This window comes from Rhinoraja longicauda, chromosome 34 (assembly GCF_053455715.1).
Source record: "Rhinoraja longicauda isolate Sanriku21f chromosome 34, sRhiLon1.1, whole genome shotgun sequence".
In the NCBI taxonomy this organism is placed as follows: domain Eukaryota; kingdom Metazoa; phylum Chordata; class Chondrichthyes; order Rajiformes; family Arhynchobatidae; genus Rhinoraja; species Rhinoraja longicauda.
This window is the reverse complement of record NC_135986.1, coordinates 23,723,433-23,784,380: the sequence shown is the minus strand read 5'-3', so window position 1 is coordinate 23,784,380 and position 60,948 is coordinate 23,723,433. Positions and strand designations below refer to the sequence as shown.

General features: G+C 50.4%; 4 protein-coding genes across 4 annotated transcripts in view; 2 read left to right on the top strand and 2 right to left on the bottom strand.

The window, feature by feature from the left end:
- Positions 1-10,232: 10,232 nt before the first annotated feature.
- On the top strand, positions 10,233-40,300 carry LOC144609692 (adenylosuccinate synthetase isozyme 2-like). Its single transcript, XM_078428197.1, has 13 exons — positions 10,233-10,535; positions 21,159-21,261; positions 22,558-22,626; positions 25,236-25,286; positions 26,375-26,441; positions 26,554-26,661; positions 27,709-27,790; positions 28,515-28,641; positions 31,510-31,664; positions 32,857-32,981; positions 34,582-34,679; positions 35,457-35,606; positions 36,949-40,300. The coding sequence occupies exons 1-13, from the start codon at positions 10,275-10,277 to the stop codon at positions 36,999-37,001; spliced, it is 1,449 nt and encodes a 482-aa protein (XP_078284323.1). The 5' UTR covers positions 10,233-10,274; the 3' UTR covers positions 37,002-40,300.
- LOC144609693 (uncharacterized) lies at positions 39,981-44,551 on the bottom strand. The gene has a single exon (XM_078428198.1). The coding sequence runs from the start codon at positions 44,370-44,372 to the stop codon at positions 43,179-43,181; it is 1,194 nt and encodes a 397-aa protein (XP_078284324.1). The 5' UTR covers positions 44,373-44,551; the 3' UTR covers positions 39,981-43,178.
- Positions 44,552-44,735: 184 nt separating this feature from the next.
- LOC144609640 (uncharacterized) lies at positions 44,736-50,053 on the bottom strand (the record flags this gene model as incomplete). Its single annotated transcript, XM_078428141.1, has 2 exons — positions 49,629-50,053; positions 44,736-45,628 (listed from the first exon to the last, which is right to left on the bottom strand). A coding segment is annotated over exon 2 (879 nt), but the record flags the coding sequence as incomplete, so codon positions are not given.
- Positions 50,054-53,132: 3,079 nt separating this feature from the next.
- LOC144609639 (uncharacterized) overlaps positions 53,133-60,948 on the top strand; it is a 20,967-nt gene continuing 13,151 nt past the window's right edge. Inside the window, exons 1-4 of the mRNA XM_078428139.1 lie at positions 53,133-53,338; positions 56,123-56,308; positions 57,416-57,557; positions 60,086-60,208. Coding sequence (XP_078284265.1) covers positions 53,288-53,338; positions 56,123-56,308; positions 57,416-57,557; positions 60,086-60,208 — 502 coding nt within the window. The 5' untranslated portion in view covers positions 53,133-53,287. The remainder of the gene's footprint in view (positions 53,339-56,122; positions 56,309-57,415; positions 57,558-60,085; positions 60,209-60,948) is intronic.

The following is a 60,948-nucleotide window of genomic DNA, read 5'->3' as shown; positions in this document are numbered from 1 at the left end:
GACTGAGACAAGTAAAAAGCTTTTCACCCAGAGAGTTGTGAATCTGTGGAATTCTCTGTCACAGAGGGCAGTGGAGGCCAATTCACTGGATGTTTTCAAGAGAGAGTTAGATTTAGCTCTTAGGGCTAACTGAATCAAGGGATTTGGGGAGAAAGCAGGAACGGTTTTGATTTTGGATGATCAGCCATGAATGAATGGCGGTGCTGGCTTCAAGGGTCATTTTCTAAAAGATTGAACAGGTACTTTGGATCTGTCTTCACTAAGGAAGACACAAATAATCTCCCAGATGTACTAGTGGACAGAGGTGCTAGGGTGACAGAGGAACTGAAGGAAATTCATGTTAGGCAGGAAATGGTGTTGGGTAGACTGATGGGACTGAAGACTGATAAATCCCCAGGGCCTGATGGTCTGCATCCCAGGGTACACAAGGATGTGGCTCTAGAAATCGTGGATGCATTGGTGATCATTTTCTAATGTTCTATAGATTCAGGATCAGTTCCCGTGGATTGGAGGGTAGCTAATGTTATCCCACTTTTTATAACACAAGATAATTTTATCCCATTCCTTCTCTTCCGAAATGCTGCCTGACCTGCTGAGTTACTCTAGCATTTTGTGAATCAATCCCACTTTTTAAGAAAGGAGGGAGAGAGAAAACGGGAAATTATAGACCAGTTAGCCTGACATCAGTGGTGGGCAAGATGCTGGAGTCAATTATAAAAGAAGAAATTGCGGAACATTTGGATAGGAGTAACAGGGTTGTTCCGAGTCAGCATGGATTTATGAAGGGGAAATCATGCTTGACTAATCTTCTGGAATTTTTTGACCCGCGTTGGTTTTCACTGAGATCTCCAGTTTCCTCCCACGCTCCAAAAAACGTGCTTAATTGATATGGTATATAATCGTAAATTGTTCCGTGTGTGTGTGTGTGTGTGTGTGTGTGTGTGTGTGTGTGTGTGTGTGTGTGTGTGTGTGTGTGTGTGTGTGTGTGTGTGTGTGTGTGTGTGTGTGTGTGTGTGTGCGTGCATGCGTGCGTGCGTGTGTGTGTGGGATAGTGTTTGTGTGTGTGTGTGTGTATGTGTGTGTGTGTGTGTGTGGGTGTGCGCAGCGTCGAGTTGCTGCCTTACAGCGAATGCAGCGCCGGAGACTCAGGTTCGATCCTGACTACGGGTGCCGTCTGTACGGAGTTTGCACGTTCTCCCCGTGACCTGCGTGGGTTTTCTCCGAGATCTTCGGTTTCCTCCCACACTCCAAAGACGCACAGGTATGTAGGTTAATTGACTGGGTAAATGTAAAAAAGAATTGTCCCTAGTGTGTGTAGGATAGTGTTAATGTGCGGGGATCGCAGGGCGGCGCGGACTCGGTGGGCCGAAGGGCCTGTTTCTGCACTGTATCTCTAAAAAAAAATAGACAATAGAAAATAGGTGCAGGAGTAGGCCATTTGGCCCTTCGAGCCAGCACCACCATTCAAAGTGATCATGGCTGATCATTCTCAATCAGTACCCCGTTCCTGCCTTCTCCCCATACCCCCTGACTCCGCTATCCTTAAGAGCTCTATCTAGCTCTCTCTTGAACGCATTCAGAGAATTGGCCTCCACTGCCTTCTGAGGCAGAGAATTCCACAGATTCACAACTCTCTGACTGAAAAGGTTTTTCCTCATCTCAGTTCTAAATAACAGTATAACAGTATAACAGAACTTTATTGTCATTCGGTATAAATACCGAACGAAATTTCAGCAGTCACAAGACACAGCAAAAAAGAAAAGAACACAGGACACACGACCCCAACACAAACATCCATCACAGTGACTCCAAACACCCCCTCACTGTGATGGAGGCAACAAAACTTCCACTCTCTTCCCACGGACAGGCAGCTCGACCCCTACCGAGGCGACCGACACGCACAGCCCCCGCAAGGGGATGGAAGGCCCCGCGGCCGAGCCGCACAGGGCACCGAAACGTCCCGCGGCCGAGCCGCGCCGGCGATGTTAAGTCCCGCAGCCGAGCCGCGCCGGGCGATGAAAGGCCCCGCGGCCGCGCCGGGCGCTGAACCGTTCCGCGGCCGAGCCGCACCGGGCGATGGAAGGCCCCGCGGCCCAGCCGCACCGAGCGCTGAACCGTCCCACAGCCGTACCGGGCGATGGAAGGCCCCGCGGCCGAGCCACACCGGGCACTGTTAGGTCCCGCGGCCGAGCCGCCCCGGCACTGTTAAGTCCAGCGGCCGAGCCGCGCCGGGCGATGGAAGGCCCCGCGGGCGATGGAAGGCCCCGCGGCCGAGCTGCGCCCCGGGGAAGAGACCTAATAAAAGAAGGTTCCCCCACCCCCCGCCCCACCCCACCCCACCCCCCACACATACAGAGCCAAAAACAGAAACAAAAACCATCCCAACACCGACACAAACAACAAAAAAAGGATAAAAAGACAAACAGACTGCCAGAGAGCCGCAGACGTTAGGCCTACCCCTTATTCTTAAACTGTGTGGCCCCTGGTTCTGGACTCCCCCAACATTGGGAACATGTTTCCTGCCTCTAACGTGTCTAACCCCTTAATAATCTTATACGTTTCGATAAGATCTCCTCTCATCCTTCTAAATTCCAGTGTATACAAGCCCAGTCGCTCCAGTCTTTCAACATACGACAGTCGGACAACACGTCGGACAACAGGTGGCTCCAATACCAACGAGGAGACTCGACCGGTGAGACCGACGTTGGGCAGAGCCATGTAGTGCCATAGTGGTGGGGGACTCCATTGTCCGAGGTGCGGACAGGAGATTCTGTGGTGGCAGGCGAGACTCGAGAATGGACTGTTGCCTCCCTGGGTGCCCAGGGTTCAAGATGTCACGGACCGACTTCAGAACATAGAAACATAGAAACATAGAAAATAGGTGCAGGAGGAGGCCATTCGGCCTTTCGAGCCAACACCGCTATTCATTGCGATCATGGCTGATCATCCACAATCAGTAACCCGTGCCTGCCTTCTCCCCATATCCCTTGACTCCACTAGCCCCCAGAGCTCTATCTAACTCTCTCTTAAATTCATCCAGTGATTTGGCCTCCACTGCCCTCTGTGACAGAGAATTCCACAAATGCACAACTCTCTGGGTGAAAAGGTTCCTTCTCACCTCAGTTTTAAATGGCCTCCCCTTTATTCTAAGACTGTGGCCCCTGGTTCTGGACTCCCCCAACATTGGGAACATTTTTCCTGCATCTAGCTTGTCCAGTCCTTTTATAATTTTATATGTCTCTATAAGATCCCCTCTCATCCTTCTAAACTCCAGTGAAGACAAGCCTAGTCTTTTCAAACTTTCCTCATATGACAGTCCCGCCATCCCAGGGATCAATCTCGTGAACCTACGCTGCACTGCCTCAATTACAAGGATGTCCTTCCTCAAATTAGGAGACCAAAGCTGTACACAATACTCCAGATGTGGTCTTGCCAGGGCCCTATACAACTGCAGAAGAACCTCTTTCCTCCTATACTGAAATCCTCTCGTTATGAAGGCCAACATGCCATTAGCTTTCTTCACTGCCTGCTGTACCTGCACGCCAACTTTCAGTGACTGGTGTACAGGGAAACCCAGGTCTCGCTGCACTTCCCCCTTACCTAACCTGACACCATTGAGATAATAATCTGCCTCCTTGATTTTGCCTCCAAAGTGGATAACCTCGAGCGGGAAGGTGAACAGCCCGAAGTAGTTGTGCACGTGGGCATAAACGACGTCGGGAGGAAGAGGAAGTCGTGGGTTCAGGAATTAGTAAGAAGACTGAAAAGCAGGGGTTCTCGGGTGGTTATCTCTGGATTGCTTCCTGTACCTTGTGCTGGTGAGGGCAGGAAGAGGGAGATAGGGGATAAGAATGTATGGCTGAGGGGCTGGTGCAGGGAGCAGGGATTTAGATTTATAGACCATTGGAATCTCTGCTGGGGTAGGGGTGACCTGTACAAAAGGGACGGGTTACACCTTAACAGCAGGGGACCAACGTTCTGGCAGGCAGGTTTGCTAGTGCTACACGTGTGGGTTAAAACTAAATAGTGGGGGGGAAGGGTTGCCCTAGCAACTGCGGTGTACCTGCAGTCCGTCTATCTTTGTGTTTTTATGTTGTTTTTCTGTCTTAATTGTACTGTAAATGTGATGTCGTTTTTTGGGGGTTGTGTACTATGGGGGGGGGGGGGGGGGGGGAACTGTAAATGTAAAACTGTCTCTTCCGAACGGAGACGTGACCTTTTCATTCTGGGTCGTGTCTCCGTTCCCGCTGCGGCCTACCATCGGCCATGCACCTGGAGCTGGCGGCCTCCACCTGGGACTCGCCTGTGGAGGCTCCGGCCGCGTGGACGTCGGAAGCCCGCAGCCCCCTGGGTGGGGGCCGACATCGGGAGCTCCGGCAGCGGCAGCCCCGAATTGCCCGCCCCGAATCGCGGGGCTTGGGTCGGCCCGCCGCGGACCTTTCACCGTCCGGCGCGGCCTGAAATAGGCCGCGGGATTTTCTCTGCCCGGCGGGGGCTTCAATGTCGGGAGCCCCGACCGCCCCGACGTGCAGCGGCAGCGGCGGCTACTTCGCCCGCCCCGAGTCGCGGGGCTTGGGTCGGCCCGCTGCGGACTTTTCACCGTCCGGCGCGGCCTGGAACGTGGCAACTTCAACAGAAGACGGCAGGGGAAGAGAAAATACATTCTGGCCTTCCAACACAGTGAGGAGGTGACTGGAGGAGACTCACTGTGATGGATGTTTCTTTTTGTTTGATTGTGTGTGTTATTGCTTATTTTTATTGCTCTTGTTGTTGGACTGTGGGTAATCTTTAATTTCACTGCACATTTATGTGTATGTGACAAATAAACTTGACTTGACTTGACTTGACTTGACAAATTGGGAATATAAAGTTGGAGTTAAAGGGGAAGTGGTTACAGGAAAAGTTGCAAAAGACTCTTGAATTAATGGGAAGGAAAGTTCTAGAAGGGATAAGAGAGTAAGGTCAGGGCCAATAGTGACCGGTGTGAGAGGGGAGGTGAATACCGAAGTTAAAGTGTTGTATTTGAATGCACAAAGTATAAAAAATAAAGTGGATGAGCTTGAGGCTCAGTTAGACATTGGCAAGTATGATGTTGTGGGAATCACTGAGACATGGCTACAAGAGGACTAGGGCTGGGAACTGAATATTCAGGGGTATACGATCTATCGAAAAGAAAGACAGGTGGGCAGAGGGGGTGGGGTCGCTCTGTTGGTAAGGAATGATATTCAGTCCCTTGCAAGAGGTGACATAGAATCAGGAGATGTAGAATCAGTATGGACAGAACTGAGGAATTGTAAGGGTAAAAAGACCCTAATGGGAGTTATCTACAGGCCCCCAAACAGTAGCCTGGATATAGGGTGCAAGTTGAATCAAGAGTTAAAATTGGCATGTCGCAAAGGTAATGCTACGGTGGTTACGGGAGATTTCAACATGCAGGAAGACTGGAAAAATCAGCTTGGTAATGGACCCCAAGAAAGGGAGTTTGTGGAGTGTCTCTGAGATGGATTCTTAGAGCAGCTTGTACTGGAGCCTACCAGGGAGAAGGCAATTCTGGATTTAGTGTTGTGTAATGAACCGGATTTGATAAGGGAAATCAAGGTAAAAGAGCCATTAGGAGGTAGTGATCATAATATGATAAGTTTTAATCTACAATTTGAGAGGGAGAAGGGAAAATTGGAAGTGTTAATATTGCAGTTGAGCAAGGGGGACTATGGAGGCATTAGAGAGGAGCTGGCCAGAGTTGACTGGAAGGAGGCCCTAGCAGGGAAGATGGTGGAACAACAATGGCAGGTATTTCTGGTTATAATGCAGAAGGTGTAGGATCAGTTCCAAAGAAGAAGAAAAATTCTAAGGGGAGTAAGAGGCGACCGTGGCAGACAAGGGAAGTCAAGGACAGTATAAAAATAAAAGAGAAGTATAACATAGCAAAGATTAGCTGGAAGACAGAGGATTGGGACTCTTTTAAAGAGCAACAGAAGATAACTAATAAGGCAATACGGGGAGAAAAGATGAGGTACGAAGGTAGGCTAGCCAAGAATATAAAGGATAGTAAAAGCTTCTTTAGGTATGTGAAGAGGAAAAAAACAGTTAAGACAATTGGGTCCTTTGAATACAGAAGCAGATGTATTTATTATGGGGAACAAGGAAATGGCAGAAGAGTTGAACAGGTACTTTGGATCTGTCTTCACTAAGGAAGACACAAACAATCTCCCAGATGTGGATGAGGGAGAGCCAGTGGATGTAGTGGCCTTTCTGGACTTTCAGAAAGCCTTTGATAAGGTCCCACTGAGGAGATCGGTGGGCAAAATTAGAGCATGTGGTATTGGGGGTGGGGTATTGACATGGATAGAGAATTGGTTGGCAGACATCTCATGAGAGAAGGAATGGGTGACGTTTCGGGTCGAGACCCTTCTTCAGACTGATGTCAGGGGGCGGGACAAAGGAAGGATATAGGTGGAGACAGGAAGACGGTGGGAGATCTGGGAAGGGGGAGGGGAAGAGAGGGACAGAGGACCTATCTAAAGTTGGAGAAGTCAATGTTCATATCACTGGGCTGCAAGCTGCCCAGGTGAAATATGAGGCGCTGTTCCTCCAATTTCCGGTGGGCCTCACTATGGCACTGGAGGAGGCCCATGACAGAAAGGTCAGACTGGGAATGGGAGGGGGAGTTGAAGTGCTCAGCCACCGGGAGATCAAGTACGGAGGGAAGGTATTGGGCGAAGCGATCGCCGAGCTTGCGTTTAGATTCGCCGATGTAAAGAAGTTGACATCTAGAGCAGCGGATGCAATAGATGAGGTTGGAGGAGGTGCAGGTGAACCTCTGTCTCACCTGGAAAGACTGTTTGGGTCCTTGGATGGAGTTGAGGGGGGAGGTAAAAGGACAGGTCAGGCAGCCTCCCTGGAGAGAAGGAATGGGTGAGGTTTCGGGTTGAGACACCACTTCAGACTTCTCCTGAAGAAGGGTTCCGCCCTGAAATGTCACCTATCCATGTTTTCCAGAAATGCTGACTGGCTTGCTGAGTTACTCCAGCACTTTGTGTCCTTTTGTCTTTTAAAACATTCACCCTCTCTCCTTAAAGCCCTCTAGGCTTTAGTTTAGTTACGTGATGTGTAAGAATAAGGGGTAGGCCATTTAGGACTGAGGCGAGTAAAAACGTGTTCACCCAGAGAGTTGTGAATCTGTGGAATTCTCTGTCACAGAAGGCAGTGGAGGCCGATTTACTGGATGTTTTCAAGAGAGAGTTAGATTTAGCTCTTAGGGCTAACTGAATCAAGGGATTTAGGGGGAAAGCAGGAATGGTTTTGATTTTGGATGATCAGCCATGATCATATTGAATGGCGGTGCTGGCTTCAAGGGCCGTTTTCTAAAAGATTGAACAGGTACTTTGGATCTGTCTTCACTAAGGAAGACAGAAACAATCTCCCAGATGTGCTGGTGGACAGAGCTCCTCGGGTGACAGAGGAACTGAAGGAAATTCATGTTAGGCAGGAAATGATGTTGGGTAGATTGATGGGACTGAAGGCTGATAAATCCCCAGGGCCTGATGGTCTGCATCCCAGGGTACATAAGGAAGTGGCTCTAGAAATCGTGGATGCATTGGTGTTCTATAGATTCAGGATCAGTTCCCGTGGATTGGAGGGTATCTAATGTTATCCCACTTTTTAAGAAAGGAAGGAGAGAGAAAACGGGAAATTATAGACCAGTTAGCCTGACATCAGTGGTGGGGAAGATGCTGGAGTCAATTCTAAAAGAAGAAATTTCGGAACATTTGGATAGCAGTAACAGGATTGTTCCGAGTCAGCATGGATTTATGAAGGGGAAATCATGCTTAACTAATCTTCTGGAATTTTTTGAGGATGTAACTAGGAAAATGGACAAGGGAGAGTCAGTGGATGTGGTGTACCTCGACTTTCAGAAAGTCTTTGATAAGGTTCCACATAGGAGATTAGTGGGCAAAATTAGAGCACATGGTATTGGGGGTAAGGTAATGACATGGATGGAAAATTGGTTGGCAGACAGGAAACAAAGAGTAGGGGTTAACGTGTCCCTTTCAGAATGGCAGGAAACGTCCATTGGGGTACCGCAAGGCTCGGTGCTGGGACTGCAGCTATTTACAATATACATTAATGACTTAAATAAAGGGATTAAAAGTAACATTTGCAAATTTGCAGATGACACAAAGCTGGGTGGCAGTGTGAACTGTGAGGAGGATGCTATGAGGATACAGGGTGACTTGGACAGGTTGTATGAGTGGGCAGATGCATGGCAGATGCAGTTTAATGTGGATAAATGTGAGGTTATCCACTTTGGTGGTAAGAACAGGAAGGCAGATTATTATCTGAATGGTGTCAAGTTAGGAAAAGGGGAAATACAAAGAGATCTGGGTGACCTTGTTCATCAGTCTCTGAAAGTAAGCATGCAGGTACAGCAGGCAGTGAGGAAAGCTAATGGCATGTTGGCCTTCATAACAAGAGGAGTTGAGTATAGAAGCAAAGAGGTCCTTCTGCAGTTGTACAGGGCCCTCGTGAGACCACACCTGGAGTACTGTGTGCAGTTTTGGTCTCCAACTTTGAGGAAAGACATTCTTGCTATTGAGGGAGTGTAGCGCAGGTTCACTAGGTTAATTCGCAGAATGGTGTGACTGTCGTATGTTGAAAGACTGGAGCGACTGGGCTTGTATACACTGGAATTTAGAAGGATGAGAGGGGATCTTATTGAAACATATAAGATTATTAGGGGATTGGACACATTAGAGGCAGGAAACATGTTCCCAATGTTGGGGGAGTCCAGAACAAGGGGCCACAGTTTAAGAATAAGGGGTAGGCCATTTAGAACGGAGATGAGGAAGATCTTTTTCAGTCAGAGAGTTGTAAATCTGTGGAATTCTCTGCCTCAGAAGGCAGTGGAGGCCAATTCTCTGGATGCTTTCAAGAGAGAGTTAGATAGAGCTCTTAATGATAGCGGAGTCAGGGGGTAGTGGGGGGAGGGCAGGAACGGGGTACTGATTGTGGATGATCAGCCATGATCACGGCGAATGGCAGTGCTGGCTCGAAGGGCTGAATGGTCTACTCCTGCACCTATTGTCTATTTTCTATTAAACAGCATCCCTCTCCCCATCAGAACTGCCCCCTCCATCGACTCCTTTAAGTCCAGGCTCAAAACCTATTTCTACTCGTTTGAGGCCCTCTGAGGGGGCGCTGTGAACTGTTTATGTATGTGCTGTTATGTTTGTGTGCCATTGTACGTTCGTTCTTAGTACCTGAACTGATGTGCAGCACTTTGGTCAACGTGGGTTGTTTTTAAATGTGCTGTACAAATAAAATCGACTTGACTTGACTTGAGTCTTAGTTTAGTTCAGAGATACAGCGCGGAAACAAGCCCTTCGGCCCACCGAGTCCGCGCCGACCAACGATCGCCCGCACACTAACACCATCCTACATACACTAGGGACAATTTGTACATGCACTAAGCCAATTAACCTACAAAACCCGTACGTCTTTGGAGTGTGGGAGGAAACCGGGGATCTCGGAGAAATCCCGCACAGGTCACGGGGAGAACGTGCACACTCCGTGCAGGCAGCGCCCGTAGTCGGGATCGAACCCAGGTCTCCGAGATCGCTGCATTCGCTGTAAGGCAGCTACTCTACCGCTGTGCCACCGTGCCGGTCCAAATGTGGGAGGAAACCGGAGCACCTGAAGGAAACCTGCATGGTCGCTGGGAGAAGGTGCAAATTCCTCACACACAGAGCACCCCAGGTCAGGTTAGAACCCGGGTCTCTGGCGCTGTGCATCAGCGGCTCGATTATCTGCACCACCGTGCCGCCATGATATGTGATCTACATCCCTCCATTAATGAATGAATGAATTAATTAACTAATTGACTGATCAATTAATTAACCCGGGGATTAACCTCGGTTACCTACGCTGCACTCCCTCAATAGCAAGAATGTCCTCCCTCAAATTTGGAGACCAAAACTGCACACAGTACTCCAGGTGCGGTCTCACTAGGGCCCTGTACGGGAGGTATTGATTCCAAACCAAAGCAAATGGATAGTTTGCGGAGATTATTTAGGGGGGTGGGTATAATGGAGGGATTAGAGTTTGAAAGTGTAAAATTGGCTGTGTTTGTTGAATAGAAAAAGTGTGGAGGGGTTGCTAGGGGTAACGGGGGGGTGGGTTTCCGGTTCCGGGTTGCTAGGGGCGACGCGGGTTTCCGGTTCCGGTGGGGCGGGGCGGAGCGGAGGGCGGCAGCGGCAGTTGGCGCTCAGGCGGCCATGGAGAAAGTCACGGCGGCGGAGCTGCTGCAGAACGGGTCGGGAGCGGGAGCCCGCGGCGGCGACAACGACAACAACGACGACAATGGCGGCGAAGGCAACGGCCCTCCCAGCCCCAAGAGGTCGAGGTCCAGGTCGAGAGAGGCGTGCGAGCCCGGCAACCGGGTGACGGTGGTGCTGGGCGCCCAGTGGGGGGACGAGGGCAAAGGCAAGGTGGTGGACGTGCTGGCGCAGGACGCCGATCTGGTGTGTCGCTGCCAGGTGAGGGCGGGGGCGGGGCCAACATTAGCATGCGTGTGCATAAATTACCCTGCGTTCGCATATATTACCCTGCGCACTCATATATTACCCTGCGTACGCATTATATTACCCTGCGTGCGTATATATTACCCTGCGTGCGCGTATATTACCCTGCGTACGCAAATATCAATAGACAATAGGTGCAGGAGTAGGCCATTCGGCCCTTCGAGCCTGTGCGCACCGCCATTCAATATGATCATGGCTGATCGTCCAACTCAGTATCCCGTACCTGCCTTCTCTCCATACCCCCTGATCCCTTTAGCCACAAGGGCCACATCTAACTCCCTCTTAAATATGTCCATGTGGATTGTATATTGGATTCGGGTCGTGTGTACACTCACTGTAACTGGTGTCAATATACAATCCACATTGACACCGGTTACAGTGAGTGTACACACGACCCCCCGAATCCAATATACAATCCACATGGACATACCGGTTACAGTAAGTGTCGATGTGGATTGTATATTGGATTCTGGTCGTGTGTACACTGTAACCGGTGTCCATGTGGATTGTATATTGGTGTGTACACTGTAACCGGTGTCAATGTGGATTGTATATTGGATTCGGGTCGTGTGTACACTGTAACCGGTGTGTCAATGTGGATTGTATATTGGATTCGGGTCGTGTGTACACTGTAACCGGTGTCCATGTGGATTGTATATTAGAAGCATAGAAAATAGGTGCAGGAGTAGGCCATTCGTCCCTTCGAGCCTGTACGCACCGCCATTCAATACGATCATGGCTGATCATCCAACTCAGTATCCCGAACCTGCCTTCTCTCCATACCCCCTGATCCCTTTAGCCACAACGGCCACATCTAACTCCCTCTTAAATATAGCCAATGAACTGGCCTCAACTACCTTCTGTGGCAGAGAATTCCACAGATTCACCGCTCTCTGTGTGAAAAAAAACTTTCTCATCTCGGTCCTAAAAGACTTCCCCCTTATCCTTAAACTGTGACCCCTTGTTCTGGACTTCCCCAACATCGGGAACAATCTTCCCGCATCTAGCCTGTCCAACCCCTTAAGAATTTTGTAAGTTTCTATAAGATCCCCCCCTCAATCTTCTAAATTCCAGCGAGTACAAGCCGAGTCTATCCAGTCTTTCTTCATATGAAAGTCCTGCCATCCCAGGAATCAATCTGGTGAACCTTCTCTGTACTCCCTCTACGGCAAGAATGTCTTTCCTCAGATTAGGAGACCAAAACTGTACGCAATACTCCAGGTGTGGTCTCACCAATGCCCTGTACAACTGCAGCAGAACCTCCCTGCTCCTATACTCAAATCCCCTCGCTATGAATGCCAACATACCATTCGCTTTCTTCACTGCCTGCTGCACCTGCATGCCTACTTTCAATGACTGGTGTACCACGACACCCAGGTTTCGTTGCATCTCCCCTTGTCCTAATCGGCCACCATTCTGGTAAGTCTGCTTTCCTGTTTTTGCACCAAAGTGGATAACCTCACATTTATCCACATTATACTGCATCTGCCATGTATTTGCCCACTCACCTAACCTATCCAAGTCACGTTGCAGCCTCCTAGCATCCTCCTCACAACTAACACTGCCCCTCAGCTTCGTGTCATCCGCAAACGTGGAGATGTTGCATTCAATTCCCTCGTCCAAATCATTAATATATATTGTAAATAGCTGGGGTCCCAGCACTGAGCCTTGCGGTACCCCACTAGTCACTGCCTGCCATTCTGAAAAGGACCCGTTTATTCCTACTCTTTGCTTCCTGTCTGCCAGCCAGTTCTCTATCCACATCAATACTGAACCCACAATACCGTGTGCTTTAAGTTTGCATACTAATCTCTTATGTGGGACCTTGTCGAAAGCCTTCTGGAAGTCCAGATATAACACTCCTTATCCCTTATGCTGACGTCTGCTAATGTATTTATTCACAAAATGCTGGAGTAACTCGGCGGGTCAGGCAGCATCTCAGGAGAGAGGGAATGGGCGACGTTTCTCCCTTATCCACTCTACTAGTTACATCCTCGAAAAATTCTATAAGATTCGTCAGACATGATTTACCTTTCATAAATCCATGCTGACTTTGTCCAATGATTTCACCACTTTCCAAATGTGCTGCTATCCCATCTTTAATAACTGACTCTAGCATTTTCCCCACTACCGATGTTAGACTAACTGGTCTGTAATTCCCCATTTTCTCTCTCCCTCCCTTTTTGAAAAGTGGGGTTACATTAGCTACCCTCCAATCCTCAGGAACTACTCCAGAATCTAAAGAGTTTTGAAAAATTATCACTAATGCATCCACTATTTCTGGGGCTACCACCTTAAGCACTCTGGGATGCAGCCTATCTGGCCCTGATCATGGCTGATCATTCTCAATCAGTACCCCGTTCCTGCCTTCTCCCCATACCCCCTGACTCCGCTATCCTTAGGGCTCTATCTAGCTCTCTCTTGAATACATTCAGAGAATTGGCCTCCACTGCCTTCTGAGGCAGAGTATTCCACAGATTCACAACTCTCTGACTGTTAAAGTTTTTCCTCATCTCAGTTCTAAATGGCCTACCCCTTATTCTTAAACTGTGTGGCCCCTGGTTCTGGACTCCCCCAACATTGGGAACGTGTTTCCTGCCTCTAACGTGTCCAACCCCTTAATAATCTTATAAGTTTCGATAAGATCTCCTCTCATCCTTCTAAATTCCAGTGTATACAAGCCCAGTCGCTCCAGTCTTTCAACATACGACAGTCCCGCCATTCCGGGAATTAACCTAGTAAACCAACGCTGCACGTCCTCAATAGCAAGAATATCCTTCCTCAAATTTGGAGACCAAAACTGCACATATCCTTACGCATATATTAGCCCGCGTAAGCATATATTAGCATGCGTAAGGAAATGATTAGCCTGCGTACGCATACATTAGCATAAACGGGAGGCCATTTAAAACTGAGGAGAGAAGAAACTTTTCGTCTCAGTCTGAAGAAGGGTCTCGACCCGAAACGTCGCCCATTCCCTCTCTCCTGAGATGCTGCCTGACCCGCCGAGTTACTCCAGCATTTTGTGAATAAATACATTAGCAGACGTCAGCATTTATATCAGGTAAAGATGGAAACACAGAAAACAGGTGCAGGAGGAGGCCATTCGGCCCTTCGAGCCAGCACCGCCATTCATTGCGTAAGAAAATAACTGCAGATGCTGGTACAAATGGAAGGTATTTATTTCACAATATGCTGGAGTAACTCAGCAGGCCAGGCAACATCTCAGGAGAGAAGGAATGGGTGACGTTTCGGGTCGAGACCCTTCTTCAGACTTCTTCCCACACTGAAGAAGGGTCCCGCCATTCATTGTGATCGTGGCTGATGATCCGCAATCAGTAACCCCATGATTCTCCCCACACCCCATGAGCTCTATCGAACTCTCTTTTAAATTCATCCAGTGAATTGGCCTCCACTGCCCTCTGTGGCAGAGAATTCGCACAAATCCACAACTCTCTGGGTGAAAAGGTTTCTTCTTGCCTCAGTTTTAAATGGCCTCCCCTTTATTCTTAGACTGTGACTCCTGGTTCTGGATTCTTAGATTGAACCCTGGTTCTGGAAGACACAAAATGCTGGTGTAACTTAGCGGGACAAGCGGCATCTCTGGAGAGAAGCAGTGGGCGACTTTTCGGGTTGAGACCCTTCCCCAGATATATTAGCATGTGTATTCGCCGGGTGGCAGCACCAGCACTGGCTGCCTCGCCACCAGTCTGTCCTTTCTACTGTTTTTATTTTAAGTATGTGATAAAAGTATGTTTTCGTGTTCCTTGGTTTGTTTTATGTGGGGAGGGGGGATTGGGGGAAACCTTTTTTCAATCTCTTACCTCGACGGAGATGCGATGTTTCTCCGTGTCGTATCTCCCGTCCCCACTGCGGCCTGACATCGAGGAGTTGGCGGCCTTTCCCGGAGACCGGCCCGGCGCTTTATGCTGCGGGCGCGGCGCGGACTTTAACATCGTGGAGCTTGCGATCCTTTGCCGAGGATCGACTGTGGAGAACTCCAACTGCGGGGCCTGTGGACTTTAACATCGGAAGCTCACAGTCTTCTGTAAGAAGAGGCTGACTCGGGAGCTCCACGCTGTGGAGAGTTTTTTCAACCGTCCCGATGCGGAAATTCGATCATCCCGACGCGAGGGTCTCGGACAGTTGGCAGATGGTTCAACAGCCCCGACCGCGGGTGAACAAAGAGGAAGACGATTGATCTTTATTACCTTCCATTACAATGAGGAATATGGAGTCCACTGTGGTGGATGTTTATGTTAAATGTTATTTTATGTGGCTGTGTGCCTTGTTGCTTTTTACTTAGTGTGGTTGTATGGTAACTCAAATTGCATTGTACCTTAATGGGCACATGTGACAATGTCTTGAATCTTGAACTGGGCGATCGTTTGGCGGAACACCTTCGCTCAGCCCGCCTGAACCTACCTGATCTCCCGGTTGCCGGACACTTTAATTCTCCTTCCCATTCCCACACAGACATTTCTGTCCTAGGTCTCCTCCACTGTTGGAGTGGTGGTGGTGGAGGCAGATACGATGATGGCTTTTCAAGAGGCTGTTAGATAAGACACTTGGAAGGACAGGGAATAGATAGTTTCCTCCATTATCAGATTGAGGCTAAACGCAAATTGGAGGAGTAGCATCTCATATTTTGCTTGGGTATCGTACAGCCCAGGTGTATGAATATTGATTTCTCTAACTTCAGGTAGCCCCGGCATTCCCTCTCTCTCTATCCTTCCCCCACCCACGTCGCACCAGCTTCTCGTTAACAGCCAACAACGCCCTGTTTCCTTGATCGTCGTTACTTTTTTGCATATCTTTCATTCATTGTTCTTTATCTCTCCACATCACCGTCGATATCTCTTTTCCCCATATCCCGAACCAGTCTGAAGAAGGGTGTCGACCCGAAATGTCATCCATTCCTTCTCTCCAGAGATGCTGCCCGTCCCCGCTGAGTTACTCCAGATTTTTTTGTCTATTACCGAATTGAATATGTTATTGTCACATTTTTCGTTTAGAGATACAGAAATTTAGAAATGGTTCAATGCCGGAGCAGCAGGGGCTGGAACATATCCATGTCAAAAGATAAAGAGCTGTATAGATGGCCAAACACAAAGTTTTGGGTTCAGAGATACAGCACGGAAACAGGCCCTTCGGCCCACCAAGTCCTCGCCGACCATCGGTCCCTTCATACTTCCACTTACCCTGCACACACTAGGGACAGTTTACACTTGTACCAAGAAAGGAACTGCGGATGTTAGTTTACACCGAAAATATAGACAATAGGTGCAGGAGGAGGCCATTCGGCCCTTCGAGCCAGCACCGCCATTCTATGTGATCATGGCTGATCATTCTCAATCTACCCCGTTCCTGCCTTCTCCCCATACCCCCTGACTCCGCTATCCTTAAGAGCTCTATCTAGCTCTCTTGAATGCATTCAGAGAATTGGCCTCCACTGCCTGCTGAGGCAGCGAATTCCACAGATGCACAACTCTCTGACTGAAAAAGTTTTTCCTCATCTCAGTTCTAAATGGCCTACCCCTTATTCTTAAACTGTGGCCCCTTGTTCTGGACTCCCCCAACATTGGGAACATGTTTCCTGCCTCTAACGTGTCCAACCCCTTAATAATCCTATACGTTTCAATAAGATCTCCTCTCATCCTTCTACATTCTTGTGTATACAAGCCTAGTCGATCCAGTCTTTCAACATACGACAGTCCCGCCATTCCGGGAATTAACCTAGTAAATCTACGCTGTACGCCCTCAATAGCAAGAATATCCTTCCTCAAATTTGGAGACCAAAACTGCACACAGTACTCCAGGTGCGGTCTCACTAGGGCCCTGTACAACTGCAGAAGGACCTCTTTGCTCCTATACTCAACCCCTCTTGTTATGAAGGCCAACATTCCATTGGCTTTCTTCACTGCCAGCTATACCTGCATGCTTCCTTTTAGTAACTGATGCACTAGGACACCCAGATCTCATTGTACGTCCTCTTTTCCTAACTTGACACCATTCAGATAATACTCTGCCTTCCTATTCTTACCACCAAAGTGGATAACCTCACACTTATCCACATTAAACTGCATCTGCCATGCATTCGCCCACTCACACAACCTGTCCAAGTCACCCTGCAACCTCATAGCATCTTCCTCACAGCTCACACTGCCATCCAGCTTTGTATAAGGGGCAAGAGTGTTATAAAAACAAGCCTGAAGGCTTTGTGTCTCAATGCAAGGAGTATACGTAATAAGGTGGATGAATTAAATGTGGAGATAGTTGTTAATGATTATGATGTAGTTGGGATTACGGAGACATGGCTCCAGGGTGACCAAGGCTGGGAGCTCAACATCCAGGGATATTCTATATTCAGGTGGGATAGACAGAAAGGAAAAGGAGGTGGGGTAGCGTTGCTGGTTAGAGAGGAGATTGACGCAGTGGAAAGGAAGGACATTAGCTCGGAGGATGTGGAATCGATATGGGTAGAGCTACGAAACACTAAGGGGCAGAAAACGCTAGTGGGAGTTGTGTACAGGCCACCTAACAGCAGTAGTGAGGTTGGGGATGGCATCAACCAGGAAATTAGAAATGCGTGCACTAAAGGTGCAGCAGTTATAATGGGTGACTTCAATCTACATATAGATTGGGTGAACCAAATTGGCATGGGTGCTGAGGAAGAGGATTTCTTGGAATGTTTGCGAGATGGTTTTCTAAACCAACATGTCGAGGAACCAACGAGAGAGCAGGCCATTCTAGACTGGGTATTGAGTAATGAGGAAGGGTTAGTTAGCAGTCTTGTTGTGCGAGGCCCCTTGGGCAAAAGTGACCATAATATGGTGGAGTTCTTCATTAAGATGGAGAGTGACAAAGTCAATTCAGAAACAAGTGTTCTGAACTTAAAGAAAGGTAACTTTGAGGGTATGAGACGTGAATTGTCCAAGATAGACTGCCAATTTATACTTAAAGGGTTGACGGTGGACGTGCAATGGAAGGCATTTAAAGATTGCATGGATGAACTACAACAATTGTTCATCCCAGTTTGGCAAAAGAACAAACCAGGAAAGGTAGTGCATCCGTGGCTAACAAGGGAAATCAAGGATAGTATTAAAACAAAAGATGAAGCATATAAATTAGCCAGAAAAAGTATCATACCAGAGGACTGGGAGAAATTCAGAGTCCAGCAGAGGAGGACAAAGGGCTTAATTAGGAAAGGGAAAATAGATTATGAGAGAAAACTGGCAGGGAACATAAAAACTGACTGCAAAAGCTTTTATAGATATGTGAAGAGAAAAAGACTAGTTACGACAAATGTAGGTCCCTTGCAGTCGGAAACAGGTGAATTGATCATAGGGAACAAGGAGATGGCAGACCAATTGAACAACTACTTTGGTTCTGTCTTCACTAGGGAAGACATAAACAATCTGCTGGAAATAGCAGGGGACCGGGGGTCTAATGAGATGGAGGAACTGAGGGTAATCCAGGTTAGTCAGGAAGTGGTGTGAGGTAAATTAAATGGATTAAAGGCCGATAAATCCCCAGGGCCAGATAGGCTGCATCCCAGAGTGCTTAAGGAAGTAGCCTCAGAAATAGTGGATGCATTAGTGATAATTTTTCAAAACTCTTTAGATTCTGGAGTAGTTCCTGAGGATTGGAGGGTAGCTAATGTAACCCCACTTTTTAAAAAGGGAGGGAGAGAGAAAACGGGGAATTATAGACCAGTTAGCCTAACATCGGTAGTGGGGAAAATGCTAGAGTCAGTTATTAAAGATGTGATAGCATCACATTTGGAAAGTGGTGAAATCGTCGGACAAAGTCAGCATAGATTTATGAAAGGCAAATCATGCCTGACGAATCTTATAGAATGTTTCGAGGATGTAACTAGTAGAGTGGATAAGGGAGAACCAGTCGATGTGTTATATCTGGACTTTCAGAAGGCCTTCGACAAGGTCCCACATAGGAGATTGGGGTACAAACTTAAAGCACACGGTATTGGGGGTTCAGTGTTGAGGTGGATAGAGAATTGGTTGGCGGACAGGAAGCAAAGAGTAGGAATAAACGGGTCCTTTTCGGAATGGCAGGCAGTGACTAGTGGGGTACCGCAAGGCTCAGTGCTGGGACCCCAGTTATTTACAATATATATTAATGATTTGGACGAGGGAATTGAATGCAACATCTCTAAGTTTGCGGATGACACGAAGCTGGGTGGCAGTGTTAGCTGCGAGGAGGATGCTAGGAGGCTGCAGAGTGACTTGGATAGATTAGGAGAGTGGGCAAATGCATGGCAGATGCAATATAATGTGGATAAATGTGAGGTTATCCACTTTGGCAGCAAGAACAGGAAAGCAGAGTATTATCTGAATGGTGGCCAATTAGGAAAAGGGGAGATGCAACAAGACCTGGGTGTCATGGTGCACCAGTCATTGAAAGCAAGCGTGCAGGTGCAGCAGGCAGTGAAGAAAGCGAATGGTATGTTAGCATTCAGAGCAAGAGGATTTGAGTATAGGAGCAGGGAGGTTCTGCTGCAGTTGTACAGGGCATTGGTGAGACCGCACCTGGAGTATTGTGTACAGTTTTGGTCTCCTAATCTGAGGAAAGACATTCTATCCTTAGAGGGAGTACAGAGAAGGTTCACCAGATTGATCCCTGGGATGGCAGGACTTTCATATGAAGAAAGACTGGATAGACTAGGCTTATACTTGCTGGAATTTAGAAGACTGAGGGGGGATCTTATAGAAACATATAAAATTCTTAAGGGGTTGGAGAGGCTAGATGCGGGAAGATTGTTCCCGATGTTGGGGAAGTCCAGAACCAGGGGTCACAGTTTAAGGATAAGGGGGAAGTCTTTTAGGACCGAGATGAGAAAACATTTCTTCACACAGTGAGTGGTGAGTCTGTGGAATTCTCAGCCACAGAAGGTAGTTGAGGCCAGGTCATTGGCTATATTTAAGAGAGAGTTAGATGTGGCCCTTATGGCTAAAGGGATCAGGGGGTATGGAGAGAAGGCAGGTACGGGATACTGAGTTGGATGATCAGCCATGATCGTATTGAATGGCGGTGCATGCTCGAAGGGCCGAATGGCCTACTCCTGCACCTATTTTCTATGTTTCTATGTATCATCTGCAAATTTGCTAATGGTACTTTTAATCCCTTCACAAAATGCTGGAGAATGCTGGCAAGCAGCTTCTCTGGAGAGAAGGAATGAGTGAGGTTTCGAGTCTAGACCCTTCAGACTGAGAGTCGGGGAGAGGGAGGCACAGAGATCTGGAAGGGTTAGGTGTGAAAAGGAGACATCAAAGGGGACGAGGTTCAAGGAAAAAGTAGAATAGATCGTTGTTTGCTGGGAGATGGTAACAACAAAGCAAGCGGATAAAATGTAGTCGGAGACAGTACGACTGGTTGGAGAACTGGGAAGGGGGAGGGATGGAGAGAGAAAGCAAGGGTTACTTGAAATTAGAGAAGTCAATGTTCATACTTCTGGGGTGTAAGCTGCCCAAGCGAAATAAGAAGTGCTGTTCCTCCAATTTGCGCTGGGCCTCACTCTGACGATGGAGGCCCAGGACAGAAAGGTCAGTGTGGGAGAGGAAGTTAGTGTTTAGCAGCAGGAGATCAGGTAGGTTTAGGTGGAGTGAGCGGAGGTGTCCAGCAAAAAGATTGCCGAGCCTGCGCTTGGTCTCGCCGATATATAGGAGTCCACACCTGGAACAGCAGATACAGTAGATGAGATTAGAGGAGGTGCTCGTGAACCTCCCCTCTTGACTCCGTCCAAGGACCCCGACATTCTTTTCAGGTGAGGCAGAGGTTCACTTGCACCTCCTCCAACGTCGCATTGCGGGTCATTTACACCAGTTTATATCTGTCCCAACCTGAAAAGAGGGTTTGTGGAGCAAATTTAAAATAAATCTAAAAAATATAACCCAACACTAGGTGCACCAAAGTTAGACACAAAGTGCTGGAGTATCTTAGCCGGTCAGGCAGCATCTTTGGAGAAAAGGAATCGGTGATGTTTTGGGTCGAGATCCTTTTTCAGACTGAAACATCACCTCGACCTGCAACTCCACTGTGCCAAGTGGATGCGCCTAGTATAGAAACAAGAAACTGCAGATGCTGGTTTATACCAAAGTGCTGCGTTAACTCGGGTCAGGCAGCATCTCTGGAGAAAATGAATCCCTCCTTCCCTCCCCCACCCTTGTCCTCCAAGCTCACATCCTTGTATCCCATCGTTTTGTTTAGTAACTCGGCCCACCGTGTCCGCGTTGAACAGCGATCCCCACATATTAACACTGTCCTACAGACTAGGGCAATTTACAATTTTTGCCGCAGCCGAATTAACGTACAAACCTGCACGTCTTTGAAGTGCGGGAGGAAACCGGTGCACCCGAGGAAAGCGTACGCGGTCACGGGGAGAACGTACAAACTCCCATAGTCAGGATCGAAGCGGTATCTCTGGTGCTGTAAGGCAGCAACACACGACCGTTACCGTGCCGCCCTTAGTTTGTAGTAAGTTAGTAAGACACGAGCGTCCGTGCTGGTCACTCTAACGGTTGTCTTGTTTGTGCTGCTCGTTCCCCTCTCTGATCTCAGGGTGGAAACAACGCCGGGCACACAGTGGTGGTGGATTCGGTGGAGTACAACTTCCACCTGCTACCCAGCGGGGTCATCAACAAGAACGCCACGTCCTTCATTGGTGAGTGTCTAAAAATAAGAGGGTAGTTTCAATGTTAAATTAATAAAAAGGGTGGCACAGTGACGCAGTAGTGGAGGTGCTGCCTGACAGTGCCAGGGACCTGGGTTTGAACCTGACTACGATGGATGCCCCGTCTACACTGCTCCTACCTGCCCGTGTGTGGCCCACTTCCCTCTAAACCTTTCCTACCCATGTACCTGTCCAAATGACTTTTAAATGGGGGACAGGGTGGCGCCGCCTCTCAGCGCCAGAGACCCGGCTTCCATCCTGACCACGGGTGCTGTCTTGTACGTAGTTCGTACATTCTACCTGTGACTGCGTGGGCTTTCTCGGGTGCACCAATTTCCCCCCACACTCCAAAGACATACAGGTTTTGTTAAAAAAAAATTGTAAATTGTCCCCAGTGTGTAGGATAGTGGTAGTTTACTGGGTGATCGCTGGTGGGTGCGGACTTGGGCCGAAGGGCCTGTATGCATTTCGTTTGGAGATTCAACGCCGTAACTGGCCCTTCAGTGCATCGAGTCCGTGCCAACCAACGATCACCTCATATCCTAGTTCTACCCTACACACCAGGGACAATATTCAAGGAGCCAATTAACCCACAAACCTGTACGTGTTTGGAGCATGGGAGGAAACCGGAGAAAACTCACACAGTCACAGGGAAAATGTACAAACTCCGTACAGCCAGCACTTGTCAGGATCGAACCCGGGTGTCTGTCGCTGTAAGGCAGCTGTGCCACCGTGTCTACTTCTACAGATTAAGGACAGACACAAAAAGCTGGAGTAACTCAGCGGGACAGACAGCATCTCTGGAGAAAAGGAACAGGTGATGTTTTGGGTTGAGACCCTTCTTCAGACAGAGTCAGGAGAAAGGGGAAGTCTCCCCTGACTCTCAGTCTGAAGAAGGGTCTCGACCCGAAACATCTCCTATTTCCTTGCTCCAGAGATGCTGTCTGTCCCGCTGAGTTACTCCAGCTTTTTGTGTCTGTCTTCGGTTTAAACCAGCATCTGCAGTTCCTTCCCACACATTTCCACAGATCAGTTTAGCATGAGTTGTGCATGCTGGTTATTGGCCACCCTGGGTGCCGTGTTGAAGGATTAGCGATTGATATGGAGGGGGGGGGTGGGCGCGTGGCCGTTGAGAGGACAGGATCGAGCGCGCGCTGCATATCGGGACATGTGATATCTGCTGCTGCTCGGTGGGCAAGAGCAGGGACTACTGCCAGTGAGAGGGGTAATAGGTTTGGGGATGGAAGAGCATGACGGTCAGATTGAGTGAACTTGCTGTGTTTTCAGGTAATGGGGTGGTCATCCACCTACCTGGGCTGTTCGAGGAAGCTGAGAAAAACCTGCGCAGGGGGAAAGGTCAGTGCTCACAGCGAGAGCCTGGTGTAGCTTCATCTCGTCTGCGTGTGTGTCCGAGTATGTATGTATCCCTGTGTATGTGCCTCCACTATCTATCAGTTTTGTGCATACACGTTTCCCCCCCCCCCCCACCGTGAGTGTCTGGCCCCCTGTGTGTCTGGTCACGTGTGTGACTGCCCCCCCCCGTTTGTGTTCGGCCCCCAGAGTGTATGTGTGTGATTATGGCCCTGTGTGTCTGCCCGTGTGTGTAAGTCTTGCTGTGTGTGTGTGTGTATGTGTCTTACTGCATGTGTGTGTGTGTCTTGCTGGGTGGGTGTGTGTGTGTCTTGCGTGTGTGTGTGTGTCTTGCGTGCGTGTGTTTGTGTCTTACTGCGTGTGTGTGTCTTACTGCATATGTGTGTGTGTGTCTTGCGTGTGTGTGTGTCTTACTGCATAGACATAGAAACATAGAAAATAGGTGCAGGAGTAGGCCATTCGGCCCATCGAGCCTGCACCGCCATTCAATATGATCATGGCTCAGTATCCCGAACCTGCCTTCTCTCCATACCCCCTGATCCCTTTAGCCACAAGGGCCACATCTAACTCCCTCTTAAATATAGCCAATGAACTGGCCTCAACTACCTTCTGTCGCAGAGAATTCCACAGATTCACCACTCTCTGTGTGAAAAAAACGTTCTCATCTCGGTCCTAAAAGACTTCCCCCTTATCCTTAAACTGTGACCCCTTGTTCTGGACTTCTCCAACATTGGGAACAATCTTCCTGCATCTAGCCTGTCCAACCCCTTAAGAATTTTGTAAGTTTCTATAAGATCCCCCCTCAATCTTCTAAATTCCAGCGAGTACAAGCCGAGTCTATCCAGTCTTTCGTCATATGAAAGTCCTGCCATCCCAGGAATCAATCTGGTGAACCTTCTCTGTACTCCCTCTATGGCAAGAATGTCTTTCCTCAGATTAGGAGACCAAAACTGTACGCAATACTCCAGGTGTGGTCTCACCAATGCCCTGTACAACTGCAGCAGAACCTCCCTGCTCTTATACTCAAATCCCCTCGCTATGAATGCCAACATACCATTCGCTTTCTTCACTGCCTGCTGCACCTGCATGCCTACTTTCAATGACTGGTGTACCACGACACCCAGGTCTCGTTGCATCTCCCCTTCTCCTAATCGGCCACCATTCAGGTAATAGTCTGCTTTCCTGTTCTTGCCACCAAAGTGGATATCCTCACATTTATCCACATTATACTGCATCTGCCATGCATTTGCCCACTCACCTAACCTATCCAAGTCACGTTGCAGCCTCCTAGCATCCTCCTCACAGCTAACACTGCCCCTCAGCTTCGTGTCATCCGCAAACTTGGAGATGTTGCATTCAATTCCCTCGTCCAAATCATTAATATATATTGTAAATAGCTGGGGTTCCAGCACTGAGCCTTGCGGTACCCCACTAGTCACTGCCTGCCATTTTTAAAAGGACCCGTTTATTCCTACTCTTTGCTTCCTGTCTGCCAGCCAGTTCTCTATCCACATCAATACTGAACCTACAATACCATGTGCTTTAAGTTTGCTTTCTAATCTCTTATGTGCGACCTTGTCGAAAGCCTTCTGGAAGTCCAGATATAACACATCCACTGGTTCTCCCTTATCCACTCTACTAGTTACATCCTCGAAAAATTCTATAAGATTCATCAGACATGATTTGCCTTTCATATATCCATGCTGACTTTGTCCAATGATTTCACCCCTTTCCAAATGTGATGCTATCACATCTTTAATAAATGACTCTAGCATTTTCCCCACTACCGATGTTAGACTAACTGGTCTATAATTCCCCGTTTTCTCTCTCCCTCCCTTTTTGAAAAGTGGGGTTATATTAGCTACCCTCCAATCCTCAGGAACTACTCCAGAATCTAAAGAGTTTTGAAAAATTATCACTAATGCATCCACTATTTCTGGGGCTACCTCCTTAAGCACTCTGGGATGCAGCCTATCTGGCCCTGGGGATTTATCGGCCTTTAATCCATTCAATTTACCTAACACCACTTCCCGACTAACCTGGATTTCACTCAGTTCCTCCATCTCATTTGACCCCCGGTCCCCTGCTATTTCCGGCAGATTATTTATGTCTTCCTTAGTGAAGACAGAACCAAAGTAGTTATTCAATTGGTCTGCCATGTCCTTGTTCCCCATGATCAATTCACCTGTTTCTGACTGCAAGGGACCTACATTTGTTTTAACTAATCTTTTTCTCTTCGCATATCTATAAAAGCTTTTGCAGTCAGTTTTTATGTTCCCTGCCAGTTTTCTTTCATAATCTATTTTCCCCTTCCTAATTAAGCCCTTTGTCCTCCTCTGCTGTTCTCTGAATTTCTCCCAGTGTGTGTGTCTTGCGTGTATGTGTGTCTGTCTTGCGTGTATGTGTGTCTTACTGCGTGTGTGTGTGTGTCTTGCTGTGTGTGTGTGTGTATCTTGCTGTGTGTGTGTGTGTGTGTCTTGCTGTGTGAGTGTGTGTATGTGGTCCCGTTTGAGTGTGGGTATCTGGCCACCTGTGTGCGTGGTGTCTGCTAATTTGCTGACTTGCCCCTCTCACGTCTGCTTCCAACGATTTAGGTCTGGAAGGCTGGGAATCGAGGACCGTGATCTCGGACAGAGCGCACATAGGTGACTTGGAGGATTTCTATTTTGAGGGTTGGGTGGGAGGTTTAGTTCAGAGATACAGCACGGAAACAGGCCCTTCGGCCCACCAAGTCCATGCCGATTATTGGTCGTCCGTTCACACTAGTTCTACGTTATCCAACTTTCTCTTCCACTCATTACACACCAGGGAGGCAATTAATCTACAAACCTGCACGTCTTTGAGGTGTGAGAGGAAACCGGAACACCTGGAGGAAACCCACGTGGTCACAGGGGAAAATGTGCACTCTCACACACGTGCGTACACGCACACATACACAGAGTCTGAAGAAGGGTCTCACCCACTCCTTCTCTCCAGAGATGCTGCCTGTCCCGCTGAGTTACTCCAGCATTTTGTGTCTATCTTCGATTTAAATCTGCGTCTGCAGTTCTTTCCTACACACACGTATACTCACACACACACATGTACACACGTATACTCACATACACATGTACATTCTCACTCGTGCACGCACATGCACACATACGTACACTCACACACACACACAATGAGCTCTATCCGCTGCGCTACTGACATTAAAACACAGCGTTTGTTTAAGGGAGTGCCCTTTAACCCAACTCCATAGTCTCGATATAGTTCCAGCAAAATACTCCAGCACTTTGTATCCTTTTGTGTATTAACCAGCATCTGCAGTTCCTTGTTTCTACATGTGGCTGTCCAAGTGTCTTTTAGATGTTCAGGAAGGAACTGCAGATGCTGGTTTAAACTGACGATAAACACAAAAAGCTGGAGTAACTCAGCGGGTCAGGCAGCATCTCTGGAGAGAAGGAGTAGGTGACGTTTCGGTCGGGTCGAGACCCTTCTTTAGACAGATGTTGTTCCAGTAGCTGCCTCCTCTGACAGCTCGCCCCAAACACCCACCACCCTTTGTTTGGACAATGTCAGAGGGGTAAAGGCTATACAAGGGGGAGTGGGGGGAATGGGATTAGCTTGGATAGGCATCTTGGTCGGCATGGAGGGTTTGGGTGGGAGGGCTCGGTGTGGACGAGATGCCTGCTTTGTGTTGACTGGGTTGGTAACGGGTTGCTGTGTGTGTGTGTCCTCTCGTCCCCAGTGTTCGACTTCCACCAGGCGGTCGATGGAGCGCAGGAGCAGCAGCGGCAGGAGCAAGCCGGCAAAATGTGAGTCCCTCCCACCTTCCGCTGGGGAGTGTGGGCGAGCGGGCGGGGGGAGGGGAGGGGAGGTGGGTCGCTGGATAACTGCTCTACTCTAACGCCTGCTTGTCACCGTCAGCCTGGGAACGACCAGGAAAGGGATCGGCCCGGTGTACGCGTCGAAGGCCTCGCGGACCGGTCTGCGCATCTGCGACCTGCTCTCCGACTTTGAAGAATTCACGAAGCGGTAAGGGGAAGGAGGGGGGAGCAGCAGGTAGTGCCACTGCCTCAGAGCGCCATCGATCCACACCTCGGGCACGCGCGTATTTGTGCGCGCTCGCGTATCTGCGCGTGTGGAGTTTGCCTGTTCTCCCTGTGACTTTTTGAGGCAGCTCGATAGTTGTTGGGAAGTAGCTACTCTTAAACCGAGACGTCCTAGTTTTCAGGCTCATATACTTTCCTCCTGAAAGCAGGAGTGAAATGAGATGGTGACCAGGGTGGTGAGGGTCTCTGATGATGCTGGCTCCCCGTTTGAGCCAGCGACTCCTGTAGATCCCCACGATTGTTGGTGAGGTCAGAACCCGTGATGGACCTGGGCAGTTCACCACCTTTTATAGTCCTCTTCGCTCCTGGGCGTTTAAGTTGCCGAACCAGGCCCCAATGCAACCAGTCAATATGCTCTCCACTGTGCACCTGTAAAAGTTCAAGAAAGTCCCCTCTCACGCGGTCACGGTCGCGCAGCGGTAGTGTTGCTACCTTACAGCGAATGCAGTGCCGGAGACCCGGGTTCCATCACAACTACGGGCGCTGTCTGTGCGGAGTTTGTACGTTCTCCCAATGACCTGCATGGGGTTTTCTCCGAGATCTTCGTTTTCCTCCCACACTCCAAAGATGTACTGGTTTGTAGGTTAATTGGCTTGGTGTAAATGTAATAATTGTCCCTAATGGGTGTAGGATAGTGTTAGTGTGCGGGGATCGCTGGTCGGCATGAACTTAGTGGGCCGAAGGGCCTGTTTCCGTGCTGTATCTCTAAACTAAATTCTAAACTAAACTAAAAGACTCACCGAATGACGTTTCGAGATTGAAGGGCCCCGATCTGAAACGTCCCCCTATTACCCAGAGGTGCTGCCTGACCCGTTGAGTTACTCCTGTGTCTATCTTTGGTTGTCAGTGATGACTTCGCATGGAGTGCTTTGATGTAACCAGCGGCCTAACATTTTGTTTGGTGTCCTGTGAATTGTGAACTCGAGGTGCCGTGTAAATACACGGTGCACTTAAACCCTACTCTCTCCAGCTTCAGACTCCTCGCCAACCACTACAAAGCCATGTACCCCAAGCTGAGCATCGACATCGAGGGGGAGCTGGAGAAGCTGAAGGTAAGCTGAGTGTGGCTCAGGCCTTCATTTTAGATTTAGGTTTCTTATCGTCGCTTGGACCCAGGCACAGTGAGAAGTATGGGCGGCGCGGTGGCGCAGCAGTAGAGCTGCTGCCTTACAGCGCCACAGAACCGGGTTTAAATCCTGGCTACGGGCATTGTCTGTACGGAGTTTGAATGTTCTCCTTGTGACTGCGTGGCTTTTCTCCGGGTGCTCCGGTTTCCTCCCACAGTCCAAAGACATGCAAGTTTGTAGGTTCACAAAATGCTGGAGTAACTCAGCAGGTCAGGCAGCATCTCGGGAGAGAAGGAATGGGTGACGTTTCGGGTCGAGACCCTTCTTCAGTCTGAAGTAGGGTCTCGACCCGAAACGTCACCCATTCCTTCTCTCCCGAGATGCTGCCTGACCTGCTGAGTTACTCCAGCATTTTGTGAATAAATACCTTTGATTTGTACCAGAATCTGCAGTTATTTTCTTATACTGCAAGTTTGTAGGTTAATTGGCTTTGGTAAAATTGTCAATTGTCCCTAGTGTGTAGGATCGTGCCAGTGTGTGCGGGGTGATCGCTGGTCAGCACGGACTCGGTGGTTCGAAGGGCCTGTTTCTGCGTTGTATCTCTAAAGGCTAAAGGGGGCACCAGTCAGGGAGGTCAGGCCGTCGACACAGGTTGGGGGGCAGCAATGTTTATTAAATGTGTATTTGCCCCGTCTGCTCCCCCCCGCAGGTCTACGCCGAGCGAGTGCGACCTCTGGTCAAGGACGGTGTCTACTTCATGTACAAGGCTTTGCACGGGCCGCCCAAGAAGATCCTAGTGGAGGGTGCAAACGCCACGCTTCTGGACATTGATTTTGGTAAAGGCTCGGCACTGCGTGCAAGATCTGCCCTTCAGCCCAACTTGCCCACCCCAGCCAACATGTCCCATCCACACTAGTCCCACCTACACTAGTCCCACCTAGAGTCATTCAGCACGGAAACAGGCCCTTCAGCCCAACTTGCCCACACCGGCCAACATGTCCCACCTACACTAGTCCCGCCTACACTAGTCCCGCCTACACTAGTCCCGCCTACACTAGTCCCGCCTACACTAGTCCCACCTACACTAGTCCCACCTACACAAGTCCCACCTACACTAGTCCCACCTACACTAGTCCCACCGACACTAGTCCCACCGACACTAGTCCCACCGACACTAGTCCCACCGACACTAGTCCCACCGACACTAGTCCCACCGACACTAGTCCCACCTACACTAGTCCCACCTACACTAGTCCCACCGACACTAGTCCCACCTACACTAGTCCCACCTAGGTATTTAGTCACAAAATGCTGGAGTAACTCAGCAGGTCAGGCAGCATCTCAGGAGAGAAGGAATGGGTGACGTTTCGTGTCGGGTCTGAAGAAGGGTCTCGACCTGCTGCCTGACCTGCTGAGTTACTCCAGCATTTTGTGAATAAATACCTTCGATTTGCACCAGCATCTGCAGTTATTTTCTTACACTAGTCCCACCTAGAGTCATTCAGCACAGAAACAGGCCCTTCAGCCCATCTTGCCCACCCCGGCCAACATGTCCCATCTACACTAGTCCCACCTGCCTACGTTTGGCCTATAATCACTCCAAATCTATCCTATTCATGTATTTCCTACCTGTCTAAATTTTTCTTAAACGTCGCAATAGTCCCAGCCTCAACTACCTCCTCCAGCAGCTCGTTCCATACACCCACCACCCTTTGTGTAAAAAAAGTTACCCCTCAGGTTCCTGTTAAATCTTTCTCCCTCTCACCTTCAACCTATGACCTCTGGTCCTCGATTCCCCTACTCTGGGCAAAAGACACTGCGCCTTCCTGATCTATTCCTCTCATGATTTTGTACACCTCTATAAGATCACCCCTCATCCCCCTGCGTTCCAAGGAATAGAATCCTAGCCTGCTCGATCTCTCCCTAGATCTCAGGCCCTTGAGTCCTGGCAACATCCTTGCATATCTTCTCTGCGCCCTTTCCAGCTTGACAACATCTTTCCCAAAGCATGGTGCTCAGAACTGAACTCTACGGTAAATCAAACCTCACCAATGGCTTAGATAACTACAACATGACCTCCCAGCTTCTGTACTCAATCCTCCGACTGATGAAGGCCGATGTTCCAAAAGCCTTCTTGACCACAAGGGCGTGGAAATATGGGAAATAATGGCTGTTTAGAAAAACAATCCAAGTCTGTCCAACCTCTCTCTCCCTGCAGCTCACACTCCTAATCCAGGTTACAGAGGTGCAGAACCATTCTATCACCAGCTAGAGGGCAGTCCTGAGCTACCATCTACCTCATTGGAGACCCTCAAACTATCTTTAATTGGACTTTACCTTGCACCAAACGTTATTCACATTATTCCCTTTATCATGTCAAGGAGTGATACAGTGTGGAAACAGGCCCTTCGGCCCAACTTTCCCACACGGGCCAACATGTCCCAGCTACACCAGTCCCGTCTGCCTGCGTTTGGTCCATATCCCACCAAACCTGTCCTATCCATGTACCTGTCTAATTGCTTCTTAACCCTTGCGATAGTCCCAGCCTCAACTACCTCCTCGGGTAGCACGTTCTATACACCCTCCGCCAGGCGTGTGAAAAAGTTACCCCTCGGATTCTTATTAAATCTTTTCCCCTTCACCCTAAACCTGTACACTGTATCTGTCGATTGACACAAAAAGCTGGAGTAACTCAGCGGGACAAGCAGCATCTCTGGAGAGAAGGAATGGAGGACAGAAGGGTCTCGACCCGAAATGTCACCCATTCCTTCTCTCCGGAGATGCTGCCCGTCCCGCTGAGTTACTCCAGCTTTTTCAAGTCAAGTCAAGTTTATTTGTCACCTACATATACAAGATGTGCAGTGAAATGAAAGTGGCAATGCCTGCGGATTGTGCTAAAACTACAAAACACAATAGAATTATTTTTTAACACAAAAAATAAATTAATACAGTAAATTAAATGAGTCCCTGGTGATATAAGAGTTAACAGTCCTGATGGCCTGTGGGAAGAAACTCTGTCTCATCCTCTCTGTTTTCACAGCGTGACAGCGGAGGCGTTTGCCTGACCGTAGCAGCTGCAACAGTCCGTTGCTGGGGTGGTAGGGGTCCCCCATAATGTTGCTGCCTCTGGATCTGCACCTCCTGATGTATAGGTCCTGCAGGGGGGCGAGTGTAGTTCCCATAATGCGTTCAGCCGGGCCTTCCTGTCCTGGGCAGAGCTGTTCCCAAACCAGATTGAAATGTTGCTGGACAAGATGCTTTCTACAGCCCCAGAGTCGAAGCACTGAAGGATCCTCAGAGAGACTCTGAATTTCCTCAGCTGTCTGAGGTGGTAAAGGCGCTGCCTTGCCAGTGCGGCAATGTGTGTTGTCCATGTCAGATCCTCTGTGATGTGGACTCCCAGGTATTTAAAGCTGCTCGCCCTATCCGCAATAATCCCATTTATCTCCAGTGGTGTGTACGTCCTTGGATGTTGAGCCCTTCTAAAGTTTACAATCAGCTCCTTTATGTGTCTATCTTGGGTTTAAGCCAGCATCTGCAGTTCCTTCCTACACTGTACCTGTATCTGTACACTGTGGATGACTCGATTGTGATCATGCATTGTCTTTCCACTGAATTGGACAGCACACGACGGAAGCTTTTCACCGTGCCTCAGCACACGTGACAATAAACTCAACTAAAATCATTCTCTCCGTGTGTTGCAGGGACCTATCCTTTCGTGACCTCTTCGAACTGCACGGTGGGCGGGGTGTGCACGGGGCTGGGCATCCCCCCTCACTACGTGGGCAAGGTGTACGGGGTGGTGAAGGCCTACACCACCCGGGTCGGAGTCGGCGCCTTCCCCACCGAGCAGGACAACGTGAGTCACCTGTCCCCACCCAGGGCCACCGCCGGGTCCTGGCCAAGCTGGCCATCCGCGAGTCACGGCGGAAGGAGGCTCTGCCCGAGCCGGCTGCCTGCCTGCCTGCCCCTTTTCCGGGGTTACGTCCGGGTGGTGTTAGGGAGGGACCATGCGCTGTCCACGGGCACCCTGGGGGATTTCCGGGACCGCTGGGCACCGTAGAGGGTTGAACGCATCCTGTATAAGGATTGTAACGTAGTTGCATAGTAGCTCATTTAGTATATTTGTCGTGGGTTCGGTTTTGTTTTATTGTACTGTAAATATTATTTTTAATAATTGAATAAAAAAAATTATTAAAAGAAAAGGGCCACAGCCGCTCGCTCACACACCACTCGTTCTCCCCGCCTCCTCACCCTACTTCAGACTGCTAGTTGAGGTTTAGTGATGGGGCCCTTCTTCAGACCGGGGGTGGTGTTTCAGGTCGGGACCCTTCTTCTGAATGCTCGATGACATTTTGGGTCAGGGCCCTTCATCTGACTGGAGGTGACAATTCAGGTCGGGGCCCTTCATCTGACTGGAGGTGACAATTCAGGTTGGGTCCCTTCTTCTGACTGGAGGTGAAGGGACCGTTTTGGGTTGGGACTGTTTACAGAATGCAAGATTACATTTTGGGTCGGGGCCCTTCAGACTGGAGGTGACGTTTTGGGTTGGGACTGTTTACAGAATGCAAGATTACATTTTGGGTCGGGGCCCTTCAGACTGGAGGTGACGTTTTGGGTTGGGACTGTTTACAGAATGCAAGATGACATTTTCGGTCGGGACCCTTCTTCAAATTGCTAGATGACGTTTCAGGTCAGGACCCTTCAGACGTTTTGGGTTGGGAATCTTCTTCAGATTGCTGGATGACATTTTGGGTCTTTCAATGGTTTAATGTATTCAGCCTGAGGTCACGCAGCGATCACCCCGTGCACCAACACTATTCTACCTACGAGGGACAATTTACTATTTTTACCAAAGCCAATTAACCTACAAACCTGTACGTCTTTAGGATGAAACTGGAGCGCCCGGGGGAAAATCCACGGGGCGAATGTACCGACAGCGCCCGTAGCCAGGATGGAACCCGGGTCTCCGGCGCTGTGAGGCAGCAACTCTACCGCTGCGCCACCCTTGTTCACGACCCTCCCTGACCGCTCTGTGTCTTGTCCCCCAGGAGTTGGGCGAGTTACTGCAGTCACGAGGCCGGGAGGTCGGGGTGACCACGGGCCGCAGGAGGCGGTGCGGCTGGCTGGACCTGGTGCTGGTCAAATACGCCCACATGATCAACGGCTTCTCAGCGTGAGTCCGCCCTGCTCGCCTGCCGACCCCCTCCCACCCCTCCCTCACCCCACCCCCACCCACCCATCCCCTTCCTGCCAGCTCCGCCTGCCGACCCCTCCCGCCGCTCCCTCACCCCACCCCCACCCACCCATCCCCTTCCTGCCAGCTCCGGCCGCCAACCCCTCCCGCCGCTCCCTCACCCCACCCACCCCCTTCCTGCCAGCTCCGCCCGCCTGCCGACCCCCTCCCGCTACTCCCTCACCCCACCCCCACCCACCCACCCCCTTCCTGCCAGCTCCGCCCGCCAACCCCTCCCGCCAACCCCTCCCACCGCTCCCTCACCCACCCACCCCCTTCCTGCCAGCTCCGCCCGCCTGCCGACCCCTCCCGCCAACCCCTCCCACCGCTCCCTCACCCACCCATCCCCTTCCTGCCAGCTCCGCCCGCCAACCCCTCCCACCGCTCCCTCACCCACCCACCCCCTTCCTGCCAGCTCCGCCTGCCAACCCCTCCCACCGCTCCCTCACCCCACCCATCCCCTTCCTGCCAGCTCCGCCCGCCAACCCCTCCCGCCGAGTATATATACAGGTGGTCCCCACTTTACCATGCTTCGACTTACGATATCTCAACTCTGCGGTGGTGCAATAGGCAGTGACACGTAATCACGTGTGATTCCGGTCACGTGATCACGTGTATTCAATGTATTTCGACTTACGATATTGTCGGTTTCCGACGTGTTTATCTGAACGTAACCCCCTCGTAAGTTGAGGAGCACCTGTATTGAATTCTACCAATTTAGCTAACCGCTACAAACTCCTCCCTCCCCCTTGCCCTTCCACGCCCCTCCCACCTCCCCTCCTTTCCCCCATCCTCCACCTGGGCTTGCACCGATTTCTCCCCTCCACCTCCTCTCCTCCACCCACATTCCATCCTCTGGCTTCACAATTGGCAGCTCTTCAATCCTTTGGTTTTAATCTCCGGGGTTTGTTCCAGCCATCTGCTTATTTTTTTTTAAAACAACTCTCGTCAGTGTGCACCTATTACCTCAAATAAAATAGACACCAAATTCCGGAGTAACTCAGTAGCTCGAGCAGCTTCTCGGGAGAGTTGGTGACCTTTTGGATCGAGACCCTCCTTCGGACCCTGAGCTGACTCTACCTATTACCTGCCACGCTTTGTCCTGCCTCTCCTCTATTCCAGATTTCTTTCCCCCGCTTCCCCCCTCCCCCCTTCAATCAGTCTGAAGAAGGGTCATCTGTCTATTTTCTCCAGCGATGCTGCCTGATCCGCCGAGTTACCTCAGTGTCCTGCAGGTTGTGGTGTGTTGACACATTCCATTATGAAGATAGACACAAAAAGCTGGAGTAACTCAGTGGGGACAGGCTGCATCTCTGGAGATGAGGAATGGGTGATGTTTCGGGTCGAGACCGTTGTTCAGACCCGTCTGAAGAAGGGTGTCAACCCAAAACATCACCCATTCCTCCTCTCCAGAGATGCAGTCTGTCCCGTTGAGTTACTCCAGCTTTTTGTGCCCATCTTCTCTTTAAACCGGCACCTGCCGTTCCTTCCCACACACACGCTCCAGTGTGATGTCAGCTTACTTTCTGTTCCCCCTTAGGCTGGCTCTGACCAAATTGGATATCCTGGACACGTTTGAAGAAATAAAGATTGGATTGGCTTACAAGCTTGAAGGGAAGACAATCCCTTACTTTCCAGGTGGGTAGGTTAGTGTAGTTTATTGTCACCTGTTTATTGTCACAGGTAGAGTGAAAAGCATTTTGTTGCGTGCTGACCAGTCAACGGAAAGACTATCAATTTAGTATATTGAAAAACTGTTCCTGATTGGGTTTATCTTGCACTAAATGTTATTCCCTTTATCATGTATCTGTACACTGTGGACGGCTCGATTGTAATTGTGTGCTGTCTTTCCGCTGACTGGTTAGCACACAACAAAAGCTATTCACTGTACCTCGGTACACGTGACAATAAACCTAACTAAAGTTGGTGAGAAAAGGCCATCTCGTGTGATTGTGTGTGTGTCAATCTGTCTGTCTATGTGTGTGTGTATGTGTGTTAGGGTTGCCAACTATCTCCCAAATACGGGACAAAAGGTGACGTCACCGCCCGGCGCCCTACGTGACCTCACCCAGGCAGCGGCCACTTGCTCCCACTCCACCGATGGCGGCCGGGAAGTGGGTTGCTAAACAACCTCCGTTAGGCGAACACGCTCGGCCCTGCTCCCTGAACACACTCCATTAGTCTACACAGCCCGGGTCTACCATTGCCCTAGTGTCCCGGCCTTCTGCCCCCCCCCCCCCTGCCAGGCCTAATATGGGATAAGGGCGGTCCCGTACGGACAAACCATTTTAGCCCAAAATACGGGATGTCCCGGCTAATATGGGACAGTTGGCAACCCCAGTGTGCGTGCGCGTGTTTCACTCCAAAAGACTGAGCTGACCTGCCCCCCCCCCCCCCCGGTCTCCCTGCCTCCAGCTAACCAGGAGGTGCTGAACAAGGTGCAGGTGGAGTACGTCACTCTGCCAGGCTGGATGAGGAGCACAGAGAGAGCGCGCACCTTCAGCGAGCTGCCCGACAACGCCAGGAAATACGTGGACTTCATCGCGGAGCATGTCGGCGTGCCGAGTGAGTATGGGGAGGAGGGAACACGCAAAAGCGTGAGAGGAATAGATCGGGTTAAATGCCCAGAGTAGGGGAATCGAGAACCAGGGAACGTTGGTTCATGGTGAGGGTGGGGGGGGGGATTTAATAGGAACCCAAGGGGCAACTTTTTCACACAAAGGGTGGTGGGTGTACGGAACGAGCTGCCGGAGGAGGTAGTTGAGGCTGGAACTATCGTAACGTTTAAGAAACAGACAGGTACATGGATTGGACAGGTTTAGAGGGATATGGGCCAAACGCAGGCAGGTGGGACTAGAATAGACGGGGCATGTTGGTTGGTGTGGGAAGGTTGGGCCGAAGGGCCTGTTTCCACGCTGTACGACTGCTCCTCGGAGCCTCACAGAGACTGTCCAGGTCTTGTTCGTTCTCCTACCGTCATCTAGACATTTGATCAAAGCTTGGTACAGTGGGAAATAGGGAGGTTAGGGGAGGGATGGGTGTATGGTTTGATTCATTAAACACCATTTGACCACAGCAGCTATGAGCTCCAACTGGGCGGCAGAGTGGCGCAGTGGGTAGAGCCGCTGCCCCACACGCCTCATTCAATCCTGACTTCAGACTGTTTTAGACTCTAGAGGTACAGTGTGGAAACAGGCCCTTCAGCCCACCGAGTCCTACGTGACTGGATTTTCTCCAGGTGCTCCAGTTTCCTCCCACACTAAAGACGTACAGGTTTAGAGGTTTAGTCTGATAACAGCACGGTGGCGCAGCAGTAGAGTTGCTGCCTCATGGCACCAGAGACCCGGGTTCAATCCTGTCTACGGGTGCTGTCTGTACAGAGCTTGTACGTTCTCCCCGTGTCCTCATGGGTTTTCTCCGGGTGCTCCGGTTTCCTCCCACACTCCAAAGACGTACAGGTTTGTAGGTTAAATGGCTTTGATAAACAAATTGTCCATGGTGTGCAGGTTGGTGCTAGTGTACGGGGTGATCACTGGTTGGCACTGACTCGGTGGGCCGAAGAGCCTGTTTCCGCCCTGTATCTCATGTTAAAGTGATCTAAAGGTGTGCAGGAAGGAACATCAGGTGCTGGTTTACACCGAAGATAGGCACAAAATGCTGGAGTAACTCAGCGGGTCAGGCAGCATCTCCGGAGAAAGGGAAAAGGTGACGTTTCGGGTCGGGACCTTTCGACAACTAAAGCACTGCCTGAACCACTGAGATGCTCCAGCACTTTGTGTCCATCTTATGTAGTGTTCTACAACAGGGAGTAATTATCTCAGGTTAGGTGGGGGTGGGGAGGGGGGGAGAGGAGAAAGAACTGTTCACATCCTCACACCACCCTCGCCTCTCGCTTTTCTCCTTCCAGTTAAATGGATCGGCATCGGGAAGTCACGGGAGTGCATGATCAAGCTGTTCTGAAGACATTCGAATGCCAAAAATAAAAAGCCCCCCACCCCCTCTTCCCCCCCCCCCCCCCCCCCCCCCACCGTCCCAATCCTACTTCAGACCGCAAACCCCCTACAACGAAGAACCAGCCAACGCCAGACCAGCCCGACCAGCGGTCTGGAACCCATCACCAGCCAGATCCTCCGTAAACGCCCATCGACCACGCTGAAGCACAGAGCTGTTCATCGAGGATCAAACCAGCCGAGAACGAGAGACAGAGAGAGAGAGTTCCCTGTGGAACCAGCGGCTTATTTTTATATTTTATTTTTTTAAAACGCAAACAAAAGCCGCGAGAGCGTCTTTAGCATCCAAAACTAAAAGCACGCCGGCAGGAGTGTGTGTCTAAAGTATTAATGAGTTCGCAAGAATTTGACTTCCACCAAGGTGTTGACATCAGGGTCGTTGCAGTTGGCGGCTGGGCGGCCATCTTGCCTAGAAACAGAAAATATGTGCAGGAGTGGGCCATTCGGCCCTTCGAGCCAGCACCGCCATTCAATATGATCATGGCTGATCATCCAGAATCAATATCCCGTTCCTGCTTTCTCCCCATATCCCTTGATTCTGTTCGCCCCAAGAGCTAAATCTAACTCTCCCTTGAAAACATCCAGTGAATTGGTCTCCATTGCCTTCTGTGGCAGAGAAGTCCACAGATTCACAACTCTGGGTGAATTTTTTTTTCCTCATCTCAGTCCTAAATGGCCGACCCCTTATTCTTAAACTGTGACCCCTGGTTCATGACTCCCCCAACATCGGGAACATTTTTCCTGCATCTAGCCTGTGCAATCCTTTAAGAATTTTATATGTTTCGTCCCGTGGTGGAAAGAAATCAGCCAGGGTTCTCCCCCCCCCCCGCCTCCCCATTGCCCTGTGATCTCCTGGGGTAGAGAGGGAGGTGGAATCAGGCAGGGTTCCTGCACACTGTCACTGCTCTGTGACCTGGGTTTAGAGAGAAGAAGAGGGAGAGAGGGGGGAAGAATCAGCCAGTGTTCCCACTCCCCCTTACTCCTCGGTTACCTTCTGGGGTAGAGAGGGGGGAGATCAGGCAAGGTTCCCACTCCCCATCACTGCCCTGTGACCCACTGGGGTAGAGAGGGGGGAGATAAGCCAGGGTTCCCACTCCCCATCACTGCCCTGTGACCCACTGGGTTGGAGAGAAGAGGGAGGGGGGAAGAATCAGCCAGGGTTCGCGCTCCGTCACCAGTGAACTGAGAGAGAGAATCGCCGCCCTGTGACCTGGGTGAGAGAAGGAGAGGGAATCAGCCAGGGTTCCTGCTCTCCGTCACTGTCCAGCGAACTGGAGTAGAGAGGGGGAAGGGGGAGAATCAGGCATGGTTCCTGCTCACTGTCACTGCTCTGTGACCCCCTGGGTTAAAGAGAGAGAGGTCAGAAGGGGGGATCATACTGGGTTCCTGCTCCTGACTGATCACCCCCTGGGGTAGAAAAAGAGGGAGGGAGGAGGAATCCAACAGGGTTCCCGCTCACAATCAGTGCGCTGTGACCCCCCCTGGCTTAGAGAGGGGGGGAAGTAAAGGAATCAGACAAGTGATCTGGGTTAGAGGAGGGGGCGGGGTGGGGATCAGACAGGGCTACTGCTCCTCACCAGTGATCTGGGTTAGAGGAGCGGGGGGGGGGGGGGGGGAGAGAGATATTCAGACAGAGTTGTTGCTCATCTCTCCCTCGACCCCTTGGGGGAGGGGGTGGAGGTGTCAGGCACCTCCACCCTGTCCCCACCCCCCCCCCCCCCCCCCCCGGGGGAAGAATCAGGCAGGGATCCTGCTTCCCCCTCACTGCCCAACAGTCCCCTCGGGTTAGAGAGAGAGAGAGAGAGAGAAGGGAGAAAGAAAGAATCACTGCCCAGTGACATCCTGGGTTCGAGGGGGAGAAAATCACCCAGGGTTCCTGCTCCCCTCCGATTTACACGTGCTTGATTTGCACGTTTATAAAAAAACAATGACACGCTTTCTCTGATCACCAGCAAAGTTTAATTGTACATGCTATGTAATAAAAAGGCAACAGCAGGTGCTGGTTAATACCAAAGATAGTGCTGGAGTAACTCAGCGGGTCAGGCAGCATCTCTGGAGAACTTGGATAAATGATGCTTCGGGTCAAGACCCTGCGATCGGTCTGAAGAAGGGTCCCGACCCATCCACGTTCTCCAGAGATGCTGCCTGACCCGCTGAGTTACTCCAGCACTTCGTGCCCCCTTGCCTGTAGCCACCTATCACTCGCCCATGCTAAGTCCCGGCCCACCTCTCTTCCAGCTTTCTCCCCTTTCTGAATCTGAAGAGGCATCCTGACCCAAAACGTCATCCATCCACGTTCTTTCTCCAGAGATGCTGCCTGACCTGCTGAGTTACTCCAGCGTCTTGTATCTATCTTTTAACTTGCGAGTTATTTTCGGAATAAGACGCAAATCTGAGCCCGGTACCATATGCGTGGGTGGTGCCTGGCACGTGTTTGATTGACGCGCGTTTGTGTAAAATGCGAGGTGCCTGTATTTACCTTCCCCTTTCTTCCATCAGCCCCCACTGCCCCTGATTATTGGCGTCCCTGTCGTAAGTCTCCAAGGTGTGTGTGGGGGAAATGAGAGGGAGCCCTTCACCGGAGTTTATAGGAAGGAACTGCAGATGCTGGTTTAAACCGAATATAGACACAAAAAACTCACCGGGACAGGCAGCATCTCTGGAGAGAAGGAACGGGTGACGTTTCGGGTCGAGTCTGAAGAAGGGTCTCGACTCGAAACGTCACACATCCTTTCTCTCCAGAGATGCAGCCCGTCCTGCTGAGGTTACTCTAGCTTTTTGTGTCTGCCTTCACTGAAGTTGTTCTGTACCCATCTCCCCTCCCATGGAGCCAACACACCCTCCCCCCCCCCAACGGGTCTGAGGCTGCTTTAATCAACCTCCGGGCCTTCTCTTCCCCCCCCCCCCCCCCTCCTGAAGCAGCCCATGTCCCTTTCGCAGGACACTATCGTACAAAACCATACGATTGGGATCTCAATTGAGGAGAAGCTGGAAGGAGTGACCGAAGAGGACGATTGTAGACAGGGACCTCCTGAATTCCGGAGCTGGAGGACCCTGGATGAAGTCAGCAGCCTACATACCGTGGGTGCATGTCGTAAATAAACACTCAATAATTGCCCCTCATGGAGGCTCGTATTTGCCAACGTCTTTATTAATCCCACAGGAATGCCTGAGACTGAAAGCTGTTTTACACTCCGCGTGCATCACTGATGCACTGAGACGTATTAAAATGAACTGATGTTTCCTTTACATTTCTGGGGTGTTTTTTGTTTAAAAGAAATATTAGCAAGGCTGGATAATTTGACAGAGAGCCTCCGGAGAATGTGTGATGCTCAACTCTCAGCTACCATCCAGTCTGAAGAAGGGTCTCGACTTGAAATGTCACCTATCCATGTTCTCTGGAGATGCTGGTCCATTTTGCCCATCGCCCACACAATTCTACCCACTAGGTCTCGACCTCCTTCTCCCCCACCTTCCTGTCCCTTTCCAATCTGTCAACCATACCCTCCCCACCTGTATCCACCTATCACTTGCCAGACTCCATGCAGACAGCACCCGTATTCAGGATCAAACCTGGGTCTCTGGCGATGTGAGGCAGCAGCTCTACCTCTGTGCCCCAGTTAAAAGACATTTGGACCGGTGTACGTGGATAGAACAGGTTTAGAGGGTCCTGGGGCAAACACTGGCATGCGGGACTAGCGTAGATGGAATATGTTGGTCGGAGTTGAGCCGAAGGGTCTGTTTTGGTGCTGTATGATTATAGAGGAGACTAAGATGGGGATGAGGCATCTGTGCACAGAAAGTTCTGATGTACGAGGACAGAGGTGAAACGAGACTTTAAAAAAAAAGAAATTTGCTGAGTATTTTGAAAGGATCTTTGTGGGATGGGCTGATTGAAATTCTATGTTCCTGAGTCAGCTAATCAGAATCAATTTATCGGCCAAGTATAAATTCAGTCTGAAGAAGGGTCTCGACCCAAAACGTCACCCATTCCTTCTCTCCTGAGATGCTGCCTGACCTGCTGAGTTACTCCAGCATTTTGTGAATAAATATTGGCCAAGTATGTTCACATGCAAGGAATTTGACTTGGTGCTTTGCTCGCAGTAGGTAAAAGCAGTTCAGTTCCGAGATACAGCGCGGAAACAGGCCCTTTCGGCCCACCGGGTCCGCGCCGACCAGCAATCCCCGCACACTAACAATCCCCTACACCCACTAGGGACAATTTTTACATTTATACCAAGCCAATTAACCTACAAACCTGCACGTCTTTGGAGTGTGGGAGGAAACCGAAGATCTCGGAGAAAACCCACGCAGGCCACGGGGAGAACGTGCAAAGTCAGTACAGACAGCGCCTGTAGTCGGGATGGAACCCGGGTTTCCGGCGCTGCATTCGTTGTAAGGCAGCAACTCTACCGCTGCACAATATGCAGCATACAATTTTTGTTTTAAACATTAAAAAATGTAAAAATGAAGTGCAAGAGTAAAAATGGGCAGCTTTGCTATCTATTGCACGTGTAGATATCTAAAGCGCACTTGGAGAGTTTGTAAGTACTTGGCTTCCAGAGCAGAAATGTAGTGTGACTGTTTAGAGCTACTGCTCGTGGGAAGAAGCTGTTTTTGTGTCTGGATGTGGACGTTTCGATAAGGCAGAACAACGCAGGGGAATAGGCCCTTCGGCCCACAATGTCCATGTCGAACATGATGCCGAATAAAGGAGGATTTAGATGTCAGTCACTAGTCTGTCTCCTGTGATGGAGATGGTGAGGTCCAGAAACGGGAGGGAGATGTCGGAGATAGTCCAAGTATATTTACGGGCAGGATGTTTCAGATGTTGAATAGATAAACATATGGATGCCTGCAGGTGATCCATATCCCTCCATTCCATGCATAGCCACGTTCCCATTTAAAAGATTCTTAAACTAATGTCATTCCCTTTATTGTGTATCTGTAACCATTCTCCTCTGAATGGAAGTAAATCCCATTACGAAGAAGTAGCTTCCCTACCACTATTGCGAGCCTCAACAGCTGAGAATTCTCCTGTTTCCTTCAAGACCCTTAACACCTCTTTGGGTGTCCTTGTACACCAGTCACTGAAAGTAAACATGCAGGTACAGCAGGGAGTGAAGAAAGCTAATGGCATATTGGCCATCAGAATGAGAGGGTTTGAATATAGGAGTAAAGAGGTCCTTCTGCAGTTGTACAGGTGAGACCACATCTGGACTATTGAGTACAGTTTTGGTCTCCTAATTAGAGGAAGGACGTCCTTGCTGTTGAGGTAGTACAGTGTAGGTCCACCAGGTTAATCCCCGGGATGGCGAGACTGTCATACGAGGAAAGATTGGAAAGACTGGGCTTGTATTCACTGGAGTTTAAAAGGATGAGAGGGGATCTTATAGAAACGTATAAAATTATAAAAGGACTGGACAAGCTAGATGCAGGAAAAATGTTCCCAATGTTGGGGGAGTCCAGAACCAGGGGCCATGGGGAGAAGGCAGGCACGGGTCACTGATTGTGGAACAGTTATATACACCGGACATACACTGATCAGCCAAAATATTATGATCATTGACAGGCGAACCTCTTACCCTAAACAAATATTGTCAGCAAAACATATAAAAATTTCACTTGATAAACTTTGACATATATAAGTCATATATACAGTACAAAACAGTATACCTGTAATGCTTTCAGAATTAGAAGAGATGTATTTGCTAATTTTCCGCACTTTTGACCACACACTTGACTAAGAATGGCCCTGTACGTCTATGGAGTGTGGGAGGAAAGTGAAGATCTCGGAGAAAACCCACGCAGGTCACGGGGAGAACGTGCAAAATCTCCGTACAGACGGCACCCGAAGTCAGGATCGAACCCGGGTCTCTGGCACTGCAAGCGCTGTAAGGCGGCAACTCTACCGCTGCGCCACCGTGCCCCCCAAAATATTAGGAAAAACTTAGCAGGCCGTGGGATGAATGAGCAGATCGTTTTAATAGATTACACACCGTGAGATGATCTCGTCTGACCCAGACAGATAGAAGGGGAAACAAATACTCGTTAAAACCACGTACTTTCTCTGCTGTACAACTTTACAGCACTGCTCATTGGAATGACTTTTTAATTTCAAATGGGTTTATTTTACAGGTGCATATAATATATATATTAAAAGATTTTTTTTTGCCATTTTATGCTGTGTTTTTTTTTCCCAAATGTAGAACTCTAGCACAGAAAAATGTACTGGGTCGCTAGGAAGAGGTGGGGAGGAGGGGGGAATAGGGGAAGGAAGGAGGGAAAGATCGAGGGGGGAGGGAAGAGGGAGGGAAGGCAGGAGGGGAGGGAGAGAGGGGGGAAGGAGGGAGGGCAGGCTGGTAGGGGAGAGAGAGAGGGAAGGAAGGAGAGAGAGAGGAGAGGGAGTGGGAGGGATGGAGAAGAGGAGGAGGGAGGCAAGGAGAGGGAGGGAGAAGGAGAGGGGGGGAGGAGAGGGAGGGGGGAGGAGAGAGGAGAGGAGGAAGGGAAGGAGGGAAGGAAAGGGGGAGGGAGAGGGAAGGAGAGGGGGAGGGAGGGAAGGAGAGGGGGAAGAAGAGGGAGGGAAGGAGAGCGGGAGGGAGGGAAGAAGAGGGAGAGGGATGGAAGGAGAGGGGGAGGGAGAGGAGAGGGAAGGGAAGGGAGGAGAGAGGGAGGGAGGGAAGGAGAGAGGGAGGGAGAGGGGGAAGGAGAGGGGGAGGGAGAGCGGGAGGGAGAGGGGGGGAGATGGAAGGAGAGGAGGAGGGAGGCAAGGAGAGAGGGAGGGAGGGAGAGGGATGGAGGGAAGAAGAGGGAGGGGAGGGAGAGGGGGGGAAGGAGGGAGGGATGCAGCATCTACTTCCACGGTTCTGAGGGCGGCCTGTCCATCCACTTCCAGCCGCCGCTGGAGGAGTCCTGCCTGGCCGGGGGGGGCGGTGGAGAGGGCCGGGAGGGCCGGGGCGGCGGCGGCGGGCGGGGACGGGGAGACGTGTGTGTTGTGGTACTTGCGCATGTGGCGGTACAGGTCCCCGGACTGCGAGTAGCGGCGGAGGCAGAAGCGGCAGCTGTGCGGCCGTTCGCGGGTGTGAACCAGGGCGTGCCGCTTCAGGCTGTAGGTGCAGGAGAAAGTCTTGCCGCACGACGAGCAGGTGGGCAGCTCGTCGTCAGGCCCCGGCCCCGCCAGCCCGGCCACCCCAGGCCCCGACCCCCCCAGCTCGTGGAAGTACAGCTTGGCCGACAGGCCCAGGTTGTCGGAGTAGCAGGCCTTGCCGTCCGAGCAGTACAGGCCCTGGCCCGGGTAGAGGACGTCGTCCTCGGACGCCATCTCGTCCTCGTCCGAGATGACAATGTGGCCGCTGGGCTGAGGGAGGGGAGGCGGGAGGGGAGGGGGAGGGTGAGGGTGGGGAGGGGGGTAGACGTGGTCCAGACGGTCGTCGAGATCCTCGTCCTCCGAGAACAGCCCGTCCTCCACTTTGACGGTGATCAGGTCGCCATCTTGTCCTTCACCATCCCCTTCTTGTCCCCCTCCACCTCGCCGCCGCCGGGCCCCGGGAGAGCAGACGCCCGAGGCCTCTCCTCCTCCTCCTCCTCCTCCTCCTCCTCCTCCTCCTCCCCGTCGCCAGGCCCCCGAGGCCTCTGAAGAGCAGACGCCCAAGGCCTCTCCTCCTCCTCCTCCTCCCCCTCCTCCCCGTCGCCAGGGCCCCGAGGCCTCTGGAGAGCAGACGGCCGAGGCCTCTCCCCCTCCTCCTCGACGCCAGGGCCCCGAGGCCGCTCCCCCGCCGTGTGGGCCCGACTCGGTGGAGGAGCAGGACGGGCTGGAGAGGACGTTCTCCGCCTTGGCTTCGGTCTCCATGCCGGGCTGGGTGGTGTCGGCCGGGTCCGAGGGCCACCGGGACGGGTCCGCCTCCGGCCTGGGATGAGGGGGGTGGTGGTGGTGGTGGTGGTGGAGGTGCCGGGCCTGGGAGAGGCGCTGCTCGGCCTGTGGGAATAGGCCCGAGGCCGAGGTGGAGAAGGCCTGCGATTGGTTTTGTTGCTGCAGTAGTTGCTGCGGCTGTTGTTGTTGTTGTTGCTGCGGAGCCGGAGCGCCGGCGGGGACGGGGACGCCCCCGTACGATACGCCGCCCGGGGAGCCCTCGTCTTCCTTCCTGGTGCTGTCGGCCTCGGTCAACGCCCTGGCCTTCAGGCGGCCCTTACACACCTTCACCACGTCGTTCATGTGCAGGAAGCTGGCGGCGGCCAGCACGTCCTCGGCCGGCGCCCCGCCGAAACGCAGCCGCCCCTCGTACATGAACTCCAGCAGCAGGGAGAAGGCGGCGGCCGTGACGATCTCGTCGTCCAGCTCCACCGCTGACCCCGACGACCCCTCCTCCTTGTAGAAGGTGTGGAAGTAGGTGCTGAAGGTGGCCAGCACGGCGCGGTGGGCCGTGAACTGCACGGCCCCCACCAGCACGGCGCAGTCGCACAGGAAGCCCTGGTGCCTCTGCTCCCGCAGGCTGTGCAGCAGCAGCCGCCCGTGGTCCGGGAACTCCATGGAGGGGAGGGGGGGCTCAGCGGGTCGGCCGCTCATACACCACCGTCATTCTGCAGGGGGAGAGAGAGAGAGAGAGGGGAGGGTCAGAGAGGGGAGTCTGAGTGTGTGAGAGAGAGAGACAGAGGGAAAGGAAGGGATCGGAGAGAGGCTGGCACTTTTACCCCTCCAACCCCGTTGGCCAGTTACCCCCCCATCCCCATTGGCCACTTACCCCCCTAACCCCGTTGGCCAGTTGCCCCCCCCCATCCCCATTGGCCACTTACCCCCCCAACTCCATTGGCCAGTTACCCCCCATCCCCATTGGCCACTTACCCCCCTAACCCCTTTGGCCAGTTGCCCCCCATCCCCATTGGCCAGTTACTCCCCCATCCCCATTGGCCACTTACCCCCCCTAACCCCGTTGGCCAGTTACTCCCCCATCCCCATTAGCCAGTTACTCCCCCATCCCCATTGGCCACTTACCCCACCCCCCCCAACTCCCAGGTTTACTAGGTTAATTCCCGGAATGGCGGGACTGTCGTATGTTGAAAGACTGGAGCGACTAGGCTTGTATACACTGGAATTTAGAAGGATGAGAGGGGATTTTATCGAAACGTATAAGATTATTAAGGGGTTGGACACGTTAGAGGCAGGAAACGTGTTCCCGATGTTGGGGGAGTCCAGAACCAGGGGCCACACAGTTTAAGAATCAGGGGTAGGTCATTTAGAACGGAGATGAGGAAAAACTTTTTCAGTCAGAGAGTTGTCCGACGTACGGACAGTAGATTCTGTGGCGGCAGGCGGGACTCGAGGATGGTCTGTTGCCTCCCTGGTGCCAGGGTTCAAGACATCACGGAGAGGCTACAGAACATCCTAGCGAGGGAAGGCGATCAACCGGAAGTGGTTGTGCACGTGGGCATGAACGACGTCGTGAAGAAGAGGAAGGAGATACTGCGACGTGAGTTTAGAGAGTTAGGAAGAAGACTGAGAAGTAGGACGTCGAAGGTGGTTGTCTCTGGACTGCTACCGGTACCTCGTGCTGGTGAGGGCAGGAATAGAGAGATCGGGGATATGAATGTATGGCTGAGGGGCTGGTGCAGGGAGCAGGGATTTAGATTTCTAGACCACAGGGATCTCCTCTGGGGTAGGGGTGACCTGTACAAAAGGGACGGGTTACACCTTAACAGCAGGGGGACCAACATTCTGGCAGGTAGGTTTGCTAGTGCTACAAGTGTGGCTTTAAACTAAGTAGTTGGGGGGAGGGGTTGACAAACTGGGAATATGAAGATGGAGTTAAAGGGGAAGCGAATACAGGAGAAATTACAAAGGACTCTCGAATGAATGGGGAGGGAAGTTCTAGAAGGGATAAGAGAGTAAGGTCAGGGCCAATTGTGACCGGTGTGAGAGGGGAGGTGAATACCGAAATTAAAGTGTTGTATTTAAATGCGCGAAGTATAAGAAATAAAGTGGATGAGCTTGAGGCTCAGTTAGACATTGGCAAGTACGATGTTGTGGGAATCACTGAGACATGGCTACAAGAGGACCAGGGCTGGGAACTGAATATTCAGGGATACACAACATATAGAAACGACAGACAGGTGGGCAGAAGGGGTGGGGTCGCTCTGTTGATGAGGAATGATATTCACTCCCTTGCAAGGGGTGACATAGGAGATGTAGAATCAGTATGGATAGAAATGAGGAATTGTACGGGTAATGGGAGTTATCTACAGGCCCCCAAACAGTAGCCTCGACATAGGGTGCAAGTTGAATCAGGAGCTAAAATTGTCATGTCGCAAATGTAATGCTATGGTGGTTATGGGAGATTTCAACATGCAGGTAGACTGGGAAAATCAGGTTGGTAATGGACCCCAGGAAAGAGAGTTTGTGGAGTGTCTCCGAGATGGATTCTTAGAACAGCTTGTACTGGAGCCTATTAGGGAGAAGGCACTTCTGGATTTAGTGTTGTGCAATGAACCTGATCTGATAAGGGGACTCGAGGTAAAAGAGCCATTAGGATGCAGTGATCACAATATGATAAGTTTTACTCTACAAATTGAGAGGGAGAAGGGAAAATCGGAAGTGTCAGTATTACAGTATAGCAAAGGGGATTACAGAGGCATGAGGCAGGAGCTGGCCAGAATTGACTGGAAGGAGACCCTAGCAGGGAAGACGGTGGAACAGCAATGGCAGGTATTCCTGGGAATAATGCAGAAGTTGCAGGATCAATTTATCCCAAAGAGGAGGAAAGATTCCAAGGGGAGTAAGAGGCACCCGTGGCTGACAAGGGAAGTCAAGGACAGCATAAAAATAAAAGAGCAGAAGTACAACAAAGCAAAGAAGAGTGGGAAGCCAGAGGATTGGGACTCTTTTAAAGAGCAACAGATGACGCATTGGTGATCATTTTCCAATGTTCTATAGATTCAGGATCAGTTCCTGTGGATTGGAGGGTAGCTAATGTTGTCCCACTTTTTAAGAAAGGAGGGAGAGAGAAAAACGGAAATTATAGACCAGTTAGTCTGACATCAGTGGTGGGGAAGATGCCGGAGTCAATTATAAAAGACGAAATTGCGGAGCATTTGGATAGTAGTAACAGGATTGTTCCGATTCAGCATGGATTTACGAAGGGGAAATCATGCTTGACTAATCTTCTGGAATTCTTTGAGGATGTAACTAGGAAAATTGACAGGGGAGAGCCGGTGGATGTGGTGTACCTTGACTTTCAGAAAGCCTTTGACAAGGTTCCACATAGGAGATTAGTGGGCAAAATTAGAGCACATGGTATTGGAGGTAGGGTACTGACATGGATAGAAAATTGGTTGACAGACAGAAAGCTAAGAATGGGGATAAATGGGTCCATTTCAGAATGGCAGGCAGTAACTAGTGGGGTACCGCAAGGCTCGGTGCTGGGACCGCAGCTATTTACAATATACATTATTGACTTGGATGAAGGGATTAAAAGTACCATTAGCAAATTTGCAGATGATACAAAGCTGGGTGGTAGTGTGAACTGTGAGGAGGATGCTATGAAGTTGCAGGGTGACTTGGACAGGTTGTGTGAGTGGGCGGACGCATGGCAGATGCAGTTTAATGTGGATAAGTGTGAGGTTATCCACTTTGGTGGTAAGAATAGGAAGGCAGAGTATTATCTGAATGGTGTCAAGTTAGGAAAAGGGGACGTACAACGAGATCTGGGTGTCCTAGTGCATCAGTCACTGAAAGGAAGCATGCAGGTACAGCAGGCAGTGAAGAAAGCCAATGGAATGTTGGCCTTCATAACAAGAGGAGTTGAGTATAGGAGCAAAGAAGTCCTTCTGCAGTTGTTCAGGGCCCTAGTGAGACCGCACCTGGAGTACTGTGTGCAGTTTTGGTCTCCAAATTTGAGGAAGGATATTCTTGCTATTGAGGGCGTGCAGCGTAGGTTTACTAGGTTAATTCCTGGAATGGCGGGACTGTCATATTTTGAAAGACTGGAGCGACTAGGCTTGTATACACTGGAATTTAGAAGGATGAGAGGAGATCTTATCGAAACGTATAAGATTATTAAGGGGTTGGACACGTTAGAGGCAGGAAACATGTTCCCAATGTTGGGGGAGTCCAGAACCAGGGGCCACAGTTTAAGAATAAGGGGTAGGCAATTTAGAACGGAGATGAGGAAAAACTTTTTAAGTCAGAGAGTTGTGAATCTGTGGAATTCTCTGCCTCAGAAGGCAGTGGAGGCCAATTCTCTGAATGCATTCAAGAGAGAGCTGGATAGAGCTCTTAAGGATAGCGGAGTCAGGGGGTATGGGGAGAAGGCAGGAACGGGGTACTGATTGAGAATGATCAGCCATGATCACATTGAATGGTGGTGCTGGCTCGAAGGGCCGAATGGCCTCCACCTGCACCTATTGTCTACTGAACAGTTACTCCCCTATCCCCATTTGCCCCCCCAACCCCATTGGCCAATTGCCCATTAGCCAGTTACCCCCCCATCTAACCCCATTGGCCAGTTGCCCCCCACACCCATTGGCCAATTGCCCCATTGGCCAGTTACCCACCCCCCCCAATCCCAGAACACCACGGAAGACCCACCCCTTCTCCTCGCTAAGTGGCTAAGACGTGATCGGCCGCCGATCCTGATTAGCCGCCGCCGCTGTCACTCACGTCTCGCTGGTCCCGCCCCCGTTAGGGCCCGCCGCTGATTGGCCGCCGCCGCTGTCACTCACGCTTCGCCGGTCCCGCCCCGCTAGGGAACCGCTGCCGATTGGCCGCCGCCGCTGTCCGTCACGTCCAAATGGGTCCCCCCTTGGCGGCCGCTGCTCCTGATTGCTGATTGGTCCCACCCCTCGCCCGGTGGCCGCTGATTGGCCGGCGCTGCTGTCGCTCAGCGTCCTGCTGGTCCCGCCCTCGCCGCGACCGGTCGCCGCCGGGCGACGAAAGCACAAAGACGGAGGCAAAATGGCGGCCGCGCGGCCCCGCCGGCGGTTCCCGTCCGCGGTCTCCCCCACCGGGCTCCTCGGCAATCCTCGGCCTGTCCGCTACCCACCCGCCCACCCCCCCTCTCAGCGCCGCCGATGCCGCTCCTCGACCCTCGTTGTCCGCCGCCGATGCCGCCGCCTCGAAGCGCCGTAAACCCCTCCCCCCCCTCGTCCTCCTCCTCCCTCCCTCCGCCCGACGGGTGACGGCCGCTGTCGCGAGAACCCCCGACACCCCCCCCCACCGCCGTCGCCATGGCCGCCCGCAGCGCCGCCCTGGCGGCCCGGAGGAGCAGTTGCACCCCCGTCGCCATAGCAACGCGGGAGCGCCGCCCTGGTGGCCTTGAGGACCACGTGCAACCCCACGCCGTCGTCATGGCCACCCGCAGCGCCGCCCTGGCGGCCCGGAGGAGCATCTGCACCCCCCCCCCCCCCCCCCGCTGTCGCCATGGCCGCCCTGGCGGCCCGGAGGACCAACTGCGCCCCCACTCCCCACTGGAGGTCCTTGGCTGAGTCAAGTCAAGTTTATTTGTCACATACACATACAAGATGTGCAGTGAAATGAAAGGTCACCCACAGTCCCGCAATAAGAGCAATAAAAATAAACAACAACACACACAATCACAACCAACACAAAACAAAAAAAATAAACATCCATCACACAGTGAGTCTCCTCCAGTCACCTCCTCACTGTGATGGAAGGCCAGAATGTCTTTTCTCTTCCCCTGCCGTCTTCTCCCGCGGTCAGGCTGTTGAAGTTGCCACGTTCCAGGCCGCGCCAGACGGTGAAAGGTCTGCTGCGGGCCGACCCCAAGCCCCGCGATCCGAGGGGCTATTAAACTGTACAACTCTCCATTCTGTCCTGGGGTAGATTGACTCTCCTTCCCCCCCCCCCCCCCCCCCTTCCCCACTGGACTTTCCACTTGTCACTTTATTTTCTTGTATTTTGTGTATTATGACTGTTGGCAGACCAATTTCCTTCCTGGGATAAATAAAGTTGTACCGTATCGTATGCCCCATCCTTGCGGATGCATGGCAGATGCAGTTTAATGTGGATAAATGTGAGGTAATCCACTTTGATGGTAAGAATAGGAAGGCAGATTATTATCTGAATGATGTCAAGTTAGGAAAAGGGGACGTACAACGAGATCTGGGTGTCCTAGTGCATCCGTCACTGAAAGGAAGCATGCAGGTACAGCAGGCAGTGAAGAAAGCCAATGGAATGTTGGCCTTCGTAACAAGAGGTGTTGAGTATAGGAGCAAAGAGGTTCTTCTGCAGTTGTACAGGGCCCTAGTGAGACCGCACCTGGAGTACTGTGCAGTTTTGGTCTCCAAATTTGAGGAAGGATATTCTTGCTATTGAGGGCATGCAGCATAGGTTTACGAGGTTAATTCCCGGAATGGCGGGACTGTCGTATGTTGAAAGACTGGAGCAACTAGGCTTGTATACACTGGAATTTAGAAGGATGAGAGGGGATCTTATTGAAACATATAAGATTATTAAGGGATTGGACAAGTTAGAGGCAGGAAACATGTTCCCAATGTTGGGGGAGTCCAGAACCAGGGGCCACATTTTACAAATAAGGGGTAGGCCATTTAGAACGGAGATGAGGAGAAGACAGAGTTGTAAATCTGTGGAATTCTCTGCCTCAGAAGGCAGTGGAGGCCAAGTCTCTGAATGCATTCAAGAGAGAGCTAGATAGAGCTCTTAAGGATAGCGGAGTCAGGGGGTATAAGAAAATAACTGCAGATGCTGGTACAAATTGAAGGTATTTATTCACAAAATGCTGGAGTAACTCAGCAGGTCAGGCAGCATCTCAGGAGAGAAGGAGTGGGCGACGTTTTGGGTCGAGACCCTTCTTCAGACTGATGTCAGGGGGGCGGGACAAAGGAAGGATATAGGTGGAGACAGGAAGATAGAGGGAGATCTGGGAAGGAGGAGGGGAAGAGAGGGACAGAGGAACTATCTAAAGTTGATATGGGGTTATGGGGGTATGGGGAGAGGGCAGGAACGGGGTACTGATTGAGAATGATCAGCCATGATCACATTGAATGGCGGTGCTGGCTCGAAGGGCCGAATGGCTTCCTCCTGCACCTATTGTCTATTGTCTAATTTTGTTTCACTGGGTTGTATAAATTTATACTGATTAGCTAATTGATTTATTGCATCGTATGGGAGGCTCATTCCCAATCTCGTTTTACCCCTGTACAATGACAATAAAGATAGTATTGTATCATATCATATCATATATCATATATCTACAGCCGGAAACAGGCCTTTTCGGCCCTCCAAGTCCGTGCCGCCCAGCGATCCCCGCACATTAACACTATCCTACACCCACTAGGGACAATTTTTACATTTACCCAGCCAATTAACCTACATACCTGTACGTCTTTGGAGTGTGGGAGGAAACCGAAGATCTCGGAGAAAACCCACGCAGGTCACGGGGAGAACGTACAAACTCCTTACAGTGCAGCACCCGTAGTCAGGATCGAACCTGTGTCTCCGGCGCTGCATTCGCTGTAAAGCAGCAACTCTACCGCTGCGCTACCGTGCCGCCCCATGTATATCGTATTGTAGAACCAGAACCAGACAATGTCGGGAGCCCCGACCGCCCCGACGTGGCAACTCCAACAGCCTGACCGCGGGAGAAGACGGCAGGGGAAGAGAAAAATACATTCTGGCCTTCCATCACAGTGAGGAGGGGACTGGAGGAGACTCACAGCGATGGATGTTTCTTTTGTTTGGTGTCGGTTTATGATTGTATGTGTTATTGCATATTTTTATTGCTTATTTTTATTGGCCTTATTGTTGAAACTGCGGGTGATCTTTAATTTCACTGCACATTTAATGTTCACTACACATTAATGTGTATGTGACAAATAAACGACTATTGACTATTGAAATTGACTATTGACTATTGGTTGTTCGGAATAGTTTGACTCTCCCTCCGACTGCACCCATTGCCTTCGCCACTGGAGGGCAACTCCACGACGAAAAAAAAGCAAAGCAGGAAAAAGGCCAACCCGCTTAAACTGACAACTGTTTGAATTCAAACCCTTTTTGCATCGGCTGACATTTTATCTGCAAGAAAGTTTATCATCAAAGCAGATTCCCCGGCCTTTTGCGTGCATCGATTTCTATTTAGTTTTGTTGTTGTTGCAACAAAAAAAAACAAATGCAAAGTGTACAGTAGTTTCAAATCTTCCAGTTGGTTTTAAAAAAAATCCTTCTTCTTAAAATTATTTCTTTCTGCACCTCCCCTCCCCTTCTAAATGCCAAGAAAGGCCATGGACGCCCGAAGGCGGTCGAAACGTCTGCACCAGGTATGTTTTGGGGCAGAACTACAATGCTTTATTAAATGCAAGATATTATGGGTTTGGGGCAGGGGTAGGCAGCACAGCAATGCTTTATTAAATGCAAGATATTATGGGTTTGGGGCAGGGGTAGGCAGCACAGCAATGCTTTATTAAATGCAAGATATTATGGGTTTGGGGCAGGGGTAGGCAGCACAGCAATGCTTTATTAAATGCAAGATGATTATGGGTTTGGGGCAGGGGTAGGCAGCACAGCAATGCTTTATTAAATGCAAGATGATTATGGGTTTGGGGCAGGGGTAGGCAGCACAGCAATGCTTTATTAAATGCAAGATGATTATGGGTTTGGGGCAGGGGTAGGCAGCACAGCAATGCTTTATTAAATGCAAGATGATTATGGGTTTGGGGCAGGGGTAGGCAGCACAGCAATGCTTTATTAAATGCAAGATGATTATGGGTTTGGGGCAGGGGTAGGCAGCACAGCAATGCTTTATTAAATGCAAGATATTATGGGTTTGGGGCAGGGGTAGGCAGCACAGCAATGCTTTATTAAATGCAAGATGATTATGGGTTTGGGGCAGAACAACAAATGTAAGATGATTCCGACAGGGGGAAATTGCACCTTTTGGTAGCCAGCCAGCCTTAATGCATTCGTAGTTTCTGTTGCAACGGTAGCAGGAATAAACCTGCCACAATGTCTGCACTAAAGCTCAATCATCTATCTACCCTTGCAGCCGGATGGGAAGAGGATTTAGGGGGAACAACCAAACTGTGTGTGTGTTGCTTTCAGCAGCAATGCGTGTAAATCCATCGGTATTCATGTCGACCAAAAGGTTATTTTGTATTTTGCATTGAAACACTTTCTAGTTCAGGTGCACTTGTTTAATGCAGCTTGTATCTTGTAGCTTAAATCTTGTAGCGATTTAAGTTTCCCGTGTTTTGCTACTCGGCACACTTTGCAAAATGATACCTTGATAAAGTCTCTGTGTTTATTTATTTTTTGGGGGGGTTGGGAGGGAGTGAGTTGATTGCAATTTCGAGATGGTTGGAAATGCCGGAACCAACAATACACATTGCAGGATGATCTTGACATGTTTTTGGCGCCGAAATTTTACTTTTAACTCCAATGCAATGGAGTTAAGTGGTGCAATGCAATACAATAAGATTGCAATGCAATGCAATGCAATAAGAGGTTAAGTGGTGTTTTTATTTTTGCATTTAAAACTTCAGAGGCCAGAGGTTCAAGTTTAGCTCTGGAGGATGTTCTTTTCTGGTTCTGGTTCTAGTTTTGGTTGATTTTAAATAATAATTGTGATTTATTTATTTTGCACATTGCAGGATGTTGCAAACATTGCTTGACATGTTTTTGCGCCGTAATTTTACTTTTAATTCCAATGCAATGCAGAAGGACAAGAGGTTTTATTTTTGCATTTAAAACTTCAGAGGCCAGAGGTTCAAGTTTAGCTCTGGGGGATGTTCTTTTCTGGTTCAGGTTGTGGTTCTGGTTCTAGTTCTGGTTCTGGTTCTGGTTCTAATTGATTTTAAATAATAATTGTGATTTATTTATTTTGCACTTTGCAGGATGTTGCAAACATTGCTTGACATGTTTTGGCGCCGAAATTTTACTTTTAACTCCAATGCAACGCAGAGTTAAATGGTTACGTGGTGTTTTTATTTTTGCATTTAAAACTTCAGAGAGGCCAGAGGTTCAAGTTTAGCTCTGGAGGATGTTCTTTTCTGGTTCTGGTTCTGGTTCTAGTTCTGGTTCTAGTTGATTTTAAATAATAATTGTGATTTATTTATTTTGCACATTGCAGGATGTTGCAAACATGCTTGACATGTTTAGGCGCCGAAATTTTACTTTTAACTCCAATGTAATGCAGAGTTAAATGGTTAAGTGGTGTTTTTAATTTTGCATTTAAAACTTCAAGTTTAGCTCTGGAGGATGTTCTTTTCTGGTTCTGGTTGATTTAAAATAATAATTGTGATTTATTTATTTTGCACATTGCAGGATGTTGCAAACATTGCTTGACATGTTTTGGCGCCGAAATTTTACTTTTAACTCCAATGTAATGCAGAGTTAAATGGTTAAGTGGTGTTTTTATTTTTGCATTTTAAACTTCAGAGAGGCCAGAGGTTCAAGTTTAGCTCTGGAGGATGTTCTTTTCTGTTTCTGGTTGTGGTTCTGGTTCTAGTTCTGGTTCTGGTTCTGGTTCTAGTTGATCTTAAATAATAATTGTGATTTATTTATTTTGCACTTTGCAGGATGTTGCAAACATTGCTTGACATGTTTTGGCGCCGAAATTTTACTTTTAACTCCAATGCAATGCAGAGTTAAATGGTTAAGTGGTGTTTTTATTTTGCATTTTAAACTTCAGAGAGGCCAGAGGTTCAAGTTTAGCTCTGGAGGATGTTCTTTTCTGTTTCAGGTTCTGGTTCTGGTTCTAGTTCTGGTTCTGGTTCTGGTTCTATTTGATTTTAAATAATAATTGTGATTTATTTATTTTGCACATTGCAGGATGTTGCAAACATTGCTTGACATGTTTTGGCGCCGAAATTTTACTTTTAACTCCAATGCAATGCAGAGTTAAATGGTTAAGTGGTGTTTTTATTTTTGCATTTTAAACTTCAGAGAGGCCAGAGGTTCAAGTTTAGCTCTGGAGGATGTTCTTTTCTGTTTCTGGTTCTGGTTCTGGTTCTAGTTCTGGTTCTAGTTCTGGTTCTAGTTGATTTTAAATAATAATTGTGATTTATTTTTTTTAATTGTTTTTTTGGGGGGGGGTTATAATTCAGGACCAGGTCCAGATTGCAGACTCTGGAGACTTGGGGAAGGAGATGGAAGAGCCAGAGGCAGATGCAGAATGGGCGACACAGTCCCAGCTGAATCTCACTCCCAGGAACCCGATCCGGGCCAGCACTAGGATTCCCAGGAGCAGCGGCCGCTCGGCCCTGCTAAAAGAGGAGATGGAAGAGCCCCCGGTGAGTCGGGAGAAGGGGGGGGATTTAATGCACTATTCGTCTTTTGTTGCATTTAAGCAGGCGCAAATGTTGCATCGGGCGACCATTTTTTAAAAAATTAACCCTGCGAGGTCGCTTTCCGGGAAACAGCCAATTGCATGAAAACAAATGAAAAAAAAAAAGTTGCAAATCACGAAATCCGATGGCACTGGAGAGGCAAAGACGGACTAACGTGTGTAAAACAGCAAGAGGTGGAGGGGTCTCCTCTCCCCCCCTCTCCGCCCCTCACCCTGGCTCAACCGTGTTGCCCCAAGATGGATGAGCCAGGATGGGACATCTTGGAGGAGGAGGTGGTGGACATGGAGGTCCCACCAGAGAAGACCAGCGTCCGACTGAGGGTTCGCTCGCCCAGCCGCAAGAAGGTCCACAGGAACATGGTGGTCAAGGAGGTGCTGATGGACTGTGTTGGCATGGTGCCCGCCAACATCTTCTGCCTGCAGGACTACCCGGCCAAGGGCACCTTCGATGTGACCTTCACCTCGCAGGAGCTCTGCTCCACTTTCTGGAAGGTCTACGGGGAGAAGAAGGATTTGGCGCCGCTCAACGCCTTCACTGCCGAGCCGCTCAAAGCGTGGGGCCCTCCTTAGACTCCTCGGAGGTCCAAAGTCCTCCCTTCTGGACATCCTATCTCCTCCCGTCCTACCTCCTCCCGCCATCTGAAGTCCGAGGACCTGAGGAGGAACCGATGAACTTCTTGACCGACGAGCCTTGGCGGCAAGATCCTGCAGGAAAAGGAGTCTGGAAGTAGCGGATCAAATGAATAAATAAATTAAATGTTGCTCTAATCTTGCGTTGTGTAGTTTTGGTTTTGCATTTTATCGTCTTGTAGAGGGGAGGGGAGGTGAGAACAAAGGGGGGGACCTGGCGCGGGGATTTGTAACGTCGGCGCCCTTTATGTGGCGGCTATTTGTATACCTTGTTTGAATTATCGCATGCGACAATAAAGTATTCGAACGCGGCTCGACCAGCGCCCGGGCTAGCAGAAGGGCGGTCTGGCTATCTCCGGAGGGCGGGTATTGCGTGAGTGGCGGTGGGGAAGGCTGACCTCTCGAAGTCTTGCCCCGCCAGATCAGCGTGAAGCCAGTGGCGGTCGTGCTGGAGAAGATGAAGATGCCCCAGCCGGCGGCGGCCGAAGAGCAGGAGATGGAGGAGAAGATGGAGGAGGAGGTGGACCGACCACAATGCACCGCCCCCCCCTCCGGCAGCCAAGGTCAGTGCGAGACTGCGCTAGGGCAGCACGGTGGCGCAGCGGTAGAGTTGCTGCCTCACCGCGAATGCAGCGCCGGGTTCGATCCCGACTAGGGGCGCTGCCTGTAAGGAGTTTGTACGTTCTCCCCGTGACCTGCGTGGGTTTTCTCCGAGATCTTCGGTTTCCTCCCACGCTCCGAAGACGTACAGGTATGTAGGTTAATTGGCTGGTAAATGTAAAAATTGTCCCTAGTGTGTGTTGGGTAGTGTAAATACATAGAAACATAGAAAATAGGTGCAGGAGGAGGCCCTTTGGCCCTTCGAGCCAGCACCGCCATTCATTGTGATCTTGGCTGATCATCCACAATCAGTAACCCGTGCCTGCCTTCTCCCCATATCCCTTGATTCCGCTAGCCCCTAGAGCTCTATCTAACTCTCTTTTAAATCCATCCAGTGAATCGGCCTCCACTGCCCTCTGTGGCTGAGAATTCCACAAATTCACAACTTTCTGGGTGAAAACGTTTTTTCTCACCTCAGTTTTATATGGCCTCCCCTTTATTCTTAGACTGTGTGTGGCCCCTGGTTCTGGACTCCCCCCAACATTGGGAACATTTTTCAGCTTTTCCAGTTATTCCAGACATTAGCTTGTCCAGTCCTTTTAGTGTGCGGGGATCGCTGGTCGGCGCGGACATGGTCGGCCGAAAGGGCCTGTTTCCGCGCTGTATCTCTATAAACTAAACTAAACTAGGCATCTTGCTTGGCACAAAGGGCACAGCTTTCAGCTGAGAATGGGGTACGTTTAAAGGACGTGTGAAGGGCAAGTTTTCTTTTTGGACACAGAGGGTGGTGGGGGCCTGGAACCCGCTGCCAAAGGGCGGTGGTGGAGATAGTGGCATTTAAGAGGCTTTTAGTCAAGTCATAGAGTCCTACAGCACAGAAAGAGGCCCTTCGGCCCATCGTGTCCGTGCCGCCCGTTACCAAACACAGTCTAATTTTAATCCCATTTTCCCGCATTTGGACCGTAGCCCTGAATGTTGTAGCATTTCAAGTGCCCATCCAAACGTTGTGAGTGTTCCCGCCTCCACCACCACCCCAGGCAGTGAGTTCCAGACTCCAACCACCCTCTGGGTGAAAAAGTTATTTCTCACATCCCCCCGAAACCTCCCTCCCCTTACCCTGTATCTATGTCCCCTCGTTGTTGAACCTTCCACCAGTGGAAGAAGTTCCCCGCCATCTACCTTATCTATGCCCCTCATGATCTTGTACACCTCGATCATGTCCCCTCTCAGCCTTCTCTGCTCCAGGGAAAACAACCCCAGTCTGCCCAGTCTCTCCTCAGCCGAGGCCCTTCATCCCTGGCAGCATCCTGGTGAATCTCCTCTGCACCCTCTCCAAAGCTATCACATCTTTTCTATAATGTGGTGACCAGAACTGTACACAATACTCCAGCTGCGGCCTCACCAGTGTTCTGTACAATTCCATCATTACCCCCCAATTTTATTTGTACAGCACATTTAAAAACAACCCACGTTGACCAAAGTGCTGTACATCAGTTCAGGTACTAAGAACGAACATACAATGGCACACAAACATAACAGCACATACATAAACAGTTCTCAGCGCCCCCTCAGAGGGTCTCAAACGCTCGGGAGTAGAAATAGGTTTTGAGCCTGGACTTAAAGGAGTTTTAGACAGGCACATGGATATGGAGGGACATGGATCACCTGCGGACAGATCATAAGGTCAAAAGGAAAAGGAGCAGAATTTGGCCATTCGGCCCATCAATCACGGCTGATCTATCTCTCCCTCCTAACCCCATTCTCCTGCCTTCTCCCCCTTAACCCCTGACACCAGATGAGATCAGTTTATCTTGGCATCTTGTTCAGCACAAACATTGTGGGCCGAAGGGCCTGTCCTTGTTCTGTACTGTTCTGTGTTCCAGAAACAACGCGGGTTCGATCCAGACCTCCGGCGCTGTCTGTGTGGAGTTTGCACGTTCTCCATGTGACTGTGTATGTTCCCCCCACCCCCCCCCCCCCCCAATTTACTTCAGTGGAGACCTTTGAACAACTTTAATCGGACTTTATCTTGCTCTAAACGTTGTACCCTCGATCCTGTATCTGTGCACTGTGGATGTTCACTGTACCTCGGTACACGGGACAATAATATTTGTCACTGGCGGTCTCGGTGGCGCAGCGGTAGAGTTGCTGCCTTTGTAGCAAATGCAGCGCCGGAGACCCGGGTTGGATCCCGACTACGGGCGCCGTCTGTACGGAGTTTGTACGTTCTCCCCGTGACCTGCGTGGGTTTTCTCCGAGATCTTCGGTTTCCTCCCACACTCCAAAGACGTGCAGGTTTGTAGGTTAATCGGCTTGGTAAATGTAAGAATTGTCCCTAGTGGGTGTAGGATAGTGTTAGTGTGCGGGGATCGCTGGGCGGCACGGACCCGGTGGGCCGAAGGGCCTGTTTCCGCGCCGTATCTCAAAACTAAACTAAACTAATAAACTAGACTAAACTGAGCTGAAGTCTTCCGTCTGTTCTGCTTTCAAGCTGGACTTGAGGCCAATGAGGTCCAGCCTTCAGAGGCTGCGGGGGACAGTTCCGGAAGAGCCGGTGAGGAGGTTTTCGCGGAGCGAGGTCCCAAGGATTCCAGCGAGACGTCCCAAGCCACAGGTGATCCTTCCCCAGCCTTCAACACGCGCGGACACAGAGACAGACAGACAGACTGACAGGCACACACACACACATGCACGGAGACACACACAGACAGACACACACGGAGACACACATACAGACAGACACACACAGGCACGCACGCATACGCACACAGGCACGCACTCATACGCACACGCACACGCACAGACAGACAAGCACACACACAAACACAAATGCACACACACACACACACACACAGACAAACACATGCATAGACAGACAAGCACACACACACACACACACACACAGATGGACACAGATAGACAGACAGACACACACACACACACAGACAGACACACACACAGAGACAGACACACACACATGCACGGAGACACACACACAGACAGACAAACAGACAGACGCACACACACGCAGGCACGGACTCGCTCGTACGCACACGCACAGACACACAAGCACACACACAGACGGGGGGACACACAGACGGACACAGACACACACACACACACAAACACACGCATACGCACATGCATAGACAGACAGATAGACAAGCACACACACAGACGGACACACACACACACACACGCACAGGCAGACTGACAGGCACGCACACTCATGCATGGAGACACACATAGACAGACAAGCACACACACACAGACGGACAGGCAGAGAGACAGACAAACACGCGCATACGCACATGCATAGACAGACAAGCATGCACGCAGACGGACACGGGCACA

Coding starts and splice junctions, on each gene's coding strand:
- LOC144609693 (XM_078428198.1), bottom strand. CDS start 44,372: ATGGCGTCCGAGGACGACGTCCTCTACCCGGGCCAGGGCCTGTACTGC.
- LOC144609692 (XM_078428197.1), top strand. CDS start 10,275: ATGGAGAAAGTCACGGCGGCGGAGCTGCTGCAGAACGGGTCGGGAGCG. Junction 21,262..22,557: donor GAACGCCACGTCCTTCATTG/GTGAGTGTCTAA, acceptor CTGTGTTTTCAG/GTAATGGGGTGGTCATCCAC. Junction 31,665..32,856: donor TCCCCACCGAGCAGGACAAC/GTGAGTCACCTG, acceptor CTTGTCCCCCAG/GAGTTGGGCGAGTTACTGCA.